At 37.1% G+C, this 72,089-nt stretch overlaps 1 protein-coding gene and 1 long non-coding RNA gene across 3 annotated transcripts; both read right to left on the bottom strand.

Annotated features, from left to right (window-relative positions):
* Positions 1–18,798: 18,798 nt before the first annotated feature.
* Positions 18,799–22,586, bottom strand: LOC115919373. Its single transcript, XR_004061819.1, has 4 exons — positions 22,326–22,586; positions 21,063–21,159; positions 20,531–20,777; positions 18,799–20,197 (listed from the first exon to the last, which is right to left on the bottom strand). It is a non-coding gene; the product is annotated as an uncharacterized LOC115919373 (long non-coding RNA).
* A 4,559-nt stretch (positions 22,587–27,145) lies between these two features.
* LOC115919255 (protein zwilch homolog) lies at positions 27,146–70,102 on the bottom strand. 2 transcript variants are annotated; one of them, XM_030972601.1, is made up of 14 exons: positions 69,990–70,102; positions 68,933–69,077; positions 68,351–68,493; positions 67,861–68,069; positions 67,143–67,219; positions 66,380–66,547; positions 65,825–65,896; positions 65,336–65,455; positions 64,449–64,640; positions 63,687–63,840; positions 62,613–62,784; positions 61,458–61,553; positions 45,802–45,917; positions 27,146–28,600 (listed from the first exon to the last, which is right to left on the bottom strand). In XM_030972601.1, the coding sequence occupies exons 1-14, from the start codon at positions 70,025–70,027 to the stop codon at positions 28,473–28,475; spliced, it is 1,830 nt and encodes a 609-aa protein (XP_030828461.1). In that variant the 5' UTR covers positions 70,028–70,102; the 3' UTR covers positions 27,146–28,472. The 2 variants fall into 2 exon arrangements, with proteins under 2 accessions (XP_030828461.1, XP_030828462.1); XM_030972602.1 differs by lacking the exon at positions 68,933–69,077 and having other exon boundaries at positions 69,990–70,095.
* Between the last annotated feature and the right edge of the window lie 1,987 nt (positions 70,103–72,089).

Genomic DNA, 72,089 nt, shown 5'->3' with positions numbered 1-72,089 from the left:
TGGCTGTACTCACAATCTCCATTTGGTATTTTTTAAATTCTCGATGAATTGCTAAAATAAGGCTGATATTGTAGAGAATCAAAAATGCCAGACCTTGGCCAAAAGGGACTTTGCGCATCGCGCATATTCAGACTCCCCCACCCCCACTTCAAAACAGATTCCTATTATGCCTATGATCTACAATGTCTATTTTATCAGGAGCCTATAATCTACAAGCACTACTTTTCAATATGTTCCTAACATTTTTGCTTAATCTGACATGTGAATTGAGTATCATTATAACGTGCTTAATATATTCCATATACATATATGTTTTCTATTCAATATGTCTGTCTCCATTTACGGTAAAAAGTGGAGACCAAAAAAAATAAACATGAAAACTTGAAATGCAGGAAAACCCCAGGTTTTTTAAAGCTTGGATATCGAAATTCACGACGTTGTATGGAATAACCCCCTCCAACACCCTCTCCTGTTCGGTTACATTCGGTTACTTCGCTACATAGTGGGGCCACATTAATGATGCCATCTAATTTTAAAACACCCCCCTTGAACAAAAATCTGCGTACGCCACTGGTTCTGTATGATGTTATATGTCAGATTAGTGCCCACACATGCCCAGTCGAGTAATTTTGATTAATATGTCAGAAAAATTGTGCTCCATTTCCTTTCGCTTGCCTCCTGTAGAGTTATGCACTGTGTTCTGCTCGTATTATCAGACGAGTGGTAGCGAAAAGTAATTATCATTACAAAAGCATATTTCCCTTTAAAAGTGGCCCTTTAGTTTGCAGCTAGGCAGGAATCTTTTGTCTACGTATCTGCAAGAGAGATCCAGTTATGCACATGCCTCACATATTTTCTCCTGGTAGCATCGAAGATGGTACAAAGGGAATGAGCTAGATATGACTCCATCTCTTAAAACTACTTGATCTTATTGGGTGTGCCGTTCACCTACAGTTTAAGGGTCAGGGCCCGTTAGGCTCATCTTTCACAGGTCATCATCTCCCAACTAGGAATTACCTACATTCATCTACTAAGCACGTTTTGAAGACAGTAGCATTGTTCTTTTTAGAGAAAAAAAAAGGAAACGTGAATTTCAAAATCAGTTGTTTCTATATCTGCAAGAGAAAAAAAGGGACTCAATTTACCCTCCAAAATTGGAAATGTGTTCGACTTATTTCTTAAATTTTGTGCTGTATAATGAGATAAGACTTCAAAAAGCGCCATCTTGATATTATAATCTAATTTGGATTTCCAACGTAATATGAATACGTATATCACCATAGACTGAATGCCACTAAAATAAGAACAATCCCGTGGATATACAACAACAACAAAAATGCACCGATATGAATATTCACGGAGTCCTATATAATTATTGTAGGAGCCTTATACACTATCTTCGTATAGCGCATGTTGCCTAAAATGGCGCCGGACCTGTTGAAGAGCCAAGCAAAATCACAACGATATAAAACATGAAAATTCTCCTTATAACCAGGCTCTTTTGAAAATGACACCCCACTCCAATCGAATCAATACGACTAGGCTACACACAATCATTCATAAATTTTGAATTTGGCACCCAAACACAAAGTACACAACTCACACATTTACAAGGCTAACTATCAGATAACATTAACAAGTACTAAAAGCAATAATACACTTACCATCAAATTACAATCATAATCAAGATGAAATATATCGCACTTACAGAACCCTTGCTATCAATACAGTTATATTCCGGTAGATATTAATTCCGTAGATAAGACAGGGCCAAAGAAACGGTGTTCACTTACCGAAAACGGTGCAATTCAAGGGGGAAGATCAGTGAAGATTGTTGGCTCAATACTAGACCATAATGAGAGACCAATTGAACATGACCACCACACTGATGACCACTACAGTAGATGCGAATCAATTGATAAAACTGACCAGGAGCTTTTAGTCTATTCTGATCCTTCTTGTCCATCTTTGAAAGACGGCTTTGGCATGTTGGACGAAGCCATTGTACCCGTCAGCTCTTACATTGTCGTTTCCTTCCTATTCCAAATGATTAACCGAACACCGAGCCTGGCACATACCGAAGCAATACCCCCAAAATCGGAATTAAAAGAGAACATTCTAAAACGATTATTATGCAAATCTGCTTAACCGGTGCACAATCTGTGTTATTTCTTTTCACAAGGAATGTTTGCTTGTTGCAGTCGATATAAGGCAAGTCCACGGTACAGGGGCGGTGATTCCAGGGGAGTGAGAACGTTCTTTCTTATTTCTCGGGGATTTTCGTAATGCAAAAAATGTATATATATATTTAAGAAAAATAATGAGTAAAGGCTGCAATAAAAAAATAGTATTCAGGTTCTGAATTACTCCCAAATGTATGAAGTTTCATCATCCAAAATGGCACTTTTGCTTCCTAGCATTACTGTTGTGTTTAGAACTTTAGACATTGTACAACCTTTCTCAAATGTAATGTAATGCTAATAAAGTCCCTGCTCAAATCTTATTGTTATGCATGCTCTTATGTTCAGAGATGCCATAGCTCTTGTGTTTGTCCATAGCCAAAGTGCCACTACCACGTGTTCACATTCTTTGATACCCTGTTGATTTGGTTGAGTTCAGGTATGCAGGGAGGTGATAGAGAAGGAGTGGAAACTCTGTAATTTATTCAAATGCATGCATGAGATCTAAAGCGTAACAACTAACAATAGGATGTGTAACATTCCACTTGGCTTTGAAGTTCCATGCTCCCAACTGCAGGGAATTTCGTAGGCCAGGCACCAGTTTCACATTATATAACAATTTCAAAGTACCGGCAAAATATCTCTCCTTTTCCTCTCTCCGTCAATTTTTTCTCTTTAACTTTCCTTTCTTCAGTCGCTTTCTCTGTCCTCCCTTTCCCATATTGTTAAGGCCGCCAAAAAAGACATGGCCGATTGGACCCCCTCCCGATCTGCCACTGATTTATACTTTTAATGCACTTCTGTCTCTGTCTCTGTCTCTGTCTCTCTGTCTCTCTCTCTCTCTTTCTCTCTCTCTCTCTCTCTCTCTCTCTCCTTGCCCTCTCTTCTTCTGTTTTACCTTCTGTTCTCTTTATGTTGTTTTCTTCCGTCACTTCCCCCTTTGTTAAGGCCGCCAAGTGGGAGGAACCTGGATCCGCCACTGTATTAGGAAAAATTGATTACGCATAAGATGCACATTTTAAGAGAAGTCAGTAGTGAGAATGGCCATCGTGACTCTATGATAAGCTCCTTCAAGCTCTCAATTTGTCACGATTTTTGCTTTTCTTTTCTTTTATTCCGTGATAGAATTGGTATACAGTTCAGTGGTAGAGTAATGCCATAGCGATATCATCCCCTTAGCTTGCAAAGTAACTTGAAACTTGACCATGTAAATTTTAGCTCGATATACTACACTTATCTACAATTATTACCTAACATGTGTCGATATCCCCTCCTATCATATTTTCTGTTCTTCTTCTTTCTCTCTCTCTCATGTTGAGCGCATACCTCAAAAACTTTTATGTTCGGTAAGGTTACATGCCGGGATACTAATTGTTTATCCCTATATTTTTCTAGCAGACGATTCGGCAGCGTTGCCAATCACAAAATAATGAATTATAACAACAACAAACAAAAAATATATGTATTAATTATTAATATTGATAATATAAAATAAGAGCTAAAATAATGTATATATTTAAATAAATAAAAATATATGTATTAAGCGTTTAGCATAATACTATTGATATATTTACTTCCATAGTATAGTAGAGAAATAATATACAGAGAAATCATGAACATATTCGAATAATTTGGCAGAAATATAGCAACTAATATATTTCGGTTGAGCTTTATAGGAAATCGTTATATAATTTATAGTGATTACACAGCTCTTCCGATTCTCACATGCTATCAAGGGTAAGATTACAGATAAAGAGAGATTGGGTACTAAGCTGTTTAGGTTAACTTTTCTGGGCCAAGTACTCAATTCTCGACCAAAAAGAAAAAAACATTTCTGCGATACAACGTTATGAAAAGCTAGTGTAGCTTCCTGTACATCTGAGCATTTATTCTTTCTGTTGAAATCGCTAACAGTCACTGCTTTCTAGGTTATAACAAAGTCCTCTACGCGAAAATAGAAAATACAACGAAATTAATTTGTTTGGAAGCATCTTTTAACGCTAAATATAGAAAGAAACAGTTTCGAGATAATATTCTCCATCAGTGACGCCAACAGTTTTCTAACTAGTGTAACTAACTGGGCGGGGCTTAACGTGACCTCGAGCGGAAGGAGACCAGACCTCTCATTACCGCAGAAGCAACCTGCGCACCTATACGACATTTCGCTGTAGAGTTTCAGGATTACTTTCTTCTGTGTGTGGACATCCTGGAATTTATACGATTATTATTTATACGACGTTTCTTGTGTGTGGACACTCTGAAATGTATACGATGATTCTTTATACGACGTTTCGTTATAGAGTTTCGGGATAAATTGTTTTGTGTATGGACACGCTGCAATACTAAGAGCCAGAGGACACCATCTCAACTCCAATGCTTTCGTACGATAATGTAGTAGAGCAAGCCATTCTTATAAGCAAATAAAAACCTGGAAAACACTATTCTTTCAGCCATTTATTAAAGTAATTAACATTAATAGCTATGTATTGAGGACAAGCTCGAGCAATAGTCCCGTGCTATACTGCTTCTGTATTACGTTGTTCAAAAAAATATTAATTAAAAAAACGTTTGAGATGAGAAAAATAATCAAGTATAGTTATATATATCAACCTTTGCCGTATCAACAGAAACTACATCAAGACGTTTTGTTGTATTTTTGATCCACACATGAATGTTGATGTTACTGGAAATATTGATGAATAATGCTACTCTGTATGGGATTTGACGGGTGAGGGGGTTAAAGATAAGGTTGAGTTCTGGTCATGCGATTGAATGAAACAGTGTGGAATTGATCAGAAAAAGTTGATCATGTAGCATATAAGTATTGGTGTGTACTGCAAGGTTCAGAAGTCATCAAAATGATTTTAAAAATTGGTCCAGTCTTGGTAAACTAACAAGCACTACACACAGAAAGAGAAATATGGGACTACAAAAACATGTGGCATAAAAGACGGGCCTCATTTTAAAGCTGTTACTCGTCATACTTAGAATATGAAAGCATTTGAAGAGCAACGGTTTTCAGGGAACATTTTTTCTCTGATGTTCTTCCACACTTGCATAATAACAATGATACCGCTCAAAATTATTTGTTACCTCTCCCTAGAACACATCCTCCTTGGTGTTAGTCTGCAGGTACAGACTCAATAGAACCTCGTCGCTAAGCTTGTATATCTCTCAAACAAGTTTGCAGCATGAACCGTTGCCAGTCGCTGTGTAACAGTGAATATCTGCACTGTGAGACTAGGCTGACAGCATACTGTACTTAAGCTGCTCCGGACACACCCAGAGACCATGCAGAGACTGACAGAGCTAGGCTCTTCTCAAGACTTTAGAAATTCTATTAGAGTCTGTGCCTGCAGACAACGTCAAGTCAGTAGTCGTGGGAGTAGATTGAAACGACACCACTCATTCATAAACAAAGAACAAAATAAAAAGGGAAAATCCCTTGGATAAGCAGGTGGAGTAGGCCTACATACAAGTTCAATCGACTATAAAATAGTCATTCATTTTTTTTCCGTTGTGACAGATCTCTCTCAATCCCCCCCCCCCCCCCCCCCCCTCTCCTCTATCGCCTCTGTCTCTTACTTAGGTTTATGATATTCAAACAACCGAAAGGCCGTTTTCAGCAGGTCCATAGACATAGTTCACAAAATACGACGTTTCCATAAACATTATTGAACATACGGTATAGTAAAATGTGAGAAAGTCATAACTGAAGACGAGGTGATAAATCTAACTTTCACACATAATTTGTTTTGTCACCTGAGAAATAAGGGTGAAGCTATCAAATAAGACCTTTCATAAACATGGATGCCAATATGAGCCAAAGCTGTTTTTCACATTGGTCCTGTATATACATGATAACATACAAAATAACTATGAAATAAGCAAACATAAAATATAGTACATGAATATTAAATAATATGGTATTTCAAAAAATAACCAGCAACTAGAGACATGGATGTAAATTCATAGGTTTACCCAGAATCACAAAACGAGATTATCCAATGATTGGAAACACAGTTAAGAAAAAGAAAGAAAAATGTTTAAAACTTCATCGAAAATGTAATTAACTCTAACATCAATAGAATCCGAATCTCACAAGCACACTCATAGGAAACAAAAACACAGCACAGTACACACCCACAAATCCTCAACACACTTGGAACTACCAGTCACGGAAGCAATATAAGCACTCAACTCCCACGACAACATGATTAATTAACAACACTCATATTTTAAATACATTTTCGGTGAAGTTGCTTAGAACAAACAAAATATTTTGTATATTTAAATGGTTAAAAAGATATATACACACATCCATGGTGTCATTGGTTATTTAGTATATTAATGAAAATACACTTGTTTATAAAGGTATTTGAATGAAGAAATGAATTCTGCAAAGTACTAGGTAATATCTTTCACAAATTACTTTTATCAACCGCCAAATAAGAGTGAATTTCTTATGTAAGTCGTATTATATACTAATTCTTCCTCTTCCCTTATTCTTTCTCACCCCTCTGTCTTCCCACCCATATTGCCACTCTCATCCCATCTTTCTCCCCCCCCCCCCCCTCCTCTCCTCCCACCTTGTTTGTCACAATGTTTCACTGCATCTCGCCCGAACATGACTGATGATTGTGATGTGATCTGATGAAGCGAGGTTTAAAGAGAAACCACTAGAGATCCCTTTTGTGCTCGAACCCCCACACCCTTTCTATCGCCCCTGGTCAGACTGGTTTATCAACTAGGTCTTCTTCTCAGAAACAGGACGAGATCTGACAGTGAATTCGAACTGCCAACGATTGTCACCCACGATAGCGGGGGGTAATGAATGGTGAAGGGGGAAGGGTTTGTTTGTCATAACTTGGTCGCAAACATTGCTAAGCAAATTCGTCATCCATAGAAATTATCATGACCAATTCAAATGATGAACATGCGGGATGTAAAACAGCTTGAATAAATATTTTTCAATAAATATTTTAAAAATATGAAGGACTGTACACAATCATATTAAATCAATATCCCATATCACACCTGTTTTTATCAGGATATAAAAATAAAATTCATAATATATATCTCCAAAAGAACTTTTATCTGATTCTTTGCACAAATTTGTGTTAATGTTAATGTATCGTGCGCCTCGGAATGGTTTCCTAAATCGATGGCGTATCATAAATGTTATTTTTATTGTTATTATCATTATTATTTAGTTATGTATTCATTGTCTTTCCAAATTTAACATCATTGTATACATCTATCAATTTTCATGTCACATCTTTTTATTGAAATGAATTTATCTTCAAATATGAGACATTGGCTGTTTTTAGTACTCCAATATCGTTATGAGGGCTTTTTCTTTAAATTTTGCCAAAGTCTTATTTGCCAACTTATTACAAAAAGTGTAATGCTTTTCCGCGGTTAAAGTAACATATTTAATCATGTGATGAGTGCCTATTCAGTAATGTGAAAGGGAGAAAGAGGAAAAGAAACAGAGAGAGAGAGAGAGAGAGAGAAAGAAAGAGAGAGAGTGAAAGAGAGAGAGAGAGAGAGAGAGGGGGGAGTGGGGAGGGGCAAAATGCAGACTCAAGACCATGATTTAAAACGCAGAAACAAGAGGATAACGAATGAATTACTCTTTGTTGGAGAATAATACTTGGGAGCTGACATTTGTAAAAAAAAACATTTTGCATTAAAAATTACATTGCGATATGAAAATATAAATGATTATTGCTCGAATTCATCACCAGAAATCTTGAAAATCATTTTTACTTCCTTCCCCCTCACTCTCAAGATAATTGGCTAAAACCCGCGTGAGAGTATATCGACGTTTATCTTCAAACACAGTAATGGCCGTGAACAAGAAGCTGTCTATTCCATATGTTCTCGTCTCATTTTAGCTCAGGCTTCCGAGTCAGGCCTTATTGATCCCATTTATAGTGCTTGACATTTACATAGACATTCTCCTCTCTTTTAACCCAATTTATCTCTTTTTTAATTCAACATAGGAAAAACGATGAAGAATTGATGTACAGACAAGTACAGTTGTCCTTTTTTACAGTTCATCGACGGAATATTACCGTGGCCGGTAGCAATATTGATGGGAGAATCTCATTTAAGAATACGGGTCCCCACGGCACCTAAATACCGAATCATGATTCTAACATTACTGATAATTATGATGAGAGGCTATTTTTCCTCCGCGGAAGTGAACGTGCTTTCAAAACAATGTTTTACCGTATTCCCTTCGATATAGCATCTATATGTACTTTTGTCGAGAATGCGCATAAAAACAAATTAACATTTAAAGAGAGAGAGAGAGGTACATACATACAGAGAGAGAGAGAGAGAGAGAGAGAGAGTGGGAGAGAGTGGGAGAGGAAGGAGAAGAAGAAGATGAGAAGAAGAAGAAGAAGATGAGAAGAAGAAGAAGTAGAAGAAAAGCAAAATCAAAATCAACAGGCAACAGTTCCTCTCTACCCTATGTAATATTTATACATTTCTTTTATCCAAATACAAAAGAGGCAATCCTGTGATATAAAAGACGCTCAAAATGCTTTGTCACTGTGATTCGAACGAATACATTCATTATCCAATCGAACAGAACTGGGTTAATTCTAAACCAGGGCAAACTTTTGTAATATACAATTTTCTTTTGATTCCTTACCTAGTCTCATTTTTATTCTACAGACATGATCCTAAAGGTCATCAAATCCAAACCTGATCATGATTTGTGCCACCATGGTAGAGAGAGGATCTAGGACTCTTATAGAAGGTTTTACTTGGTAATCGTCCCTACTCATCACAATCGATATGGTGTCACTTTTCCTCGCCAGCCATTTATGACGTAGAGCCGCCTAAGTCAACAATCCTTGAAGCACCAGGGATTAGCTTTTTGCCTATTTTTTGTAAACATTCTACTCTTGAAGATAACTCAGCTTGTGAGATGAGAGCACAGCTGCTCCTCTTCAATATTCTCTTTTTATGAGCCGACGAAATTAAAATTTTATGATTTATGTCTCAATCTTATATGAAAGTCTCTCTAGTTTCTTAAATATTTGTTTTGGAAAGGTCTTCTTATCTTTATGAATATGGCGATGACGTACATAATCATTTCGGAAATTTGCTCTTAGCCACGCTGTCAGACGAAGTCTCGTCTGTCATTTACGAATAAAAGAGAAGCGTTCATGTCGTTGTGAATATCAAATAGTCTTTCGGTGGTGGATCCAAATGCGTGCAGCAAAAAGCGTATACCGTCCTCCTTTTTAAGGGCACCTTCCTTGCACAAATATCAAAGCGCCCTTTGCCCTTCCTCATGCCAATGACTAGATTAGCAAAGGTACACTTTGTAAGCATCCTAGAATCCTGTTAACCACTTCACTGTAAATATACTTTTACACGACTTTGTCAATAGGATTAACGTATTATGTCGCACTGTCAAACTTATTTTCCTGAAAAATTAAGATAGGCATTATTGATAACGATGACAGCAATATTTATTCGTTCTCCAGAATAGTACCCGAAGTTAGTGACGGCATGACGGGAGGGTTTAGAAGACCCCGATATCTTTCCAGACTCCACCATTGCTACATGAGAGCAGGGGCAGGTGATACTGACTAAACCTAATAACTGACGAGAACGCACTCTTGTATATTAGCTTAGTCTGATGATTCTGGTTTTCTCATGTTTGTTGAAGGAAATGAACAATTTTCTAGGAGAGCTATTTTCATCGTCACCCAGTATCGCTTCAAATCCTTATTATGTTGGTCTATACTCGGATTATGAAGATCCCCCTTTCAACCCAAATTAAATGGTCTATGAAAATTAAAAAGGCATTACAATGTGATTGCATTCGAGTCATTCTACCATTCTTTTGTTTAACTTAAGGACGAGGCGTAATTTAGGAAATACATCTCGAATGATTGCAACGAGTTATTGCCACAGAAGTAGGGCCTTTGTATGATTCGTCCACTATATCAACTTCTGAGAAATCTCGCCTTGGTAATGACAAACAAGGAATTTTCCCCACATATCTGTTTCGACCCACGTTTATCAATTTGACTAGACTGGCCTGGTATATATATACAAACCTGTAAGTTTAGTTTCAACCACAGCATTAAGCTATCACAGGAACATTTAACAAACTGGAAAAATCTAGTTTTCTTTTTCAATCCTCTACATTAAATAACTTAATGACGTCATTTCAATCGGCTGATTGTGTCAAATTACAATATGAATATATCAAAAGATAATGTTAAAAAAACAATGCCGATGATTTAAGCTGAAAATTGCTTTCATCGTGGAGCCCTCTAAAAAAGAAAACTCTAAACAAAGGTATTGTTCACATTTGAACAAAAGAATATTGTCCCATGAAATGTTTCATCCAGAAAATGCCACCATATTGTTTGTTTTTCAAAAATAAAACAGGAAGACTTGTTAAGCTAGGCAATATAACTCTACTCAGGAACCACCTTTTTAGTATGCCACACGGTCGAAAGTAAACATCCGAAAAGGGTATCATCTATCATATTTCTTTTAAAAATAAATCGGCGTTGAGTGGCGGTATGGCGGTGAAAACGACTGAAAATATAACATCGAGGGCAACAGGGTATGCTTGCCTCCTAGTAATGAATTAGTGACGTATAGAGTGACGGGGCTTGACGTCACAAGTGTTTTGTTACCATGGAGACACATGAGGAATGTGTATTTGCCTGCGAGTGTTGTGATGGGATGTATGTAAACCGGGATGGCATACGGAATACGGGATGGTAGAAGGCGACTATGGCGACAAAGCTTGAGGCGTAGATCAGAGGTTAGAATACCAAGCTCATTTAGCAGGCTGGTAAGGGAAAATGCACTATAGTGCGTCACTAAAATACTACTAATGCCTTTTAGCCCCCTTTTCTAATTCGCTTTGCAAACAAAGGAATTCATACTCATATCTGTGTAAACTGTGGTTATATTTTAATTAGTGGGTTTTTGTTTCTTGTTTACAGCCGACCGTATCAAAAGCACGTCTTCCATCCCACATGGCAGTGAATGTAAAAAAATAAAAAATAAAAAACAAAACAAAACAAAAGGAAACAAAACAAAAAGTAAATATTTTTTTTTTTTAAATCTATCAGCAGGCCTTATCAACCAATGGATCGGGATGGGAGGCAGGCAAGATTCAAGCAACTCAAACTTTCTCCCAAACTCCAAGCATGGAGATGTAACTTTCAGCAACCACGGCAGAGGCTGGGGTATCCGAATTCGCCACTATCAATAGCGGTGCGTATGCGTGTGTGCGTGTGCATGAGTATGTGGGTGTGCGTTTAATTGGATTACACAGACGTGTTTCGATTATTACTGTACCTATTGGGACCGACCTTTAACTTTACCATCCCAAAGACATGACTAAGTGTCAAATCTGGATTCGTCAGAGACAGTTCGTAGGCGAAGACAGAGAGCAGACCGTACCGCTGGACCAAATCACCTCACCACTTCATCATTACTTTCCTCTATCCAGTTTCACTGATGTCGTCTTCATTCATTTTCTCTTCAGTCATTATTATCCAATGAGCACCAAAAAAAAAAATCAAGATCAATATTTCACAAAACTTGGCTTTACACCCTGAAACCATATACATATTGTATCTTTCTGCATCCACTCACACTACTCGACCGAGTACACGCCTCTTTTAAAAGGCAAAATAATATGAATGTTTGAGATGCCGCCAATAGAAATATTGTGCTTTTACCGTGGACATACCTCCTCAACTAGCCGTCACAGGCAAATACTACTACTAGGTCGAGCGTACTCGCACTGATTTGACAAGCTTTATCCATTCAGTTCTATTCTCCATGATCTTCGGGAGCTCCTGCCTTGGTAGACAGGTATCCTTTTCTAACTTGTCAATGTAAGTCATTGATGGGCGCCAGGCGCGTACGCAGGATTTTTTCAAGGGGCAAGGGGGGGGGGGGGGTTTAACATTTTGAAATCGGGCCGATAATTTCGCACTCGACTCAGCCAGCCGCTGAATAAGCGGGGGGGGGGGGGGGGGGGGAGGGGGTAAGAGGACACTTTTTTTTTTTGTGGTCTCGAAATTTGAAAATTTGACATTTTGCTCCGTTGGGGGAGGTAAGGTCACCTTTTTTAGGTCAGCCGTGGTAATAATTTTTAATTTTAAAAAAAAAATTTTTTTTTTATTAAAAAAAAAAAAAAAAAAAAAAAAAAACCAAAGGGGGGCGGGGGGGGGGGATTTGGTTTTTTTTTGTAGGGGGGTTTAAACACATAAAAATACCAAAGGGGGGGTTTAACCCCCCCAAACACCCCCCCCCCCCCCCCCCCCCTGCGTACGCGCCTGATGGGCGCCCTCTGGTGCGTTTGCCCCTTGAGGGCTTCCAGAAGAGCATTTGTGAAATGATTTCACTCTTGCTCCTCCAGCAGTGCCCACTGAAACGGAGGCGGCGGTACAGTACAGTTTCCACTGTAGCCCTGAAGAAGCGGACTTTCAGTTTTCTACCGAGGTTTGATTTCCAGATGGCTGTCAGCTTGTTCAAAGCAGTCCAGGCTTTTGCCTTTCGGATGTTCAGATCTTGTTTGGACTGATCAACCCATGAGCCAAGGTACTGAAAGTTTTGGACCTGCTTCAACTTTGTCCTGTCAGCAGTACAAATCTCGCCTTCACGAAGGTTGTACAACATGAATTCTGTCTTAGTACTGTTTATTTGTAGCCGACTTGGCTTGCTGCAGACTCTACTTGTTCTAGGAGCTCCTGTGCCTTTTCCAGATTGTCTGAAATTAGTGCAATATCATCAGCAAAGTCGGTATCTGTGATCATTACAGCAGGACATCTGCTACTTTTCCTTTCTTAAAGGTTGAAGCCTAGATCCTCAAACCCTTCAGTAGCCATTCTTAGAGCATAATCCAATGCTATGATGAATAGGTATGGTGCTAAGGTATCTCCTTGAAGCACTCCTGCTAAGATGGTAAAGGAGTCGGTCTCTCCATCTGGTGAACGTACTTGAGCTGTGGTGTCTTTGTACATCACCCCTACTGCAGTAACTATTGTGTGTGGTATTCCGTAGGCTCTTAAGATATCTAACACCTTCTTTCTATTGATTGAGTCAAAGGCCTTCTTAAAATCCACGAACGTAAGCACTGCTGTCAGATGCTTTGCTTTAATACCTTCCACCAGTCTTCGCAAAGTTAGAATTTGCGACACTGTAGATCTTCCTGGACGGAATCCATTCTGGTTCTTGCGGAAAAGGGGTTCCAGGTGAGGACGGACTCTATTCAAGAGCATTTTGTTGAATACTTTTGCAGCTACTGGGGTCAGTGCTATCCCACGGTAGTTTTGAGGGGTACTGAGATCTCCTTTTTGAGGTAGAGGGATTATTATGCTCCTAGACCACAAGTCTGGTTTCTCGCCATGGATAAGTGTTTGTTACATACTTCCAAAAGCTGCTGGTCAAGGGCACCAGACTTCCATACCTCTGCTGGGATTCCATCCACACCTGGGCATTTATTATTGGAGAGGGAGGTAACTGCCACTGTGAGTTCTGCCATGGTGAATTTGCTTGTTTTAATTGGAAGTGTCTTTTGGACCATCTTCCTTACTGGGTTGTTGTTATCCGGTGGAGGTTGATCAAGAAGATTAGAAAAGTGATCTTTCCACTGGTTTAGTCTCTCTTGGGGCGTTTTACCTCTAAGCTGATCCACTGGGGTCGAGGCCTTTCCAGTGATCTCTTTTACAATATCCCAAACTTTCCTAGTCTGCTGTTGGACTGCACCAATCTCGATCTCAGTGCATTTTTGAGCTATGTAATTTGACTGCTCTTCGTCGTATGCATCCTGGAGATCTTTCTCGGCTTTGTCAAGTGTTTCTGCATGTTCGGCAGTTGGAGCGCCATTCTTTTTATTATATGCTACCTTAAGGCATTTCCGTTTCTCCCTGATCTTTTCGTTTTCCCATGGCACCCGTTTCTTCTTGCCCTTTCTCTTTGGTACGTATTTCGTGGCTGCTCCTTCGTGAGCTTCTATTAGTACAGAGTAGATCTCATTCGCTGTAGGATTTTCGATAGGTTGATACAATGCCTCAAATCTATTGTGTACCTCCACTGTATATGCTTCCTTAATACTACAATCTGATCTAAAGAGCTGCCAGTCATGAGGAAGATTTGATTTGGCTTTTACCTTCGTATTGCTTCTCAAGCTTAGTTGCATTCTGGTGGAGACAATTCGATGGTCCGAGTTCAAGGGGCCAAAAGAGTTGTAAGCTTGACAGTCTTTCACACTATTTCTCCACTTTTTGTTCACTAGGATATAGTCTAGTTGTACTCGGCTCTTATTTGGGTATGTAAATGTCCACAACTTTTCTTTGGCTTTTTGAAAGCGTGTGTTACACGCAATCAGGTCACATTCATATATCATGTTCAGTAAGTATTGCCCATTTCTGTTAGTCCTATTGCCAAAAGTAAAACCCTTGCTGTCTGCAGAGCTAACCTGGGCGTTCATGTCACCACAAATAATCTTCATGTTGTGCTGAGGGATCTTTTTAATTACATTAGACAGTAAGCTATAGAAATTTACAGCTTTATTGTCTGGGGATCAGTTGGTTGGACTGTAGCAGGTGATAACAGTGAGAGCTGGATTTCCACTGAACTAGGCTAGGAGTATACGAGAACTCACTTTTTCAAGGTATTCCAGTGACTTATAAGCAAAAGGACTCATTAATATACCGACCCCTCCAACTGTGCTGTTCACTGTATTCTTGGTGCCTGAAGACATAGCTAGTACCCATCCTTTGCCCATGTCCTTCATCTGAATATCCACATTTTCATGATAGATATGATGATGTTCCTGTATACACAGAATGTCTATTCTCTTTTCTTCAGCTAGTGCTGTTAGCTCTCCCATCTTCTCCTTTGATTTGAGAGACCAGACATTAAAACTCGATATTAGAGTTGCTGCTTTGCAATCTATGATTTTAAGTCTAGATTTGGATTTGAAACCAGTATTCAATTTTCCGACCTCAGCCTGGTTTGTCACTGGAGGACGCGGTTCTTGTTCATCCGTTTTTGTTGGTTTGTCTCATCATTTTACTGTTTTTTTAGCTTGCTAATAAGAATAAATTCAAAGTATAGCTACAATGGAGGCTCGCTACACCTTCCAATGCCATCTATGCAAGGCAGGGGAGGTGGATTTTCCCTGAGCTAATTAAAAGGGGTTACCTACATAAAGAGCCGCATACCCTGGCATATAAAATTCGAAATACGGAACTTCTTTCACGATTTGCGACGGAGTATTCATGGAATCGATAAATGTTAATAATAATGGCGTTGCGTTTTAATATGATATTCTCTCTGAAATAAATTTAAAGTATCGAGTGACCACTGACGTGATTCCTCTGGAGAGTAAAATGAAGTGAAAAAAAGGGAAAATTTTTCTTCTTATATAGAGAGCACTCGAAATTCAATCGATATTCACTCCTAAACAAGTGATCACTAACGTGACTCCCGGGGGAGTAAAAATACTCATTTTCTTTGATAAGAGAATACCAAGCAGGTAATTTTCTTGAACGTTGACCAATCCCTGACCAATACAAGAGGAATGTATATACTTCATGATTATCCTCGGTCCAATCAACATTCTAATCATCTTGCCGATCCCACAATAATAATCAACAAAACATTTTATTCTTCCAGATGCGCAAGTATAATCAAACGAGTTAGATTTATGAGTATGTTGATAGTTTCAAGTACATTGAAAGGAGATAAATCACTGTTTTCGCTATAGAAATTATAAACACGATGTTTTGCTCCGTATTTAAAACAATCTCACGAGTACAAAAAAAAGCTTCACAAAGTCGACGCAATCATATTTATGGAAAATCATCGATCATGATGAAGTAATGCGGCGCCATGTCTCAACACCATAAATCTTTCCTAAATCTCCCTCTCCATCTCTCTCTCTCTCCCCCCTCTCTCTCTCTCTCTCTCTCCATCTTTCGATAAACACATTACTTCAGATTCAAGCACGACGAGATTCGCATATAAATTTGAAATATTTTGTATTGTACACGTAGCAAAACTATTTTGGAGTGTCTAAGAGAGTTAAGCAAGTCGATTAAATGCAAAACAGTCAAATGTTTTCCATCAGGATGGCTATGGCCCATCACTACAAAATCGATTTTGTTCATTTGTTGATTATTTTGATTATTGTGAGGAATGAAAACGAAAGATAATTATGGTTCTCCGTTGCTGCCATATTTGATATTTTTGAAAAAGTTGAACAAAAGGAAATGTCTTCACCGGAACTCGGTTCTTCCTGGCTAAGTTACACCACCGCCTTCACCACTAGACCTCGAAGACGTGCAAGTGGTTTCGGCGAGCCCATATTCGACTGACCAACCTATTGACAAAATGTTCAATCTTCTTTTAGCTTTTGTCGGAGGCAGGCGAGGTTTTTGAACAATAGCAAGCCGCGTGCTTCATTTGGATCCTTACAATGTGTACTTTAATATCGTTCCTAAGTTGGAATGAATAATTTATAATACAATACAAGAGAAGAAATTTTACAAGTAGAAAACCCTGTTTACATGGCAGTGCCCGAAATTAATCGCTGATCGACGAAACGTATGTGTACCCAATTATAAGTTCTTTCATTAGATACTATACATACATTGTATACACATCATTCGTAATTGTTTTGTGTTTTATTTCTCTTTTACCTTGTTTCTTACTTAGACGAATCTTGTACTGACATCACTATACGCCTTTCCATTCGCATGATGCGAGGAAGCAACAACAAAAGAAAAAACCCTAAATATTCCACATCTTCAAATCAACGAAAATATTCCGCTTTACACATTGATCGTCCCTGTTTTCACGAAGTGACGGTAGAGCGCGCAACTAAAAGAAAGTTAGTTTTGAATAAATCGCTTTCAAAGGTTCGAGCCATAATCGCAACCTCTTTAATTTATCAAAGGCAAATAAATTTTATATCCTGGGATTGAAAATATCTAAATGTTTAGTTCTATCTTTAAATATTTCCATAATTTCTTATATTTTTTGAGGAAATGAGCTGTAAACATTACCGTCACTTCGTGAAAACACGAAATTCAAGGACGCGCTGTGATTTTGTTTTCACAAAGTGACGTTAGGTAGCCGCGCGCGTAAAACATATGGGATTTTTCTCTCGTGGATGGAATTCTCGAAATGGACACTAAATACGGCAAAACGTTTTGTTTAATTGATGTACAGATAAAATAATTCGAACTGTGAGAAAGAGTACATTTTCCTCTTTCTGTAGCTGCTTTTTCATTTCTCTGTGTGGACTGTTAACACATCCGTCATTTCGTGAAAACACAAATTGCATAGAACGCTTTGATTTTGTTTTCACGAAGTGACGGTACGTAGCCGCGCGCGTAAAACGTATGGGACTTTTCCCTTGTGGATGGAATTCTCGAAATGGACACTAAAAACGGCATTATGTTTTGTTGAATTGATGTACAGATAAAATAATGCGAACTGAGAGATAGAGTACATTTTCCTCGGTTGGTAGCTGTTTTTTTTTATTGATAAGAATAAACTGAATGTCTCTGTATGAACTTTTAACTTAACCGTCATTTCGTGAAAACACAAATCACATAGAACGCTTGTATTTTGTTTTCACGAAGTGACGGCTCGTAGCCGAGCGCGTATAAAACATATGGGATTTTTATTGTGTGAAGCAATTTCATGAGATAGACACTGAAATACGGTAAAATTACTTTTTTAATAGATGTATGGATAAAATAAGAGCACCTTTTCTTCTTTGTATAATTATGATGTTAGATGTATGATGTCAGTTTTTGTTCACGAAGCTACGGCTCACAATAAATTAACTATCAATAGCACAGATGGATATTGGCACAAAGTGCTTTTAAAATGATTAATAAGCTATTCTCTTTAATCTTAAGCTAAAAATGGATATGTATTTAATATTCTTTGAGGTTTAATTATCAGGTATATTGTATGTAGTAGGAACTAAAGATTGCACTAAAGTTACTATATACTCTCCACTTAAGAACACGTTCAAGTAGTCTCCCTCTCTCTCTTTACCCCCTCCATCTCCTCTTAATATCACACAAATTCTGCCATTTCTTGTTGAAATTCATGCGGGTGATATTAGGGCTTTTGCTACTCTATTACTATGTGGAATTTCTAAAATTTTAGAGAGGGGCCTAGCTAAATATATTTTTTCACATAGGAAATAAAGCAAATATGTTAAGAAATATTTTTGAATGAAGGAAAAAGATTCAGTATTGATCATTGACCATAATCTGTAGTTAACTACTCAACTCTGCAATATAAACACAGAAAATAAATTTCGACTGAGCAGTTTTAATTCAAACATTTGGAACCAGAACAGCAAGTGGCAAATGGAGAATAAATTAAAAATATTAAATAATTCATACCAAACATAATTATCATCATCAATTATCATCAATACTATATTGCATTTTGAAATGTACATTTAGGAATTTGTGGAAGACTCATCAGGTATACAGCCATGGAATACAAAGGTTATTTAGCACATTATACAGTATAAATAAATATGCTAAAAATGTCTTTAACTTATTCTTCATACATGTCCTGGTTATCATGTTTATTCAGCAATCATAGCAAATAAATGCCACATACTACATGTATGATGAAGTCAACAAAGAAATAAATCTATATTCAAAATACCATTCCAAAACAAAATGAATAAGAAATTTTACATCATTAGTATGCTGAAATATACTGGTTGCTAAATAAACTCTTTTTTTTAAAGGTTCATCTGCACAGACTTTTTTTACCTGAAGACAAAAGAGGTATTCAAAACAGTACTGTGTGGTATAGTCTCTTTCTTGCACGCCATGGTTATCCTGTTCTGGCTGAAAGGTTTACATGTTGATCGTAACAAAACGAGGCAGTTCTTGAAAAAAAAGATGGCACAGTTTTTTCAATGGGAAATATGACTAATATAATCATCATCATTACTTTTTTGTTCATTACTGTTTTTCATTAATATCTTGTGAGTAGAGTTTCAGAAGCAAGTCAGTTTACACAATCTCTTTCTAGGGTATTTCAATAAAATTTAGTACACAGTCTCAAACACTACAAAGTTTACCAATGCTAAAAGGTTGTCTTCACCCAGGCAAACACGTAATCTGTGACTAAACAATTATCAGCTGAACAATGCATGATAAACATGGAAATATCAATTTGACTAAACAATTTCATTTCTCATCAAACAGATAAAATTCAAAACAGCAACATTATATTGTATGATTATAAGATAGTTTGAAGTACCAAATACAATTATGATGAGAATGACTATAGAAGTAAAAATAAAAACATTAAATGTGAACTAGTAACATTGTGTTGTGTTTTGAAAGAAAAATCAATTGTGGAAATGTAACTTATATTCATGTTCTAATGAAGGCATCAACCCCTGTGAATACAAACATTTAAAGAAAATAGATAAACAAATTCTTCAATACAAAGATACGATATGAGGATTCATGGAACTGGAATCGAAAACTCTAATATGCATTACTGATTGAGGTAGGTATACCTGATAAATAGCTGTTCTGAGCTATACATTTGAATAATACAGATTTATGTGTGCAGGAGTTCATTGCAATACTGTAACAGAAAACTGACACCTGTACGACTATTCAGTTCATTGTTTCAGAAATCATGGACAATGTTACCAGTTTGCTTTGAATCAATTCATTGATTTTATAATCAATCCATTTCATTGCGATTACAACACACAATTACAATTATGAGTGGTGTTTGCTTTGTTTATGATATTTAAAATGTTTAAAATAAAACAGTATAAAAGAGAGATTGAGGTATTGAAACATTGAAGCATTGTCAAAACGATCATGTAATTGATTCTAGTTTCTCAAGCATGCTCCTCAACAACAGTTCTTCAAGTTTCTTCACACGTATGTCATCCAAGCAATAGTGGTTGAAGCAGCGAAGATCCTTTATCTAGACTGCGTGAAAGCAAAAGGAAATAAAAGAACAATCAATAGAAAACCATTATCAGAATTTCAATTATGAAAGGGAAACTTTACAGTGCATTATGATTAGGCGAAATTATTTTGTGTAGTTTTGGTACCAACTTTTAGAGAGGCTCTTAATGAATTAAATACTTTATTTGGTATCACCTTAGTATTGGCAATTTTTGTTAAGGATTTAAAAAAAATTTAGATGCTGACCTCGATAGGACCACTCATTCCCTTAACTAAGGGACCTAAGCATTAAAATCAATTAAGAATATCAAAAATTTTAACTATTGGGAAACAATCAAGAAGGAGAGAAGATACCTTTTGACTCGCTCAGAAGCATAGACAATGGGTCATCATCAGAATCGCAATCGGAGCCGTCAGGAGACTTTAAGGGTCACCATGCCAAGTCACACATGCAGCTCTGACTGTACGTGTTCGGTGAATTGCTTCAACGGTTCCATACCGCTCCCACTCTTAGGTCACTATGCCAAGTCACAATCCCAGCTCTGTGTTCAGTGAATTATCAAGGACCCATCTTCCCAGCATGTCGGTCCCTGTATCCAATCTAATTTTGTAGAATGAAAGAAATAATTACAATATATTTTCTTTCATATTTTTTGCAAGCAGAGGTAAGGAAATGAATCCAATATTATCTTTTGTACATCAAATTAATTACTAGGCATAACTGACCCAAAACAGAAGTTTTCAATTGCCCCTATTACCCCAAAATAGAATTTTTCAATTGCCCCTACCAAACAACAACCACCCCAATGCACATACGCAGTGAGTGTGCTTAGTAATTTGCTGCTAAAGTGTGATTTTCCTGAACAGATCATGAAACTATTCTCACCTGGATTTGTTTCTGGCCTGTGGCATTCTTGAAAAGTAGATGTACTTTCCCAGTGCTTCCTTCATATAAGTGCAAATTGTATCTACTGCATCTGAAACTAAAGTGAAAGCAAAAACATCATCATAATTTCATTACCACTGAAGTGCAGGTAGTGAGACATGTACATTATCTGGTATGGTGCTTGCTTGGAAAATTCTTTAAAATATGAAGTGGAGTTGGGCAACATTTGCTGGTATCAAGGACAATTGTTTACAAGAATTTTTATATAGGGTGAGGGACCAAGGGTACTAAAGTGCTGCCTTTGGATATAACAGACACAGAGTACAGATAATGAGAGAAACTAAGCTAAATATGTGGACATTGTCCCCCAAAAGGTAGACTACTCATGATTACTTCGGTCTCAAAACAAAAGTATTCCTTTTTCGGATGGTGCAATTTTTTCAGGGCAGGACTGTATCTAATTTTCAATTTTTAATTAAATGTTCATTCATGTCCTTCTTTGCTTGACAGGCAAATCGTGGACTTCCCTAACAGTTAACCAGGAGGGGCTACTTCCCAGGTCATCTCAGCTCAGCATGATGATAATTTTCATAACTCCCTTTGCCCTTGGCTATGTTGATGTTGGCCTTGGGCTTGGAGCCCTGAAGTTTCTTAAACCCCAGGCACGCCTTACAAGAAAGGTCTCAGTCTGGTCTAGATCCTGATCTACTCATCTCTATATTCTAGATTGATGAGTAGTGGCCGACATAAACTGATAATTATAAAATGATGATCTAGAGTAACTAGAGTTCTAGACTCTAAATCAAATTTATAATTAGCTACAGGCCTAAAAGTAAATTACTGAAAAAATAAAAGTAAAACTCTAGTCTCTAGATCTAGAGTCTAGACTACTTGAAGTTGATCTCTAACTTTCTGTAAAACTTGTTCAAATTTATAACTTAAGCAGATATAAAAAGAACCTTAGAGGTCTATAGCATTAATATTTGGTGTGGAGCTAAATAAGAAAGACTCTCCACTTAAGTTATTTAGTCTAGATGTATATTTGTTAAGACATAAGTTGATCTTTTTAGTTTTTGATCACATGATACTTCACTCCTTTATTCACTTACATGAAAATAAGTATATGGGGCGATATGTGGAACGGCGGTGTATATTTCACACATTTCTGTGCTCATGGACATATTTATGGCTTACAAAGAATCAGAATGAATCAAAAGAGTGTACCACATTAATTTACCTTTAAAAAAATGTTTAAAAACTCACCTTTTCATGGTCTGTGACTGTTCCAAACTGCGAAATTTTCACTACCGTCACTTCGTGAAAATATTAAAAGCAGGAAAGAGCAAACGATGTTTTCACGAATTGACGGCTGTTAAGCGCGTACTTGGCCGTCACTTCGTGAAAACAGAAAATCCTTTTGCTAGGTATTTTCTTGTTTACGTCATCGTCATAGTGACATAATTAGATATTATTACGGTCTGAAATTTTTTGAGGTTCAAGATGTTAGTGAATGATGTCCAAAAATGCAAAAAAAATCGAAAGTGAAATTATATGCGATTTTGCTCACTACCGTCACTTCGTGAAAACAGGGACGATTGATATAGATGAGAAGCGCAAGAGTAAATATGAGAACAAGATGAGTAATTATCCTGTAAGAACATTTTTCCTCAAACTGAGTTATAGTATAAATGTGGATAACAACATTCGTGTTTGCTTTCGTAAATGGTTTCGGATTGTTAAAATCGTACTCGAGGTTGATGTCTCCTTCAGGCGTGATGAAGTTATTTCAGGCATGAGAATGAATCAAGCTTCTACACTCATTTCGCTCTTAAATGCAGAGAAAACGTAACAGAGAGAATAGAAAAGGAAGAGAGAGAGAGAGAGGGGGAAAGACATAGGGGAAAGGAAGTGAGAGGGAGAGATAAAGTTAAAGAGAGGAGAGAGAGAGAGAGGGGAAGGGTGAGAGAGAGACCGGGGAGAGAGAGGGAGAAATGAAGTGAAGGAGATAGAGAATTAAAGGGAAGAGACAGAGAGAGAGAAATAGAGAGAGAGAGAGAGGGGGGCGAAAGAGAGAGAGAGAGAGAGAGAGAGAGAGAGAGAGAGGGGGGGGGGGTGGGGGAGACGGTGAAGGCGATATTTTCTAATGGATCGAATTTTAATCCCAAAATGCCCTTGAAACGTAAGTGTTCTTTGAAGCTCAAGCATTCTTACAGTGTCGAGGCAAATAAGGACGAAAATTGGCGGTTCATAATACGAACAGTATCAGATAGCAGAATCTATTATTAGATAGTGCAGAGAAAGAAAGGCTCGAGCTTCAGGCACACGTCATTAGCGATTCTATTCTACGTTAAATTTCATTCACGCTAGATTGCAAAAAGCACTCGAAAATACTATTCATTGCTCCTTAAAAGGAAGAACTGAACTAAAATCCCATTTAAAAGAAATGGATTGGATATCCCTCTATCTTATTTAACACATTAACACGAGCCTATTTTTATTCTTTGTATAAAAATAAAAGAGGTATTATTTGTTATGTAATTACATTATATTCATACATTTCAAAGAAACATTGCTTTTGGCAACCTAAGAGCTGACTGTTGCCCGACATCGCAACAGCCTATGCAGTGGCGTACGCTGGATTTTTTCAAAGGGGTGGGGGTTAAAATCGGGCCAAAAATTTCGCAACGACTCAGCCAGCCGCTGAATAAGCAGGGGGGGGGGGTGGTAAGAGGACACTTTTTTTTTTGGTCTCGAAATTTGAAAATGTTGTTACGTTGGGGGGGGGGGGTAAGGTCACCTTTTTTAGGTCATCCACAGGCATAATTTTTTATTTTTTTTAATTAAAAAACAAACAAACTCAGAAGGGTTTTTTTTCTCCAAAAAATAACATACACATAAAAAAAAAACTCAAAGGGGGGGGGGGGGAACCCCCCCCCCCACTTTTGCGTACGCGCCTGAGCCTATGCATGCAAAAGTTCATTTAAAAAAGAAAATTAATCGTTTGAAATAGCTGTATTATATATCTTGTCATTGGGTACTGTTTGTAAGAACACTAAACGGGTCATATAACAAAAATGGTGCACGGGGGAGTCGATTTAAGCCCTTTTAGATACATCCAACAACAAAAAAATTAACATCACTCATTTCAAATATGATAATACCAGAGCAGTGTTATACAGTGACATTATAAATCAAGTACTGATCAGCAACACGCTTTCCCCATGTTATTTGTAGAAATTATTTCATATCAAGACCTTAAATTTAATGGGCACTCCAAAATGGTATATTGATTTCTCCTAATTAATTATTTAAAAACGGCAAAAACGAACAACCCCGTTTCAAGTGTAGCTGAAGAGCTGAACAAATTGGAGGTCAAGATTTGTATCGAGATCAAGTTTGACCTACAAACAATGTTTCATTGTGATGTTTTATAACAGCTCTCCATCGCATAGGGGTGCTCAAGGTGCCTACAAAGACTACAGTATTATACAAATGGGTTTAGCCCAGCTGCCCTAAGGTGCTCAAGGCATTCAAAGAATAAATCCCCACTGGGTAACCTTTTACTACACCTGGGTGGAGGGTTGTGCTTTACCAGAAATGACTTGTACCGTGGCGTGACTCCGACCGCGAACCATGTAATCCACAGTCCGGTGACATATCCACTAGTGTGTGTGTGTGCGTGTGTGTGTGTGGTTTTTTTTTACATGATACAGAAGTGTATCAATCGGATATGATTATTTACATCTGGGGACCGAACTTTAACCAAAACATCCGAAAGAAAGACGTGACTCAGTTTTGAACCGAGGTCGCCTGAGCCAGTTTTAAGACAGGCGAATTAAGACAGAGAGCTGACCTAGTAAACGTGCCACTAGACCAATTCACATCTCCCTTTATCCACTTGACCACGCACCTCTATATTTAAATTCAAGACCAAGGCCTTATGCTTCCGTCACATCGTCAAACCGAGTGCACTCCGATTAAACACTGACCACTTCCTGGTAATAGTACGGTGTAATATAAAGTTTTATTCGGTTTGTCGTCTGTCTTGCCGGTGTGACTTGGGTGTGGAAGCTAATCATGTTTGTCAAGTTTGTAATTGCATTCATTGAGCTTCAGACTATGTATAAACAAGGTGGGTGGAAACTTGACGTCAGTACTGACGTGTGGATTAGTTTCTTAATGGAAGGGAAATATCCATCAGGTAAAAAACAGAATCTTACCATAATAAATAAGACATTTCTGAGAAGGTTTTTTGATTTCAATTTGACAGGCTAAATGAGCCTGTTTGAAAAGCCGTGATTACCAGGTCACCTGGGATCTACACTGCATTAACGTGTATAATTCACGTATTGTGCATTAAAGTAAACCACAAATAATTCGAAAATAAACATTGCGTGCTTGAAAGTCAAGTGTCAACTTATATACAGTTAACTCGAGATTATTCATTGCAAGAAAATATCCCACTTTTGAAGGATGACATTTAAAGCCTTTGTCATCTTAGCTTATATTCACAAACACTGCATTACGATTTCAAAAGGAGAGTTCAAAACGGAATTGAAACGTATAGAATGCAAGCTTGAAACTTTTCCGGATGTTAAAGAAAACGTGATCATGGTTGAAAAGCGCAACAGCCATCCCCCTTCTCTCTATCTCCTTCTCTCTCTCTCTCTCCTCTTTCGTTTCTCGTCTTTCTCCTTGTCTATAGAAGTCTCCCCCTTCCTCCATCTCCTCTCTCAATCGCTTAATACCATGCACTTACAGTACAAACTGGAGCAATCGATACAAATTGGTTGTGCATCAAAATGCCACTCGCCAATAAGCCAAGTGAACTAGAAAATGACGGCATTATAAGGAACGGGCGAGTGAGAAAAAAATGAATTATAAACCAAATTTCTATCATTTCCACTCTGATATTAAAAAGAGAAAGGGGCAGGAATAACAGGAGAATGACTTGTACGCTCATTTCATGCGTTACTGAATATGAAGAGGTAACGGCTTCATCAAGAAATGCACGGCGAACACACACACAAAAAATGAATGTAATTGTATAAAGCGTAAAAGTTAATGGTTTCAACTTAAAAGCATCAAACTGTTCAGTGGCAAGTTAGTTTCGGGTGCTGAACACCCTACAGATATCAGGCTAGTTCTTTCCCAATATATGTTGATTTTCTTCGCAAGGGATATCTTTCCCTACTCATTGAGCAAATAGCAGACGATCCGCTTCCGATTCAAGTGTTTTGCTCTACTTTCTAAAACCGTATTATCAAACGGTTGCTTACCTACTTGTGTGGTCAAAATGGCGTCTCCGTCAGAAAGAAGTGTAGATGTACAATACATGCCAGTCATACACAAAGATAATTAGCATCAAGATATTTCTTTAATACATTTAAATACATTTAAATACATTTATTAGTTTATATATATACATGTATGTATAGAGCCTGAACGAATGAAGAGTCACTGCTACTATAACATATAAATACATAGAAAAAACCTTACACATCTCTGATTTTGCAGGCACTGGGCACCATATTTCATTGTCATCTGATATTGTACCCAGTAACAATCTTGTTGAAGTTAAAGGTAAAGACCAGTATTGGAAACGCCCCAATTCCAAAAAATTAAATGGAAGCTCTTATTACCAATCATGTGAAAGTATATGTTTTGACTAATACATGATAAAAAATTTGCCCGGAAACCGCCTACTAATTGATATATTTGGTAAATTAGTTTATCTACATGGTCTGTGAGAGATAAACGCATGTGTGCGTATAGTCCCATATACATCTATCTGTGTACAGTGCTTGTAACTTTTCGAAGACTGGGCCATATTTCTTATCATTTTGATGATTCCACAACATTGCAGTACACACAAAACTTATATGCTAGATGAGCAACCTTTTATGATCGATTCCACAACATTTCTTTCACAATGCAATCGCATGACCACAACTGGTCTTTACCTTTAAGTTCCCAATTTTACATTGAAATATTTCATGAGGCTATTTACTTTTCACTTAGCAAAATTTTATCTCAAGATTTGAAGTGGCAAATATTAGCTTTATTCATGCACGTTTTTTTACTCAAATGGTTTTACTTATGTACTGCCTTGGCTGAACTTCTTCAGGAATTTTAATTAAGTCATATTAGGAAGCCAATCTTAAAGTGTAGGCTACCAATTACCTGAAAAATCATTTGTGTATAGGTAGAATGTATAAAATCAAGCTAAAAAACTATACCTGGCATTCTACTGGTAAACAGTTAAGGAGCATGAAGTAAATAAAGGAAAACACAAAAAACATAAAAGGTGTTTTACAGTTCACTAGAAGTCTCTATGTAGAAGAAATATTTGAAGCTCATAGTAGACTACACTATAGCATCGAGAACAGAACGTGTTTTGGTGATTGGTACTCCTGATTTTTTCAAATAAAATGTCATGTACAGTAAATACAAAAGCAATGAGAGCTTACATATACAATTGTGACTATAACATTTAATGTTACACATAATATATAACCTATAGCAGAACCATATAATTCTATTACTTTACCTTTCCCAAGCTATTTTTGTAGTTTGCAGGCACAATCCTTTGTTCTTCCTTTCTACATAGTAGTGCCTGCACTTTGAGACTAGCCTGACATCATACTGCATAAGTGCATAGGCTCTGTATTTAAAGGGAAAGTCCACCCTGATATTAAGTTTGTTTTAATAGAAGCAGAAAAATGAGATGGACAGATCAGTGAAAGTTTGGGCAAAATCTGATTGAAAATAAGAAAGTTGTGATTTTTTGAAGTTGCAATCAATCAAACACATATTGGCAATTCTGTAGCTATATATGAACCCATTTTTATTTCATTGCTCACCCAAATTAAAGTTGTAAAAAAGGATGCCTAGTTTGAAGTTCTCCTTCAAATTCCTTGATGACATCATTCAAAATAATCTGAAAGGGGGTTCTCATGGTCATTCCCTCATCAGTCAACGCCAAGTAAAAATGAAGCTCCTCTCTAGCTGACTACAATGTCTCAGCATACGACTCATCGTGCTGCAGGCACAAGGTCATGTATTCCTGATCATTCACTTCTAATATTTTGATTACTCCATACATGTCATATGACAGGAATTTCTCCCTTCATCAACTAATAAAAAGTCGATAGTAAATTTGTGACGACACGATTTGAGTAGCTGTGTATCAAATAAGCAGGTATTTTTTAAGTTACAGGCATTTAAATGCTTACGACCTTCTGCTTAATGCAATAGTGCATGTCTGCGTTTAGCGCAATAGCGCGCGTCTGCTTTTAGGACAACAGCGCAACTCATTAGCGCCCTTCTTCAAAATATGAGAGAATTTTTGAGTTCCAGAACGACTTAGGAAGACTTGATGAAAGAGCTCTATGAGCAAACAATATCTTCTCACATATTTCCATTTTGGATGGTCTCAAAACTGTTGACAGGCACAAATGGCTCCAAGTCTCTTTTCACCCGTGTCACAAAGTAGTGGAATGGCTCCTGTTCTTCACCTTCATCATCTATGGCCATATCTTTGGGAGAAAGAAGACACACAGAGAGAGAAAGCTATGAGCATTAAAACATTTCAACCATTCAGCAATAGGCCATTTTCATAATGTAACCAAATTTAATATATAAGTCTTTGTGAAGTACCTCAAAACAAATTATTTTATTCACCTGATAAACAGAATTACGATAGTTTGAAATAAATCGGACAAATAATGAAAAAGTTATGAATATTTGAAATATGGGATCACCAAGCCTATGCCAATCTCAAATTGGCAGTTTGGTCAGTGGATTGTGACAAAGACGCCGATTACTGCCCTGTTTGTTAAGTACAAACATATAATTAATATCTGTTTTCTCCCAAGTGCCTTCTCCCTTGGGGCACTATTCAAAATATATTGTGGATAACATATTATTATAGGTCCTCTAAAGAGAACAGACCCTCTGGAGTCATAATTTTTGTGAAATTTGTGTTATGTTGTGTGTTGGAACAAATGGGAAAGTTATCCGCCACTACATCACAGAGACATTATTAATTCAGCCAATTTGAAGAGCCCACACCTATAGTGATTACAACTTTAAAAAAGAAAAATAACTTGTTATTATTTGTTTGTCCAATTCCTTTCACACTTTCACCAGTGTACTTCTCTGATTTTCCTGCTTTCCTCTAGAGTAGTTTGTTATCAAGGTTGGATTTCCCTTCAACTTTAGCAAAGTCAAATCTGTTTGGACTGCAAAAGTTTGACTTGTGCAAAATTAGTCATAGGAAGTGTCAGTAGCATATGTTTTGCATATTTCAGTCCATTGTAAGGAAAATTGGACTTGTGTAATTTCGAGTTGATATGCAGGGTTAACTGTATTATGGTTCTTTGTCTATGACATGAATTATTTGATCATGTTTCTTTACAATTGTCTCTATATATGCATTCCGGACGCGTCTTTATGTGCCCCTACAGTACGTTACCCAACCTGAATACATCTCACAAGTGGTAAAGAAGAGGACGGGAAGAGGATAAGTCTCAAAGAGAGAAAAAGACAACAACAACAACACTTTTGAGTGGGCTGTAACCATAGAGGAAGAGGCAGAAAGCAATCCCCATTGAATATCCTCTTTCTAATGGTTCTATTTCGAATATTTCAAGGGAGTTGATGAAGCATTCAGGTTCTAGAAACCCTTCAAAGAAATAATAGGAAAAGACCTGCGGTACAATATTGAGGTTCAATCCAAAATAGTACTCTACGTTCTGGTTATAACTGTTTTTCACAATCGGGAGTACCATTACTTTGAAACAGAGGCTACACGAATATTTGTATGTCATGTATTATGTATGATTCCTGCCATTAAAAGAAAAACTTGAGTTTTTTTCCAGGTATTTACTGGGAATATGCAATGTTTCATAAAGTGCTGCAAGTCTTCTGAGTTCTTGATCAAGGCGTGGGCGCTATTTTGAACGACGAATCCGTCACTATTACTGTACGGATTTGTTGTTTCATAATAACGCCGGAATTAAAAAGCCTACATTGTCTGTATTTCTATCAGTAAGATGTAATATGGTTATACAACAAAATGTAAATCAATGCAATACAAAAATAAAAAGTACTGGAAATCACCAACAGGGATGTGGGACTACTTAATAAAGCCATGATTTAGCAATTCACATTTATGTTCTGCTTATCAAGATCACACATACATGTATGTTTTGCTTAAAGATAAACTCCAGTTCTGGTAAAAGAAAGAAAATTAATTCTCACAGAATCAAACGAAACTTACACTGAATGCTCAAGATTACAAATAAATGACATGTGCCAAACAATTTTGGAAGAAAATATATACTGGCTGAGTAATGAGCATAGAAAGACAAGGAAATCAAGGTAGTACTAGCCCCAACACCATGTGTTTTGTCCCATATATAGCTTTCTGTGTACAGTGCTTGTTACTTTACCAAGACTCGGCCAAATTTATTATGATTTTGATGACTCCAGAACCTTGCAGTGCACACCAATACTTGCATGCTACATGATCAACTGTTTCTGATCTATTCCACATCTTTTCTTTCACAATGCAATCGCATTACCAAAACTCACCTTTATCTTTAGTTACCAAATAACTTTTATATTTTCAATCACAATCAGTCATTGGGCGCAGTATTATCTACCTGTTAATAAATGTTTTTTGTATCACAGAATCAATAGAATATTAGCTTAATAATGCATGTGGTTTGTTAGGAGAGCATTCAAAGGGAAGAAAACCACTTCATGTCTAGGCCTGCATGGTAACTATGAACAATTAGAAAATTCCCATGATTGTTACAGTATGTGAGTCTGTGGAATTGTCTACCCACAAATCATTTTCCATGTATGTTACTTATAAGGGTTATTTCTGAGTAAAAATTTGCATTAACTCTTTACAGAATTTATATTGAAAGCTAAATTTGAATAGAGGTTACCAAAATGGAATCCTGAACACAATGAGCACATAACCTCTTTCAGCGACTGGTTTCCTTTCATTCTTTAATGGCAAAGTCCCTTGATTAAACATGCAATTTTTAGAATAAAGGTAGTCGTAATGACTGCTTCCATGAATAGCTAAGGTCAGATGCATTTAGGAGCGAACAACACCCAAAGGAAATGCGTCAGTCAGAATGTTATTTAGGTACCTAGTTCATGGTTCATCTTACATCATGTAATCTCTTCCTAAGAAGCTGTACAAAAAAAAAATACTGAATGTTTGGTTTGGTTTGGTTTTATTTTCCGTATAAAAATTCAATACATACAAGAATACAATTTACAAATAATACAAATCAAGAATTAAAAAACGACTGGAAAGATCTATTCAGAGCCATTATTAAAATGGCTCTGTTCTTCCTAGAGGTCCAGAAATAATCAAACATAGAAATAAAACACAAAATATTACAAACGCACTATCTACAACCCCCTCCCAAACCCTCTATAACACATTATGAATACGACTGTTACCATCCCTCCCCCCTCCCCGTTTACACCAAAAGTTTATACATCAAAATCTAGCATCCATTCATTTAGGCCCTGTCGAAATAAATTGAGTGTGTTCGGTCTACGTAAGTTAATCGGTAATTCATTATATAATTTAGATCCGCGATAAAAGAATGTTCGTTTACAATGATTAGTTTTAGGTTTGGGCAAGACTAAGTTATCGATATTTCTTAGGGCATAATTGGTTTCTTTTTCCAGGGAGAGAGAGCACAGGCAATTCAATTCTATTCTGAGAATAGCAGTCATCTGTTTGGAGCCAGAAGGGTATTAACTCGTACTAACACAGATTTAACCCCCTCCTGGCTCTGACCAGATGATCTGATATGGTGATTGCTTTTATTGCATGTACATGTACATGAACACTGGAAGCTGTATTACAATTTTTGAAGTAAAATTGTCTTTAAATTGACTTGGTAGATGTTGGAGAGAATATAAGAGAATAAATTATGAGATAATGTATCCTAAAAATTCAAATTTAATACAAGAAATCAGATTAAAAAAGTGGAGTGAATTTTTTCTTTACAGTAAAAAAAAATGTTCAAATTTGTAAACAATTTGTTTTCTTTCCAAAGTCAAATCCATTTCTGCAAGTCAATTTGAGAGCTGTAAGGAGATGACATACCTGTAGATCAGGGCTATCTCCCAGCTGATTACAGTCATTTTCCCTCCTCTAAAAATTTTGTTCTTGTTAAGGAATTCCACATATTGTACTTCATTGTTTGAACAGTAATCAAAATCTTTTGATTGTACGTTTGGAAAACTTCTTGTAAGAAATAAAAATATGATCTCTCAAAAAATGCAAGAATTTCTGAGTAATGTATTGAAAGGATTAAGTTTGAAGGATCATGGTTATATAGCAATCCTTAAAAGGGAAGTCTTGGATTCACTCAAAACATGTTTTTGAAAATGAGAAAATTTTCAAAAATATCTTTTACCACTTCAATATTAGCCAACCATGCAAACACAAAGGCTAGCTTCCATATTTTATGAAAGCCTTACACAACTCTTTTTACACAAGAAATCCTCATAGGTCAATGGAGTGAAGAAAATGGAAGCCCTTCAGCTGAAGGTATTTATCACCCTAGCTACATAACATATATAACCCACCCACACACTCCCCATGGTAAATATGGTCTTAACTCTAAAGGGGGGCTTTTACACTGCAATAAAAAACCCTGGGTTTTTCTGATTAAGTCATTGTTTTGATAGAAAAAGCTAGGCAACTACCCATAAATATGAAGAAGAAAAACAGGAACGAAAAACAGGAAGGAAAAAAAACACTTTTTATATTTTTGTTTAATCCGCCGATCTTTGTAACATATATTATGTGTGAACGGTTGCTCTCAAAACAACTGTGAAGTAGTCCTGTATGTGCTCACTTCCTCGCAAGAACATGCAAAGTAGTGATAAGTTGTGTGCGCATACACACCCCTCACCAAAAAACCTGAATGTTTTGATGGTAAGCAAACAATGAAGGTTTCATACAGGTTTTTCCATTTGTGTAAACGGTAGTTTTAAAAACTGCCCATTTTTCAAATTGGGCTGTTTTTTTCTTCAGTGTCAATGGTCTTCAAATAGCTCCCTCCCGTGGTATGGTTGAAAGAAGATTAAGGCAATCAACATTATTATTCATTGGATAGAGAGTTCCATTTAATGCCTAGTGTGCTTTACTTTCCACACAGCTTATAAATATGTGTTCACATTAGCCCAAGAAGTCTGCTAATTCTAAGCGGGAGAAATCGGCCTGAAAACTTACAAACACTGACTAATATGCAGTGAAAAAATCACTGATGCAATTTATGAAAATAGTTTGAGAACTTTCCTAAATGTATAGTTGGTGTTGTTTGTTAAATAGCCCATTAAAAAAAAACAGGTTAAAGGGCTAATTCATAATGAAGATGAAGTTAGACTATGACGTATATGATATGTTCTGTTTCTCTAAAACAAATAGATTGTGAGGCCATGATCGTTTACATACGTAGACATTTTGTTCATCACATCTGCCATACTGCTCAATCTTAACATCCAATGTGATTCCACTACATTGCTCCTGGTACATTTCTGTTCCATACTTATCTCCGGCACAATCTGAATTTCTAACTTAAAGCCTAGACCCAATACTAAACCTAACTCTGATCCAACACTAAACCTTACCCTGACCCAACACTAAACCTTACCCTGACCCAACACTAAACCTTACCCTGACCCAACACTAAACCTTACCCTGACCCATAAACCTTACCCTGACCCATAAACCTTACCCTGACCCAACACTAAACCTTACCCTGACCCATAAACCTTACCCTGACCCAACACTAAACCTTACCCTGACCCAGTAAAACCTTACACTGATCCGACACTAAACCTTACCTTGACCCAACACTAAACCTTACCCTGACCCATAAACCTTACCCTGACCCAACACTAAACCTTACCCTGACCCAGTAAAACCTTACACTGATCCGACACTAAACCTTACCCTGACCCAACACTAAACCTTACCCTGACCCATAAACCTTACCCTGACCCATAAACCTTACCCTGACCCAACACTAAACCTTACCCTGACCCAGTAAAACCTTACACTGATCCGACACTAAACCTTACCCTGACCCAACACTAAACCTTACCCTGACCCATAAACCTTACCCTGACCCATAAACCTTACCCTGACCCAACACTAAACCTTACCCTGACCCAGTAAAACCTTACACTGATCCGACACTAAACCTTACCCTGACCCAACACTAAACCTTACCCTGACCCATAAACCTTACCCTGACCCATAAACCTTACCCTGACCCAACACTAAACCTTACCCTGACCCAGTAAAACCTTACACTGATCCGACACTAAACCTTACCCTGGTCCAACACTAAACCTTACCCTGGTCCAACACTAAACCTTACCCTGACCCAGTAAAACCTTACACTGATCCGACACTAAACCTTACCCTGGTCCAACACTAAACCTTACCCTGGTCCAACACTAAACCTTACCCTGACCCAACACTAAACCTTACCCTGACCCAACACTAAACCTTACCCTGACCCAGTAAAACCTTACCCTGGTCCGACACTAAACCTTACCCTGACCCATAAACCTTACCCTGACCCAACACTAAACCTTACCCTGACCCAACACTAAACCTTACCCTGGTCCAACACTAAACCTTACCCTGGTCCAACACTAAACCTTACCCTGACCCATAAACCTTACCCTGGTCCAACACTAAACCCTAAACCCTAAACCTAATGCTAACCTAAAACTCAACAGTAACCCTAAACCTAAAGCCAAGTGCAATTGATGCTGGAGCAAATGTTGGACCATTTCTAATGTACATTGAAGGGTGACATCTTGAAAGGCATACTGGGCTAATGGTGACAGGGTGCTGCACCTTTGCTATAATCAGTCTAATTTCTCAAGCTTCAATTTGCTTAGACTAGTGGAAAAGCCCATTATACAATCTAAAGCTCACATAGGGTTCATTAGTGCATTACTGGTCATATTGACTTGCCAAGGGTAAAGAAATAAAGAGTACAGCCTTGACTTTGGGAAGAAGACCAAATGGTGTGTGTCTTATAGAATACCGGTAATTAATGAGGATTCATTGATGTTGATGGAACATTCGAAATTGTCAGGTGACCATGAAACGAGTGAAAACTTGCACTAATTCTTTTCTTTTTCACCTTTTTGTTGTTAAAAACAGGCATATTAAAAGAACTGAGGCTTTCTCCCTCTGTCAGAAATATACATTACTTTCTAGTTTTTGCATACACTATGGAAAATAATCTAATTTCAATCACACTTTTGATTTTGTTTTAGACATTGCCACCTATATATATTTAGGTAAAATGGTACATTTACATGTACTTGCATGCTGTGCAGTCTTTAATTGCTGTAAACCTAAAACTGCCCAGCTCCCCACCCCACATCATAACCATGTTTGCCTCTTTCAAGAAACATGGTATTTATTACAACTACCCTGCCGGAAAAAATAGACTATTCTACACATTTTTTCTAATTCCATATTTTATTTCTTTTGTTTATTGTATCACTGAATTATCTTGAACGCTCTGAGAGTCAACTTGTATAAGTCATGTTTTACGCAATGAAGGACCTTTGATTAATCAGGAAGAAGAAAAAGTTGTTTGGATGGTATTTTCAATGAAATATAAAACAATGCATGTCTAGGAGAGCAATCATGGCTGGGTTTGTAACAATGAAAACCAATTATGGTTGAAGAAATACTTGAACTGTCTGAACCTCTAGAAACCCAAGCACGTTGATTGAAAGTCATTCAATTTACCGGTAGCACCCAACACTTAGTCTTAAGAGGTAGAACAATTAAATTCATTGTAATAAAATGTCATCTTAGGTGTTTCTCATACAATCATATGGACTCCAAAAAAAAAATTACCTAAGAAAAACTGAAGTCTGTTTTATAATAAGAAAAACGGAAGTCTAATAATAAGAAAAAATCTAGACTCTCTTTTTTTTTTAAAGGTGAGGTGAAGTATATTACATGACTCTTATTTTCTAGTTTAAGTAATGCTGCTTCATGACACAAAAACAACTGAAGATTAGTAAACAAAAACCATTGACCTACCAAAAGTTAATGAGGTTAATTATTACTGATTAATTAATTAATTAATTGTTACTGATTAATTTTGGTATTATCGGCGTTTCATTCTTTTTGAGAATATTTTTCTCTTCAAGTATGTTTTAACCTTAGTTGCAATGACGACCTTCGTCATTGCCTTGTTTTCGTTCACATTCTGCCCCATTAATATTCTCCTTAGTATATTCCTTATCGTCCGGAAATCACATTCGTTTTGCACGTAGTGCTTGTTATTCCTAGTTAGGTGCCTTTATTATGTCCATTTCCTTTCAAATTTCGTAGGCGTAATCTCTGATATCTCATCAAGGTCACCTACTTTTTCGATTTTCGAAATCAGTCATGCATAACCATCCAGGCGCCATTTTGTCCGTTTCTGGTCCATTTTAAGGCCTTTCTTCATTCCTTCCTATCTCCACTATCCTAGATCCTACAAACTTCTAACAAATTCCTCTAGATAGTCTAAGACATGTTCATTCCTCTGCGACGTATAACTTGACCTTCAAAATGCCATCTTCATAGTCAAAATTCAAATCTGAAACCGACTCCGTCAACAATCTCTCAAATTCTTGAAAAATAGACCCCTACAAATCTAAAAATTGCAATAACTTTCTTTAACCAATTCCGTTCCGTATCATCTTCTCGCAGTATCTTTATTTCATAATTGCACATAGCCATGCCAATTTTTACGCTCCAATGGCTATGCAAAACATAAATAGCGCCCTCTAAAGTTCTGGGAATTGGCTTTCTTTCTGTGGCCGTATCTCCATCCTGGCTTCGCAGACCCGTACCCTTTTTTGGATTTAGATACTTAAACATATGCCCTTTCCAGCCATACACAAAATTATATACCCTAACACTGACCGACTTTGCGAAAAATGCCCTCCAAATTCGCCATTTTCAAGAAAATTGAGAAATAACTTCAACTTGCTCTAAATTGGCGATCTTTATACCTACATCAATGAAACTTGGCAGACATATGTATCCATATACGTGACAACTGTCTGCCAAGTTTGGTAAAATTCGAACTTGTCAGCGCAAAGTTATCGCCAAAAATGATGAATTTACTATGCATTACGTAATACCGCGTTTAATGCGTACAATACATTGCGCGAAGATAACAATGGTGTCAAACTGACCACAATAAAGTGCCCTTTCGAATGATACCAAGTATAGTATATGTTCACACAGAAAAGTGTGAATAAATCGCATTTAAACAAAGGTCACTACACGAATTCCGCCGAGTTTCCGCCCGAATCTAACACGTATCGGCTTTGACGTCATTTTTTCAGACTGCGTTTCGCCCCTTAAACGTCCTTTTTTTTCCTTGAAAATTTGCAGTGACATGCCAAGTTCCAATACGCAGGGCACCTCTTGGCCGGATTTTTGAAATTGGTCAATGGGGCCATTTAAGACGCCATTTTGTCCTATAAATCTATTTTACATCACGTGTTTCGATAGGATTATCATAGAAAAAAAGAGAGTTGTTTACAATAACAACCATGAAATCCTCTTTCTAATGATACCAAATACGGCCCATAAAGAGACATAAAGAGAGAGAGAAAAAACAATTTAACTCCGGTCATAATACAGATCCTGTACGTTTTCCGCTCATGCATTACACGCATTGTCTATGGGGCATATCGGGTTCACGCTTTTGACCCCCAGGACGATCTTTATTGCAATGAAGAACATGCACCAAATCCCCTTGGTTTTTGCACGCATTGCTTGCGAGCCCTTTCTACGTCCTTTCCCATATCCCAATTTCTTTCAAACTTCGTAGGCATAGTCACTACCATCCCATCAAGGTCACTGTTGAGGCCTTTCTTTCGCCCTACCTGTCTCCAATATTACAGAAGCTAAAGACTTCGTACAAATTGCTCTGGATAGTCCGAGAGAAGCTCTTTCGTTCGACACGTAGAAACACGGCGTCATTGCACGCACATCGTTGTGACACGATTGCATTTCTAGTTGCAATGACGAACCTTCGTCATTGCCTTGTTTTCGTTCACATTCTGCCCCATAAATATTCTTCTTAGTATCGTCAGGAAATCACATTCGTTTTGCACGTAGTGCTTGTTATTCCTAGTTAGGTGCTTTCCCCATGTCCATTTCCTTTCAAATTTCATAGGCATAGTCTCTAGCATCTCATCAAGGTCACCTACTTTTTCGATTTTCATAATCACTCATGCATAACCGTCCAGGCGCCATTTTGTCCGTTTCTGGTCCATTTTAAGGCCTTTCTATCTTCCTTCCTATCTCCACTATCCTAGATCCTAGAAACTTCTAACAAATTTCTCTAGATAGTCTAAGAGATGTTCTTTCATCTGCGACTGATGACTTGACCTTCAAAATGCCATCTTCATACTCGAAATTCAAATCTAAAACCGACTCCGTCAAAAATCTCTCAAGTTCTTGAAAAATGGACCCCTAAATAATCTAAAACTGCCATAACTTTGTCATATAAATTCCGTTTTGTATTTAAATCTCACAGTATCTTTATCTCATAATTGCACATAGCCATGCCAAATTTCACGCTCCAATGGCTTTGCACAACATAAATAGCGCCCTCTAAAGTTCTGGGAATTGGCTTTCTCTCTGTGACCGTATCTCCATAATGGCTTGGCAAACCCGTACCCTTTTTTGGATTTAGATACTTGAAGATATGCCCTTTCCAGCCATATACAAAATTATATACCCTATCACTGACCAAATTTGAGAAAATTGCCCTCCAAATTCGCCATTTTCAAGAAAATTGAGAAATAACTTCAACTTGCTCTAAAATGGCGAACGTTATACCTACATCAATGAAACTTGGCAGACATATGTATCCATATACGTGACAACTGTTTACCAAGTTTGGTAAAATTCGAATATGTCAGCGCAAAGTTATCGCCAAAAATGATGAATTTACTATGGATTACGTAATAGCGCGTTCAATGCGTGCAATACATTGCGCGCAGATAACAATGGTGTCAAACTGACCGCAATGAAGTGCCCTTTCGGATGATACCAAGTATTATATATGTTCACACAGAAAATTGTGAGTAAATCGCATTTGAACAAAGGTCACTACACGAATTCCGCCGAGTTTCCGCCCGAATCTAACACGTTTCGGCTATGACGTCATTTTTTCAGACTGCTTTTCAACCCTTAAACGTCCTTTTTTTTTCCTTGAAAATTTGCAGTGACATGCCGAGTTCCAATACGCAGGGCACCTCTTGGCCGGATTTTTGAAATTGGTCAAGGGGGCCATTTAAGACGCCATTTTGTCCTATACATCTATTTTACATCACGTGTTTCGATAGGATTATCATAGAAAAAAAGAGAGTGGTTTACAATAACAACCATGAAATTCTCTTTCTAATGATACCAAATACGGCCCATAAAGAGACTTAAAGAGAGAGAGAAAAAACAATTTAACTCCGGCCATAATACAGATCCTGCACGTTTTCCGCCCATTCATTACACGCATTGTCTATGGGGCATATCGGGTTCACGCTTTTGGCCCCCAGAACGAACTTGATTGCAATGTCAAACATGCACCAAATCCCCTTGGTTTGTGCACGCAGTGCTTGCGAGCCCTTTCTAGGTTCTTTCCCCTATCCCAATTTCTTTCAAACTTCGTAGGCATAGTACCATCCCATCAAGGTCACTGTTGATGCCTTTCTTTCGCCCTACCTATCTCCAATATCACAGAAGCTACAGACTTCGTGCAAATTGCTCTGGATAGTCCGAGAGAAGCTCTTTCGTTTGACACGTAGAAACACGGCGTCATTGCACGCACATCGTTGTGACACGATTGCATTTCTAGTTGCAATGACGAACCTTCGTCATTGCCTTGTTTTCGTTCACATTCTGCCCCATAAATATTCTTCTTAGTATCGTCAGGAAATCACATTCGTTTTGCACGTAGTGCTTGTTATTCCTAGTTAGGTGCTTTCCCCATGTCCATTTCCTTTCAAATTTCATAGGCATAGTCTCTAGCATCTCATCAAGGTCACCTACTTTTTCGATTTTCATAATCACTCATGCATAACCGTCCAGGCGCCATTTTGTCCGTTTCTGGTCCATTTTAAGGCCTTTCTATCTTCCTTCCTATCTCCACTATCCTAGATCCTACAAACTTCTAACAAATTTCTCTAGATAGTCTAAGAGATGTTCTTTCATCTGCGACTGATGACTTGACCTTCAAAATGCCATCTTCATACTCGAAATTCAAATCTAAAACCGACTCCGTCAAAAATCTCTCAAGTTCTTGAAAAATGGACCCCTAAATAATCTAAAACTGCCATAACTTTGTCATATAAATTCCGTTTTGTATTTAAATCTCACAGTATCTTTATCTCATAATTGCACATAGCCATGCCAAATTTCACGCTCCAATGGCTTTGCACAACATAAATAGCGCCCTCTAAAGTTCTGGGAATTGGCTTTCTCTCTGTGACCGTATCTCCATAATGGCTTGGCAAACCCGTACCCTTTTTTGGATTTAGATACTTGAAGATATGCCCTTTCCAGCCATATACAAAATTATATACCCTATCACTGACCAAATTTGAGAAAATTGCCCTCCAAATTCGCCATTTTCAAGAAAATTGAGAAATAACTTCAACTTGCTCTAAAATGGCGAACGTTATACCTACATCAATGAAACTTGGCAGACATATGTATCCATATACGTGACAACTGTTTACCAAGTTTGGTAAAATTCGAATATGTCAGCGCAAAGTTATCGCCAAAAATGATGAATTTACTATGGATTACGTAATAGCGCGTTCAATGCGTGCAATACATTGCGCGCAGATAACAATGGTGTCAAACTGACCGCAATGAAGTGCCCTTTCGGATGATACCAAGTATTATATATGTTCACACAGAAAATTGTGAGTAAATCGCATTTGAACAAAGGTCACTACACGAATTCCGCCGAGTTTCCGCCCGAATCTAACACGTTTCGGCTATGACGTCATTTTTTCAGACTGCTTTTCGCCCCTTAAACGTCCTTTTTTTTTCCTTGAAAATTTGCAGTGACATGCCGAGTTCCAATACGCAGGGCACCTCTTGGCCGGATTTTTGAAATTGGTCAAGGGGGCCATTTAAGACGCCATTTTGTCCTATACATCTATTTTACATCACGTGTTTCGATAGGATTATCATAGAAAAAAAGAGAGTGGTTTACAATAACAACCATGAAATTCTCTTTCTAATGATACCAAATACGGCCCATAAAGAGACTTAAAGAGAGAGAGAAAAAACAATTTAACTCCGGCCATAATACAGATCCTGCACGTTTTCCGCCCATTCATTACACGCATTGTCTATGGGGCATATCGGGTTCACGCTTTTGGCCCCCAGAACGAACTTGATTGCAATGTCAAACATGCACCAAATCCCCTTGGTTTGTGCACGCAGTGCTTGCGAGCCCTTTCTAGGTTCTTTCCCCTATCCCAATTTCTTTCAAACTTCGTAGGCATAGTACCATCCCATCAAGGTCACTGTTGATGCCTTTCTTTCGCCCTACCTATCTCCAATATCACAGAAGCTACAGACTTCGTGCAAATTGCTCTGGATAGTCCGAGAGAAGCTCTTTCGTTTGACACGTAGAAACACGGCGTCATTGCACGCACATCGTTGTGACACGATTGCATTTCTAGTTGCAATGACGAACCTTCGTCATTGCCTTGTTTTCGTTCACATTCTGCCCCATAAATATTCTTCTTAGTATCGTCAGGAAATCACATTCGTTTTGCACGTAGTGCTTGTTATTCCTAGTTAGGTGCTTTCCCCATGTCCATTTCCTTTCAAATTTCATAGGCATAGTCTCTAGCATCTCATCAAGGTCACCTACTTTTTCGATTTTCATAATCACTCATGCATAACCGTCCAGGCGCCATTTTGTCCGTTTCTGGTCCATTTTAAGGCCTTTCTATCTTCCTTCCTATCTCCACTATCCTAGATCCTACAAACTTCTAACAAATTTCTCAAGATAGTCTAAGAGATGTTCTTTCATCTGCGACTGATGACTTGACCTTCAAAATGCCATCTTCATACTCGAAATTCAAATCTAAAACCGACTCCGTCAAAAATCTCTCAAGTTCTTGAAAAATGGACCCCTAAATAATCTAAAACTGCCATAACTTTGTCATATAAATTCCGTTTTGTATTTAAATCTCACAGTATCTTTATCTCATAATTGCACATAGCCATGCCAAATTTCACGCTCCAATGGCTTTGCACAACATAAATAGCGCCCTCTAAAGTTCTGGGAATTGGCTTTCTCTCTGTGACCGTATCTCCATAATGGCTTGGCAAACCCGTACCTTTTTTTGGATTTAGATACTTGAAGATATGCCCTTTCCAGCCATATACAAAATTATATACCCTATCACTGACCAAATTTGAGAAAATTGCCCTCCAAATTCGCCATTTTCAAGAAAATTGAGAAATAACTTCAACTTGCTCTAAAATGGCGAACGTTATACCAACATCAATGAAACTTGGCAGACATATGTATCCATATACGTGACAACTGTTTACCAAGTTTGGTAAAATTCGAATATGTCAGCGCAAAGTTATCGCCAAAAATGATGAATTTACTATGGATTACGTAATAGCGCGTTCAATGCGTGCAATACATTGCGCGCAGATAACAATGGTGTCAAACTGACCGCAATGAAGTGCCCTTTCGGATGATACCAAGTATTATATATGTTCACACAGAAAATTGTGAGTAAATCGCATTTGAACAAAGGTCACTACACGAATTCCGCCGAGTTTCCGCCCGAATCTAACACGTTTCGGCTATGACGTCATTTTTTCAGACTGCTTTTCGCCCCTTAAACGTCCTTTTTTTTTCCTTGAAAATTTGCAGTGACATGCCGAGTTCCAATACGCAGGGCACCTCTTGGCCGGATTTTTGAAATTGGTCAAGGGGGCCATTTAAGACGCCATTTTGTCCTATACATCTATTTTACATCACGTGTTTCGATAGGATTATCATAGAAAAAAAGAGAGTGGTTTACAATAACAACCATGAAATTCTCTTTCTAATGATACCAAATACGGCCCATAAAGAGACTTAAAGAGAGAGAGAAAAAACAATTTAACTCCGGCCATAATACAGATCCTGCACGTTTTCCGCCCATTCATTACACGCATTGTCTATGGGGCATATCGGGTTCACGCTTTTGGCCCCCAGAACGAACTTGATTGCAATGTCAAACATGCACCAAATCCCCTTGGTTTGTGCACGCAGTGCTTGCGAGCCCTTTCTAGGTTCTTTCCCCTATCCCAATTTCTTTCAAACTTCGTAGGCATAGTACCATCCCATCAAGGTCACTGTTGATGCCTTTCTTTCGCCCTACCTATCTCCAATATCACAGAAGCTACAGACTTCGTGCAAATTGCTCTGGATAGTCCGAGAGAAGCTCTTTCGTTTGACACGTAGAAACACGGCGTCATTGCACGCACATCGTTGTGACACGATTGCATTTCTAGTATTCTCCTTATATTCCTCGTCAGAAAATCGCATTCGTTTTACACATGGTGCTTGTGATTCCTAGTTAGGTGCTTTCCTCATGTCCTTTTCATTTCAAATTTCATAGGCATAGTCTCTAGCATCTCATCAAGGTCACCTACTTTTTCGATTTTCGAAATCACTCATGCATAACCGTCCAGGCGCCATTTTGTCCGTTTCTGGTCCATTTTAAGGCCTTTCTATCTTCCTTCCTATCTCCACTATCCTAGATCCTACAAACTTCTAACAAATTTCTCTAGATAGTCTAAGAGATGTTCTTTAATCTGCTACGTATAACCTGCCCTTCAAAATGCCATCTTCATACTCAAAATTCAAATCTGAAACCGACTCCGTCAACAATCTCTCAAATTCTTGAGAAATGGACCCCTAAATAATCTAAAACTGCCATAACTTTCTCATATAATGTCCGTTTTGTATTAAAATCTCACAGTATGTTTGTCTCATAATTGCTGATAGCCATGCCCAATTTCACGCTCCAATGGCTTTGCAAAACATAAATAGCGCCCTCTAAAGTTCTGGAAATTGGCTTTCTCTCTGTGGCCGTATCTCCATTATGGCTTGGCAGACCCGTACCTTTTTTTGGATTTAGATACCTGAGGATATGCCCTTTCCAGCCATATACAAAATTATATACCCTATCACTGACCAACTTTGCGAAAATTGCCCTCCAAATTCGCCATTTTCAAGAAAATTCCGAAATAACTTCAACTTGCTCTAAAATGGCGATCTTTATACCTACGTCGTTGAAACTTGGCAGACACATGTATCCATATACGTGACAACTGTCTGCCAAGTTTAGTAAATTTTAATAACGTCAGCGCAAAGTTATCGCCAAAAATGATGAATTTGCTATGCATTACATAATAGCGCCTTTAATGCGTGCAGTACATTGCGTGCAGATGACAATGGTGTCAAACTGACCGCAATGAAGTGCCCTTTCGAATGATACCAAGTATGGTATATGTTTACACAGAAAATTGTGAGTAAATGGCATTTGAACAAGGGTCACTATACGAATTCCGCCCGATTATAACACTTATCGGCCAAGACGTCATTTTTTCAGACTACTTTTCGCCCCCTAAACATCCTTTTTTTTCCTTGAAAATTTGCAATGACATTCCGAGATGCAATACGCAGGGCACCTCTTGGCCGGATTTTTGAAATTGGTCAAGGGGGCCATTTAAGACGCCATTTTGTCCTTTAAATCTATTTTACATCACATGTTTCGATAGGATTATCATATAAAAAAAAGAGAGTAGTTTACAATAACGACCATGAAATTCTCTTTCCAATGATACCATATACGGCCCATAAAGAGACATAAAGAGAGAGAAAAAAAAACAATTTAACTCCGGTCATAATACAGATCCTGTACGTTTTCCGCCCATGCATTACACGCATTGTCTATGGGGGCAAATCGGGTTCACGCTTTTGACCCCTAGAACGATCTTGATTGCAATGACGAACATGCAACTAATCCCATTTGTTTTTGCACGTAGTGCTTGCGAGCCCTTTCTAGGTTCTTTCCCCTATCCCAATTTCTTTCAAACATCGTAGGCATAGTCACTACCATCCCATCAAGGTCATATTGAGGCCTTTCTTTCGCCCTACCTGTCTCCAATATTACAGAAGCTAAAGACTTCGTAGAAATTGCTCTGGATAGTCCGAGAGAAGCTCTTTCGTTCGACACGTAGAAACACGGCGTCATTGCACGCACATCGTTGTGACACGATTGCATTTCTAGTTTTCAATTGAATTTGTGATCAAATAAACATTTTAAGGCAGTTGTTTGACGTGGGGAAAAACAAAAATAAAATAAAACAAAAAAATTATGAAAAAATTTATTTTTATGAAGGAAAAACATACTACTGTAATTTGGAGGAAAAAACAAAATAATTCAGGAAAAAATGGTTTTTGGCAGCTCTGTAACGACGACAACAACACAAACAACAACAACAATAATAACGATATGATAATAATCTCTCTGTTCCTTCTAACATTTCTTCCTGTAAGATTGTGCAAGGCATAATCTGAATGACAAGGAGTGTTTAACGCACCTGTTGTTTGGATGACACTGTCAATGAACGGTCTTGAGCTGAGCTGATAGACCGAGCTGGTCTTATCACCCCTACATCCACACTGTGTAGTCAACCTCCATACACTCGGCTGCTGACTGAAATCAAACCAAAACAAAGAGAGAACAATAGATCTTAAAGTGACTCTGTAACATTGCCTCAGATTCTTAAACAAAATCCTGGATTTAGCTCATGCTGCAATCATAATTATAAACCTTTAGGTCAGTCAGTAATCCCATGACTTTTACAAGTCGATCGCCTGTCTGATTATCAAGATATTTATGATTGGAAATACGGTAGACATTTCATTTTTTGTTTTCCTAATGGTTTTTATTACACTACAGGCTATTGGGGAAAATGAGTCCATGGTAAAACCGGTCACTCAAAGATTTTCACTTTTTTAAAGGCACTCATGATCATTTTAAAGCAAATTATTTTTAGAGCTTCTTAAACGATGCCTTTAAGCATGGATCATGCTTTCTTCAACACTCTTTTCATGCAGTAACACTTTGTACTAAGACTAAAAAAACAAAAACAATATCTCTCTATTACAGAACTCATCAGAAGAACAAGTAGGCTGAATACTCTTGTGCTCTCAATCATTCAGCTCCATGTACATGTAAATGGGCAATAACGTAAAAGTTGTACAGGACATTGAGACAATATCTAACCTTTAAAGAAAAGAAATCAGCAGAGAAGATTTGTTTTATGGTAATAGTAAAGTACTACCAGGGGGCCCTATGAAGATACATGTATGACGACCAACTATAAATTACTCTTTCGTGGTAATATAGAGCTGAAATTAAAATATATCTTAGAGGACACAGACAAATGTGATTTTCTTGGCAATTGAAGTTTATGCTCACAACCTCTATATCATATTACTATTTGTACAGGAAATTAAGAGAATCCAAGCAAAACTTTTCCATCTCAATTATATTGTACGGGACAACATTGCTGAAATGACTTGGCCAATATCGGCCCTGATGTCCACGTTGGAGTTAAATTTTGTTCGTGTTAACTCAGACTGTATTTTTAGCAAAAAATAAACTGAAACAAAATACTTCCATTTCCTTTTTCAATTTTCTTTCTGTTCATTATCTTCATGAAAACTGTAAAAAAAATAAATAAATAGATGTATCATGTGGTACAACATATTTCATGATCAACAATGGCTTTCTTTGACATGTTTTACTTAGATTTGATATTTTCCACTTTTTATAATTTAGGGCAGTCATATCTTCTATTGATTTTTAAAATAAACAAAAACATGTAACTCCAGATTTATCTAATATGTTCATATCTTCACCTGATAGCCTGATTAACATCTTGTAAACATATGTAAATGGAACACACAAATATTAAATTATTATATTACAAAATACTTAGCCTATCACATAATGACATGGATTTACAATATATAAGTTACCTTTTTATGGCCAGTCATCCCTATCGACTTCATCTATATCTTCAGCTGATAAAGATGTCTCAACAAAGTTTGAATGTTTTCGCCTCATATTTTAAAGGTATAGACCAGTTATGGTCATGCGATCGCATTGTAAAAGAAACGTGGAATCGATCAGAAAAGGTTGATCATGTAGCATGTAAGTATTGGTGTGTACTGCAAGGTTCTGGAATCATCAAATTGATAAGAAATTTGGCCCAGTCTTGGTAAAGTTACAAGCACTGTACACAGAAAGATGTATATGGGACTACGGGATATCTATCCAGGCCAGATGGATAAGATAATTTACCAAATATATCAATTAGTAGGCGGTTTCCCGGTAAACTTTGTATCATCACATATTAGTCAAAACACATTCTTTCAAATGGTTAGTAATAAGAGCTGCCAGTTCATTTTTTGAGAGGGGGGGGGGGGGCGTTTTCAAAACTGGTCTATACCTTTAAAACACCAACGTTCTGACAACATTGCTCTTTAGGTAGCTCTATACATTCACAAGTATACATTCATCATTCGGTATATTCAGTGATCTATCGTTGGCTCCGGTGACACTTGCTCCACAGCTTTATTTCTTCAAAAATATGTAGGATTAGGTTCGCAAGTGGGTTGCAGATTAGGTTTACGGTTAGGATTAGGATTATGAATAGTGTTGAGTTTAAGGGTTGAAGGGAAGAATTCGATGAGTGTAACAAATTGCCATGGAGCAAGAGACTGGTTAAATAACATATATTCAAAATTGAGGATGTTTCTTAATTTCCTGAGGACCTTGTGACAACTTATCTCATTACTCTGTTATTGATGAATGAACTACTATACTTGGAATCCAGTTTGCATACATTACTTGTTGCTATGTTAGACTAGCCTTGTGCAAGCTTTCATGCTGAACAACCCTTTGTTTAGAAATTATGCATACAATTTGGATGGGTGAGTAAACCGGTCTATTGTTGCAGGAGTAGTGGAGCTACAGTGTGTTCATATCTACCGCTGATGAAGACTTTATGATTGTCATCCATATGTTAAAATGCATCTTTGTTCCGAGAACAATGGCTAAGTTCATTGAGAGTTATTGCATGCCTGTTGCTAGTTGATCATACTACAGGGCTTTGAACAAAAATACTGAAGCGTATCCTTGCCGAAGAAAGCACACATAAAAAAAAAGAACCAGCACAAGACTAGATTTTAGAGTGTGTGTGGTTGTTATTTTACCTGACTGCTAAGAAAACATAAATGCTTGTAATTAAGCAACTAGAGGACCGAATGCTTTAGGGTCCTCTCTGAAGGACCTGGTAATGAGGATTAATGCCTTACCAAAGGGCACTTGCACATCGACTTGGTTTCGAACCCGGGTTGTCGGAATACAAGACCACTCCTCTACCAACTGAGCTAACGCGCCTCTTCATATATTGAAGTATCAAAGGATAGAACTCTGTTTCTCCCACACTAAAACATGATGATGATGGTGATGATGACATTTTTCTTGCTCATGACTGGAATAATGGAAGTATGTATGCCTAACATTTCATTTTTCGGGGAGGGGGCGGGGGGAGCGGTAGATGTGTAGAGGTAAATGTATAGGGCCTACTTTAGGGAATGTAGCATACAACCTCTGATTGAAAATATAAAGATTTACAAATATCTAAAAAAACCTGAAAATACTCTTTTATCCACAAGGCCTAATTCCTGCTTATTATGACATCATCAATTATTGGTGATGTTGTTGTTGTAGCAGGTGTTCTGGGTGTACAGTTTCACCTGAATATATGATCCAGACATCCAAGACTTGAGGCAATGATGGATAAATGCAGTTATATGAGATGTGACCTTTCCATTGTATCATGTAGGCAAACCACGCATTGCCTACGCAGTAAGCCTCAAGTCGGGATCCAAAATAGGAAGGAGGACAGCCAGTTTTAGTTTCAAGCATCTGCTTTTAGCTGATGTTGTTGACACAGAATGATTCTACCTTGCTCACGTTCATCGTGAAGAAATCACGACTGCATTCTCCCCATTCTCATTAATATGATGAATTCAATGATATTCAAGAATAGAATATCAATATATTGCAACACTGCCTTGAAAACCACATCCGAGAATATGTTTTAAGAAGTCACGACTGCGTTCTCACCATTCTCATTAATATGATGAAGTCAATGCCATACAATAATAGAATATCAATATACTGCAACACTGCTTTGAGAACCACATCCGAGAATATGCTTTTAGCTCTCTAGTGCTAATTATTGATTATTCTCAACGTCACTACAGGTGTGAGGTGAGAAAAGTCATTAATAGTCTATATATAAACTATAATGAATGCAATACTAAGAGTTAATGGATGTCATCACTCGGATTGTCATTCAGATATCAAAATGAAGACCAAGTCAATGCTGTATGAATATCAAAATAAATAAAACCCAAGTTAAATTTTCTAACCTCATTAATATTTGTTCAGGGTATTACAAGTGTTGATTTTGCTTGCATCAATGCCAGTGAAGTATATGTGTATATTGAGAGAAAAAAAAAATCATCCCTAGTACAAATGTGAAATACGACAACTGTATTCTTGAATTTATTGATACTATCTAACCCCCAAACCCCCCCCCCCCCCAAAAAAAAAAAAAAAAAAAATACCTGTCAACTGGATCCTCTTCAACTGGACATTTTTTAATAAGATTTTCTTAGCACTTATTTTCTCTTGTCTTATTTATCCTTTATTTTTTATTTAAAAAAAAAATGAAATGCCTTTCATTTCCCCTTCAATATTTGTGAATAAGTTTCACTGCACTTATCATTATAATCATTAATCTTCTTTTTTTTTTGGGGGGGGGGGATGTGGGTTCTTCTAATAATTTCTAATGGTATGCACGTACTTGCTTTCCTTCTCTTCTTAAATTTAGTACAGGAATTAACTACATATATTATATTTGTCCATACTTTGACAAGACTTCTAGGAAAATCAATTCTTCAGGTAAGCATAAATACATCGTTGCATTGTCTAATGTCTATAGATTTTGTAAAATGCCATTATCACATACTCCCATATCAGACAGTATGCCAGGCTATTCACATTGCCGTAAGATTTTGCTATAAATGTTAATTTGAGATTATATCATTATTTTGTTTCTTCACTCATTCTTATACATGTTTCAACATTTTTTTTCTATTCATGTAGAGAGAGAGAGAGAGAGAGAGACAGACAGACAGACAGAGAGAAAGAGAGAGAGAGAGAGAGAGAGAGAGATAAAGAGAGAGAGAGAGAGAGAGAGAGAGAGAGAGAGCGGGGAGCAATAGACAAAATCAGAATCAGCTGAAATTTATGAAAAACCTCAGGACTGTTTACTATCATCTCTATCTTTGCCATAGTCTCCACGACTGACTAACTGACTGACATCATAGAAGCCCGAGACACCACTGTAATCCCAACCACCTCACTGACCATATGCTGCCTTAGCCTAGCTGGACAAGGCAGTGCGTGCGGTGATGGATACATGGATCTGAGTGGCAAGACTTCTGTTCTCCGGTATCAAATTGGACACTCCTGGGTCATACTGCTACTTGTGATCACTGGTGCCTTTCAATACTGAACCCATTTCCATGTAAAACACTCCCGCCGGCCCGCCTGTATACACCCACACACCAGCCCTTAATGCCATATTGATGGCAAGGCAGTTGTTTGTCAAGCACGGTGCTCATTATAGTGTATGAATCATAGCGTTCAGTTTCATCCTCCTTGCCTCTAAGGTTGAAATCAAAAACATGTGAAGCTTGGAAAAGGGGTTACTTGTTATAGGTCTACTGAAGTATTCTTGCAAAATGTCAAAACTACCACACTCTAATGAATATTCATCCTTGAAAGCTCGCACAGCTCTCAAGAAGTAAGATTATCAGCATAGAAAAGAACAAACAGGTAAAAAATGAAAAAGATTCTGAATTAAATTTCTAAAAACGGACATCCATGGCTCAAGGATGTGATGAGACTAATAAGAATCTAATAATGGCCTCTGGATACCTCATTTGCCTATCTCTGTGGATTACTCCCACATGTTTTGAAGTGGTAATGGCAGAACCTGGAAGAATATCAATCAGTTCAGGGATTAAATCAGAGTTGAATGGCTACAGGCTTAACTGAAAAATGCACATAAACATCTCTCAAATTTTATGATGAAGCATGAGAGTCTCAATAGGTATGTCCTCATCAGCTCGAGATTGCCAATAGCCCGCTATTTCTGATTTGGGAACAAATATTTTGCTCAGCGTTTGCGCATACCGGTAGTTCGAGTCTTCGGGCTGGTGAAGATGCACCTGACAAATAGCGGGATATTTTACAAACTACCTCAAGATAACTTGGGATGATTATTTCGACCAAATATCCCGCTAATTGCAACTGCAGGCTGATGAGGACACAAATTAGCTGGATAATTTACGATCGGGATAGTTAAAATAGCGGGTTATTTGGCAATCTCGAGCTGATGAAAACAGGCCTAATGTTTATCAAAATACAGGACTGCATAATGTGGGGAATATTTCAGAGGGTTTGAAGTCTGATTCGTTCATGGAAAACACTTGTATGGTCACATGGGAACCATCTACATGTAGTTCATTTAGTATTAGCTTGAGAACAACAATAAATATGCTAGAATACAACGGAGGATAAAAAAACACAATTTTGACAGATTTCTGAAAATCTGTCACTTCTAAAATGTTTACAGCAAATTTGAAGACTATTTTTCATCACACGATTAAGCTGTATAACAGCAAACAGAATACAACATTGAGGCAACAGTCAATTTTAAGAGTGAGAGATCAATCTCTTTCAGGTAAACGACATTAAAGTTCCCTTTTTAAGAGAGAGAGTGAGAGAGAGAGAGAGAGATATATATATATATATATATATATATAGAGAGAGAGAGAGAGAGAGAGAGGAAGGAGCAATGATTGATACAAATCGATTCATTTTGAAGCGTATGCACAGGGCCCTAGGAAATTCTATGCTCTTAAGACTTCAACCCAATGGTTCTATCCTTTCTTTCTTTCAAAATCTGCCCTTATAATGTAACGTTCCCCCTTGATTCTCGTACTAAGAGAAGAATCATAATCTTCATAGATTTTAACCTAACAGAAATCTTCACTGACAAGTCTACTGCCTTCATTCAACACTTGTTGCTTGTTTCACTTCTTATTTTCTTCTCTTTTTTCTTTTCCTAGTTTATTTCCCGATGGATAGTTAAACTCCTAACCTTTTCATGGCATTTGCAAATACCATGCCTCTAGTGACATTCAACTGCGCGTGGCATTTCAACACTGTTCATCTTCCTTGTTTGTTTATTTTTTTCAATTCCACTTAATGGAAAACAGGTGGATTGGTGACTGTAAGGTGGCTGTAATTGAGACTGTGAAGTTAATAGGAAATCATATGATTTTCTTCAGGCTACTCTCGTATCACAAACAACATTTTAGATTGAATGGAATATGCCCTGTATGATATAGTACAGTGTACTTGTCTTTTAGACGCAGCTGCTTCTGTTTTGCAAAATAATTTGAAGCACATTCTTCATAACAATATAAAGACAAATACAAAAATAAACGAACAAAATGAAAGTGAGGGGTGAAGGACGACTGTACAGAGAGGGAAAACATGAATCATCAAACAAAAGACTAGTTGTGCAGGGGTAAAAAAATGTGCGTAGGCGGAATCTGAAAATTCATCTGCTTCTCAAAGAATTTACCATTCAAATGTTAATGCCTTTTTTTATTGATTGATAATCTATCTATATCTACTTCCTCCCTCCATTCTATTGATTTGGAAAGCCCATTACTCTATTCTCCTCCCCCGTACACCATTAGTAAGAGTATCTTGAATTTAATGCCTGAAAATGAATAAATCATACATTTCATATAATGGATGAAATGAATATGAACTACACAAGAAAGATAGATTAAAGCTGCAATACTCTGGTTGATTATGGCATATACTCTGAGTTTTTTGCAGTCAGGTACTATCATCTGTTGGGAGCCAGAAGGGTGTTAAAGGTTTAGGTGTAAAAGGATAAGAATGAATGCCCTTCTGGCTCTCAACGGACAGTAGCATTAATATCAAGATGATATGTATTTTAAAGTGCAGATGGTGTACTAAAAGATATTATAATGTAAACATCAATTGTGACTTGAATGTGCTAGTCATGGCTTAGTTTTTAATAAAGGGCTTTTTGGTTCACTCTAAAGATTAAAAAGTTAAATCGCCATTAAAAAGGACAGTGAGTGACCACTTTTTTTCTCAAAACGTCGGATTAATACTTTTAACATGCTTGATTCAACCTTCATAGATTTGGATTCAGCACATTCAAAGTGTTAATCTACCATGTAGAAAAAGTGGTCACTATTCAATGGTAATTCAAAATGTTAGCGTTTAGGGTGTTTAAGGCCCTTTACGACCATATTGAATAAGGATGATCCACTAAATAATGCTATAACTTCACTTTTTTGATATGTACTCTATCCATAACATATCAGGACAAGTCAAAGCTATTTTATCCCATGCGCTACCTCCCTCATCTCAGATTTTAGTTTGTCTCTTAATCCATAAGACGAATATTAAATTCCATGGTTTTTCTTAATCTACAAAAAGCTCATCATTCTCTTCGAAACTACACGTTTTTGTAACCTGGACAGATTAAAATTTGTTAGGTTAATTGCTAATACTGTTTTTTGTTAATATATTGCAACTATTCATGATCCTTTCTATAACTTTTTGAGTAGAAACATCGATTACAAGTATCAAAAGCCTACAAAGCGCCCTAAAGCAAGAGATAATATAGCCTAATAAAGAATGTGAGATTGCATCCATTATATCTTGAAATAGAAAGTAGAGTCACTTGATTGCATTTGTGCAACTGATAGAATAGGATTTCAATATAACTATAACAAATCAAATCTGGTAGGAACAAGATTATGTAAAAGTAAAAAGCTTTTTTATTCAAGCACAAATCTATGGGCTAATACTCTCGTGAATGTGATACTGATGTGTGCTAGCATATCAACTGTACTGGATGGAATGGATGCATACCTTGAATTTCAGTGTGATATAAAATCTACATTATTCCTCTATTATTTCTCTCTCCAAGTACTTCTCGTATTCAGTTACACAAACTTTTAAGTATAATGAAGCTGTAATTCCTGAATGGTGGGATGTAACGTTTATGAAACATATCCCTCTTATCGCCAAAGTGGTAGGGCGACTGGGCCCAACAGTTTCTGAAAAACCTACAGATACATGTACAGTGTTTCAACCCACCACATTTTAATATGAGATATATAATAACAAGATTTCCTAAAAAGGCCAGCGGTCGACACTTTGTCATTGTCTTATCGCATGGGCATGTTTTCACAAACGTACTGAAGATTAGCTTACAAATTTCAAGGACCATCATTAAAAATGTTTTGATTATTTGCATTCAGTTTACCCCACCTTTCGTGAATCAAGGGGTATAGGGGGAGGTTTTCATGAATGTTGTCAATATGGGGGCAAGTTTTCATGAAAGGTTGTGTATCCTGAAAAGTGAAAACCCAACCTGATGCAAAGACCCGATGGAACAAACTAAGCCCTTCCACTCTCTGCTAAAAATGCACAAAAATAGATCACAGCTGCTATACATAGTCCAAATAGGCACATATTATGAGCTGAGAGAGGCAGTCAGTTGTGTGAGGAGGGAATAGACAGAGACATGATGTAATTGAAAAGGACAAGATGTGTCGACCATTCATATGCCCACCGGCTTACACTTACCAACTTGGAATACAAATGAAGGTTTAAGATCAATAAACTATCTATCTCTATTACTTGGACAGATTGTCAACACAGGCAGGTGGAAAATCAGGACGATGCTTAGGACACCTCACCCCTGAAAAAGGTTGTATTCCAATTATGATTTTTTTTTTTAAATCTACATATTCATAAATGTCCCTGTATATTTAAGGGATTGGGTACCTTTGTCTCGGATTCTAAACAAAATCCTGGATTTAGCTCATGCTGCAATCATAATTATAAACCTTAATGTCAGTCAGGAATCCCATAAAGTTCACAAGCCGATTGCTCGTCTGATTATCACGATATTTATGATCGGAATTTGAAATTTCAGAAACCGTTTTCCCAACGTTTTTTAAACACTACAGTCCATTGGAGAAAATAAGTATGGAAAAACCAGTCACTAAAAGATTTTTACTCTTTGGGGCACTTCATGATAATTTTGAAGCACAATTTATTTTAGGGCTTTAATATTACACCATATCACAGATGCTGATAACATGTAGGGCCAAGCATTTCAGATTTGGCATTGTTAAACAACAATACCTTTAAGAAATAATAAGATTTCAATCTCAATACATGTAGATGTACACGGACTACAAATATTTTAATTAAAATAAAGTATGAATCCACACACATGCACACTAATTTTTAGTTGGTTCCAATTATCATTCATCAAGACATTATATTATTTGTTATATTAATGGTACTATCATATATGTACAGTAGAATGAACATATGTATTGCACGATTACATTTGTGGATAAATGCTGTTCCTTTAATTCTAGAGCTGAATTAATTTTGTTAAAGATCCTATTATCAATTTGTATGAAACTGTTGAAACATCATTTCCTTGTGATTCAAGCAGCACCTGGGATTCCCCTAGCATCATGTGACATATTAACAGTGTACATGGATGAAATTCTGATTGATGTTTTCCATTCTACAAATGAACATTGAAGGAGTGAATGAACCGTTTGATATTCATGACATTCCCAGTGAAGCGAGATCTTCCTAGAAAGTTATATCAATGGGACACTTTTTGATACACTTTGCTTCAGGTATGCTAGACATGCATCTAGTAACAGAGAGAGAGAGAGGGGGGGAGAGGGAGAGAGAGGGGGGAGAGGGAGAGAGAGAGAGAGAGAGAGAGAGAGGGAGAGAGAGAGAGAGGCAGAAAGGGAGAGACGAGACAGAAAGGAAAGAACAGGAACATACATTGGGAGAGAAGGGCATTTAATCAGAAGACTATACTAACTTGCAGACATTACAAATATAACCAAATGCCGCAACAGCAGCAATTCATGTATTGTGTGTTGGATACATGTATTCTTGCCTGACTAGCCAAGTAATTTTGAAATTCATTTTTGGAAGAACGATCACAAATTTCATTGCATAGGGGACCTTTGAAGGGCACGTTCAGAATATTTTGAAAATGAATGTGTGTTGTGTTGTTTGTGCAGCCATGCAATCCGAAGAGGGGGTACAACGGGGGGGGGGGGGGGGGGGGGTAATCTCAAAGATGCAGCATGAAAGAAAGACACAGAATGATGCTGCATCCAGCTGCCTCTAATGTGAGTAACCTTGAGGCTTGAGCAAATCAGTGGTAAGGAATTAATAAGACTAGAAATCAGTATTCCATGAACAAGGTGAAGAGGGAGAAGAGGCCTACTTCACTGATAATGTTCTCCCTCAGTCACAGCTTAAAGGCAGAAGTACAAGTTTAAGAGCACGGGGATGGAATCTTATAGCGACAAACTTTTGTTTCATATCAAATTCTGATATAATTTATAACTATTTCCTATGTAGGGGTATATCAGTAGTGTACTAGTATCAATTTATTTAAAGTTTCCTCCATATCTACCAGGGTGAATGGAAATACTTTCATTTTCCTTTGCAGATATGTTCAAATGTAAATATCAATATTATTGGTATGAAGGGTTTTAAGCCAACAAAAAATTCTTACACTTTGCGCAAAAGTACCTGCATGACCGAGCAATTTTTAAAACCATATCTCGTCGTTTGTGAAAAAAGTACCCAGATGATTTCCAGTATTTTTCTATATCTCATAGTTCAGGGTTTGTGAACGTGTAAAAAATAAGGACAATGGATATATATGGATGTAATCTTACAAATATTTTACTCGTCGTGCCGACTCATGAAATTTGCTCATATACTCATGGGATATATCCCGAGTAAGGCCATTCAAAATCATATAATTACATACCAATATCAATTTGCTACTGAAAATTAATTTTTCTTTAAGATTTATGTGCAAACCTATAGGAATAAAATCAAGATCTTAATATTTTTCAGCTAACCAACAATGCCGAGAATGTATTTGTCTTACATATATATAGTCAGCGCTCAAAATACACGAGGGCGATGGGCGATTTGCCCCCGTGAGCTACACAATCGCCTCCATCAGAGTGCTCACGGGGGCGATTGCAAAATTAAAAATCGCCCCCGTGGAATATAAATAACAAATATAAAATAAAGATGATCCTTTCTGTTATAACTTTCACACAATGTTGAGTTTCAAGTTTCAAACCTTAAACCAATGAAATGGAAGTATGGAAGTAACATTTTAATAGCGTGCAGGATTTCTCGCTCGAATTCTTCGGTGTCTAGAGGCTGCCATATTGTGAAGGAATAAACGCCTTTTCGCCGCAAGATTGCGCTATTATATATATTATCTCCCATCTCCACATCTCTATGGGTATTACGGATACAAACAAACAACGGAAGATCGCAGTGCACTGCGGTCGTCAGCAGAGTGGCTATACTGGCTGCGCCGGTAGTATACTGGTGTGCACGCATGTCACCCCATATTTGCTGGAGCTAGAGGCGATCGCGCAAGGACCGAAACGTGGAGAAGGTTTTTGTTGTGAAAATCGTTAATCCTCAGAAATCTAATTCCAAAACACCAGCAAATAATGAACCTCGACCAGTAAATCAACCGAAAGCTAAAATTAGTAAAAGGAGACCTGTTGGCAAGGAGGCAAATGTATACGGGCTTGGACCAGAAATTTCGTACAAAGGGAAGAGATCTGACCATTAGCTGCATGTTATAACTTGTAAAGTTGTAAGAGGAAAATAATGCCGACTATTCATGATAATGATGAAAAAGCAAATAATTTAGGAGTTTTATGGGTACCCCCAATTCAATGGAAAATTTTATTAATAAAAAAGCCCCCGTCAGTACTAAAAATTTTATTTTGGAAGAGCCCCCGTGGACAAAAAATTAATTTGAGCCCTGTATATAGTTAAAGGTTACATTATAAATCTTATATATGTTATATCATGCTTTTGAGTACATGTCTATACAGAGAGTGTCTTTGCATACTTTCAAGTGGTTAACATGTTTAGCCCCTCCATGCGCGGGCAGCAAAATCTGTGCAAGAGATGTACTGCTGACCAAAGAAAGGCTAGTTTTGGTTATTTTAACTGGGCAATGCATTGTGCAGTTTATACAAATACAAAATAGCCTCTTAAAAATATAGCAATCATACAAAGTATTCAAACTCGAAATGTCTCTTGAAAGTTGGTTTATCATAATTGCTCATAAACGTGATGGTAGAGAAGAGGTGAATGATAAATGTATGAAATTTACAATAATGTTTTCTTCCTAGGCTGGTTCTTTTATCTCCACATATCCACACATAATTTTGAAATGCAAACATCTATTTCTATCGCTCTATAAGAGTTCAATTATCAATGATATTTCTAACTTTCATCTTCAAGTAGCTTGTCCATCAATTCTGCAGTTCTCTTTACATCCTTGAAGCAATTTAACATGGATTCATACTCATAAAATGATGGCAAATGAAGGAATAAATCTTCAAGTAACTTTTCCAGCAATTCAGCAATTCTATTTACATCCTAACAGCAATTTAACGTGGATTCATACTCAGAAAATGACGGCAAATGAAGGAATAAATCTTCAAGTAACTTTTCCATCAATTCAGCAATTCTATTTACATCCTAACAGCAATTTAACGTGGATTCATACTCAGAAAATGACAGCAAATGAAGGAATAAATCTTCAAGTGAATTATCCATCAATTCTGTAAGTCCATTTACATCTTAACAGCAATTTAACATGCAGTCATACACACAAGATGACAGCGAATAAACAAATGAACCATAGATCACCAGGCCCTGGTCTAACCCCCTTGGTACCACCATCCTTTGACAGGACATCAATCAACATTGGTGAACGTAAGTCTGGTGGGAATGGAGGCCTTGTGCAGAGCTGCCAAGTTGTATTTTGCATTTTCAGTATTCTTATCCCCCCAAATCAGCATTTTTTCCCTCGAAAAAAATATGCATGCATATCGGCAATGTTTGATCACTTATTACATTTCCGTCCCACATGTAAACAATTGTGTTGTACTAGATCTACACTACCGTTAATCTCCATGTAAAAGACGCACTTTTTTTGCCGCCGAAAATATTCAAAGTCGGGGTGCGTCTTATACACAGGTACAAAAAAAAAATTAAAGTTTCGATTTATGCCCCTCCACTTGGCGCTATGCCTGGCAATGTCTCCCAGCTCAGTAATCGGTGTGTTGACTCGCCACTCAGAAACTAGAACAACACTCAAATTTGTCTGTCATCTTGGATTGAAAGTAATCTTTCTGGTAGATCTCAATATGAAGTTTAAAATAACAATTCCTCCAATTTTTCTTCTATTACACATGGCGTACCACAAGGTTCTATCCTAGGTCCTTTACTGTTTCTTTTTATTTTACATTAATGATCTTACACATTTAACTGCACCTCGCAGTTAAATGAAAGTCCTTCCCGCGTGGGTTTTTTTTTAACGCAGACCTGGCTTGCTGCCGAAAGAGTCGGCAAAAAAAAAAATCCCTTTTTTTTCTTTCGTATTTTAACATGAAAAAACGTACGTCCGTATTTTTAAGTTGATTTCCGTACGGAATATGGTAAATCGGTACTACTTGGCACCTCTGCTTGTGTGATAATAAGGAATTTGCTATCGGGAATTTTCATTGAAATAAGCACCAATACAGAGCCATACTGCAACAAAGGTTCCAAAAGGAATACAAATGTACATGTACATGTATGTTTATACCTATATATGCCACCAGTCCTTACATGTTTGATATGCATAAATGTGTAACAGATGTCTATATTTAAATGAATATTTGAAGATGATCATAATTTTTTCACCATCAGCCTACCCTACCTTACCTTTTACCTTTTACATGCAGGTCAATCACAGTACACCCGACATCTCATTCATACATAAACCATTCTATGAAAAAATGCCAATAAAAATGAATGAATCTCACTTTTAAGTGGACCAATCACACACACAAAAAAAAAGTTGTATATTGGTGGAGACATTCAATGTCAAATCATCCCCAATAAATGACATGTTCAATTAGTTAGCATTAAATTTGATCACAATAAAATTCATTTCATATCAAGGCTTTCATAAATGTTACTCCAATTGAACTGTGTTTACTCACACACTGCTTTTTTGTTTTCCTGTATTCTAACTTAGGTATCTGTTTACAGAAGTATTTTTTGAAACTGATATACAATATACAGGTATGAAACCCTAAACATACAAAACAAAATATATGTTTGTAATCTGTCCTCTTTAAAATTTCGCAATTTTTTTGCCTCATAATTTCTATATTTTATTTATTTATTTATTTATTTATAAAAATCAAATTAATGGCATGCTCACTTCATTCCTTCAATATGATTTTCCTTACAATGATTCTCCTGGAGAGGGCAGTATTCCTTTTTTTCGTGGAACTTCATACATTTATTCTTTTAATGGTGTTTGGGAAGTGAGATATATAATATGCCACATTATCCAGAATAAGTTTCAGATCAGTTTAAATTGTCTTTTCATCAGTCTCTTGGCAAAATGAGATTCATTCCTGACGCAAGCACCACTCTACAGCTACTATGAAGAAAGCATGGTTCATGAAGTTTGTACTTCTAAGTGAATACATTATCCTTTCTCTACATACTGTGGTACTTGTTTTTTCTCATCTAATTCTAAAGAGAAATTTATCAAGAATCTGCAGTATGCCTGCAAATGATCATAATGTATAATTTGGTTTTATTTGCCCTGGGTAACTGCATCAGTATTAATACTGCAATTATCATCACCCTATTACATAGAGAGGGGTACATTTGGGTATAACACTAAACACTGTGTCCACAGATGTACACACCAACCAACGGATCAAACTGGGAACCTCATGTTCTACAGTAAGGAGCCTTCACTAATAATACTACAGTACATTGATGAAGGCCTTTTTCCATTTTTCCTACCCCATGTTCTCAATTATGATATATTTCATGATGAGTTTAAATGAACGTTCTACTTACTTTTGGTACAAGCTGACAACACTGGTCTGCTCCACAGGAAGTACAAATGTATGCTGAACATCAGGAGAGTTATTCCGATAGTAGTCCAGGGCATTCCTAAATGATCATAATATAACAAAATAAGCAGTATATTAATAATGAGATGAAGGGGGCAAAGAGTATATTGCATTCTTAGGTGAAATTAGTTATCAATTCTTGCTTGTTGTTTTGGTGGCAGGAGTATTATTAAGCAAAATTACGCAAATTTTCTCAACAAAATGCAGTCGGATGTTTCCTAAGCAAGAAGCAAGAACCTGGAAGACCGTCTCTGTATACATATATGAAGCACATGTAATTACAAAGCTAGCTTGATGGTTATCCCTTGAAAAACCCATTTATTAAAGGGAACCTGCAAACAAATGAACATATCTATTGTTTCCCTTCACCAGTTTCTGTTAAACAGTCCGACTGATCAAAGGCTTCAATAATATAATTTTTTCTGCAAAGGACATGCATAGATGAACTGTTACAAAATATGGTGATCAAGCTTTCTCAGTAAATGCACCTATCCTTTGGAATAAATTACCTGTGCATATTCATAATATTCATTCTCTTGACCAATTTAAGTCCTTGCTGAAAACGCACCTTTTTAATTCATGAATGATATTCAGCAGTTGTGAGTCGGTCAAAGGAGGTGCACACTGTCTTATTCCTTGTTTGTTTGATCTTATGTTTGACCTTATGTATGTTTGATCTCATTTCTATTTTTATTATTATATATGCATGATTTATTGAATAAAGAACAGATTTATAATTTGCGTGTTTATTATAAGTTTTGGTTAATAATTTTCAGTCAGACAATGGTGCGCTTAGAGACACCTGTATTAAGCACATAATAAATGTTGTGTATTATTATTATTATTATTATTATTATTTGATGTAGGAAAGTCCAGATAAACAGAATAGTTCATATCGTCCATGCAATGCAATGGAAACTGCTGAAAGATAATTTCAGGCATTTCTTTGCCATCATCGTTGTCTAACTGAAATTTAAGTACCGGTACTTCCTATATCAGTTTGGACTCATTTTGGTATATTAAATACTTGCACTTGACAAATGTTAAAGAGGAATCAACATATCAGTGACATTTACAACCACGGGACCTAGCTAATTACCTGATGAGTGTGAGTATATTGTTGGTAGGAAGACCCAAGGATTGAGATGCTAGCATGGAAACCTCCAAGATACAATGTAGACTCCGTAACCTCTTGACCAGCTCACCCGGGGTCAAGAGGTCAACTGATTGGACGAACCATTCCAGGGAATACAGGGTGGTCAACTTCTTGGCTGCAGGGAGAAAATGGAAATATTTTATAGTATTCGTCCAGCTATTCCCTTTTTTTTTTAATACTCATCCCTTTTTTCCCCATGACCATTCCACTCTTTATACATATCTAAATCTTGAAACAATCACAGTAATATAAATACAAACAAAGAGATTTATACAATTTCCAATATTAATTTTCATTCATTTCCAAGAAATACTAACCAGATTTAAATCAATTTATATGATCAACTTAAAATTGATACAAATAAGATAATTCAAGTATTTTTGTTATTTCACCTTGAAACCAAACTAAAGTAAAGATAAATATATATATATTTTTTTATTATTGATCATTTATGAAAAGAACTTAATTTTTAAACCACTGGATCTGGGACAAAAAGCATTTTGCCACAGTTATTAGGTTAACCTTTTCTGTCCCTTGTGTTCCAGCGGTTGTATTCTCAATTCTCAAGTTCTCCATTGTCTGTTTTCTGACTTCTGTATTTTCTTTATTGCCAAATAAAATACTAATAATAATAACCATACCATTATACGTTCCTAACCCATTTGGGAATATACATTGTGTGCTATGAGCTTCTTCTACCATCTATAAAACCTTTGAAAAAAATCAGGATGCTGTATTTAATCACAAAGATTTTTTTTAAGGCGCCTGATTGCTATTTGCAATTGATCACTATGTACAATCCATTGATCAATTAGTAAGCTTTGTGTTATGGGCCCAAAGCGTTGATATCAATCGCAACTTATTTGGGATTGACATCGATCTTGACTATGTACATAAGAGATAGGGGATTGCAAACTTGTGATTGATTGGAGGACTTGGGATTGATTAGGATCAATTGCAACTCTTTCTAAGACGGGGCCCAGGTCTACAACACTTATATATTCATGATAGACCTACCTAAGAAGAAGTTTGTATAGTCTCTCTGAATCTTATCAATGGCTATCTCCACAAGGTGAGTCATTGGAGAATGATTTAGACTGAACATATGGGCTGGGTCTTCGTACAACATCCGGAGCTCTTGGGCTAATGTAGTCTGATTACTTCTGTGAACCTGATACGAAATAGAGAATAAACAAACAAAGTTCTTTAACAATTTCATACTATCATGGGTGAAAAGAAATAAAAATCTGAAACATTATTATCCTTTGGTAGAGCAGTGGTCTCTGGAGAGGTTCCAGATTCAAAATCAAGTAAATGCGCTTGTGGCCTTTGGTAAGGCATTAATCATCATTACCAAGTCCCTCGAAGAGGACTTTAAGCTGTCGGTTCCCTGATTGTTTACTTACAAGCATATACATGCTTTCTTAGCAGTCAACAAACATCGATCACGATCATCATCAGATTATTTGAGTGGAAAGTTTTTAACCCTCAGATTTCATATTGCTCCTTCCCTCCGCATCCCAGTTTTACAAACCTGTGACAACACTTTCTGAGAAGAAATGTTTTGTTTCATGCATATCCTAAACAATAAACAAAAGATAATATAACATAAACCAAATTAAAACAAAACAAGAAAACACAGCACAAAGCAAAACACAACAAAAACAGAGAATTTGTTTCTGCTTCATCAAAAACACCTGCTTTATTAAATTTGTGTAAAAAGGGTGAACATATTCAGAAGGAACTGTAAAACATAAAATAAATGGTTTTTACACTCACCATTGGCTGTATCTGTCCTCTGTTAAGTTCATTGATCACCATGCTGAAGGCTGTAGTGATATCTTCATAACATGTTGCATTATTCCGGAGGATATTCCAGAGCCGTTCAGTGAAGTCTAAATCGCTTCTATCAAACGCTGCCTTCCAACAAAGCTGGGCATCCAAATCATCAGCGTCGTCTCCAGTCTTTCTCTAAATTATTAAAATAAAAAGAAAAGAAATTGATTAAAATGAAAATATTGCCATGTTTGAAATGGTAGCTGGTTCCTGTAATGTTTATACACACACAAACTTGTGTGAAGAATCATAACTGAAGTCATTTTGCACAGAAGAGATGGTTACTTGTACCTGAAATTGACAAAATTGATGTATCCAACAACAATTTGGAATGGACTAGCATTCTAACTTATTAAAAGTAATGCTAATGAAATCATAGTCATATTATGTTCCATTGTATTTGTATGAAAATTCAAACAGCATTGATTCTGTTTATGGGCACCAACTTTGCCATGTGTAATACTTTCTATTTTGAAATCTTTGATTCTGTAATGGAATCAATATAACCAATTGCTTTTGTGGATGACATCAATAAGAAAGCCTTTTTTCTTAATACTAGAATCATCTGTTTCTTAAAGATCAGCGACCCCTTTCTCAAAGCCTTTTTTCAATGACAAATGACAAAAGTCGGTGACAAATCTGCTGATAACCAATCACAAGCAAGGATTTCACTAGCATATATAAACAAAAACTGTCATTTGTCACTGATGACAAGTTTTGTGAAATGGGGCCCAGAAGTGTTACAGTTGCCATGCTATACCAAAGGATATTTGGTGAGTCACAAATATCCTTGGTGACTCATTTAAAATTCTTCTCTGAATGAACGTTACCTTATAAATGGGTCCACCTTTGATCTCATCCAAGAAGGTTGTTACAAGATCTTGAATTGAGCTCGTCTTCTCTCGTGTTATCCAGTTCACTTCTCCTGTTTCTAAGCTGTCAGCAAATGTCTACATGAAAAAGACAAGCAATATATGTCAACACCAGGGGAGTGTTTCACAAGACTTAGCTATGGCAGGCTGTTCATGCCACTGTTTTCTCTCACCATTTACTGGCATTGGTCTCTCACGGGACGTACAAATCATGGCCACAAATCTACAGAAATTGCTTTTTTTAATAGTTCACTATTGAACAACAAAAATATTATCTTATCCCCAGTACATACAAATATAGCAACTAAAGTAAGTTACACGCAGTCGTATACCGGGTACATTAAGTATTTTGTTTCTTGGAAGAAAAATGCCACTGGTGTTAAGTCTTTCTACTGCAACTTTAATTTGAGCTGGGATGGTAGACAGAGCAACAAACATAAATCATACCTTTAATAAGCATAGTTCTTTGTAGACTTCTAAAGGGGTGTTTCTCATGTCACCTGGCACAGCACGTATCAGCTGTGAGAATAAACATGTGTGGAAAAAGAAAGATCTTTATATGTGATTTGAATCAAGTAGTAAAAGTTTCAATCTTAATAAAACCGTCCAGTTGTAGCTGTTATGGTCTGTATTTTTTCATTAAATTGTTCACACTAAGTCAAATGATTAGTTTCAAAACATATAACTAAACACAGCGTTAGCTCTTTAAATGATAAGAAAACTTAATAATGACTGGCACATTCTGTCTCCTGTACATAATAGCTTTAAATTGGAAATTTATTTGAATAATGTATGCTTAAACAACAAAAGTTGTGAATGTGATCTACCAAAGCAAATATTTGTAGTTGAGGAGCATTAACACCTTTGATAAAAAACTTTAGAGAGTGTGGGAGAAGGGGGAGATTAGAGAAATGCATGCATATGAAAGATGACATCAATATTTAAACTAGATATGACATAAACCTCAGTAAAATAAGATAACAAATAGGAGTATATTCTCACCACTTTACAGCTAGCATCCCGTGGGCTCTCCAGTATCTTCTTGACTTGGTTCCATGTACACTCTACTGCTATGTAGGAGGAATCACTACTCTGAGTCTCAGCTAATGTGGTATCTGCACTAAGCTGGCTGACCACTTCAAACTGAGCAAAGCCTTGACTTGCTATGTACTGTTAGGGGAAATAATAGGAAAACAAATCATGCCATTTCAAATATTCAATAATTCCTCTGGCACCTCAGAGGTAGAGCCATAAAATATAAACATAAGACAGTCATGAAATACATCTCAAGAATTCCTCACTAATTCTCACTTTACTGAAGAAGTTTTTGTCATTTGCTACAGGCAAACAAGACCACTAGCACTGATTTGTGCATGAGTCACATGAGCTCAAAGAGAAGGACACAAATTGGGAGCGTCGTGGTCGAGTGTTTTAAGGCACTTGACTGGAGATGCGAAGGTCGAGGGTTCAAACTCCGACACAGCACTATTATCTTTTGGCAAGATATTAACCTATACTTGCTAGTCTCCACCCAGGTGTTAAAATTTGGTACTTGATAGGATGCGACCGTGATTGTTGGTCAAACAGTTTTTGAGCGTCAAGTCATGCCTGGCTGGAATGCTCCCCAGGGAGTGGCAAGCACTGAATCCAATGACCGTGGTAATAGTATATTTGTAAAGCGCTTAGAGATGTCCGAGATGTATTAAGCTCTATACAAAAGCTGAATATTATTATTATTATTAGCAAAAAGAGTAGATAGATATACCTTAGATGCTAAGTCTTCATGAGCCTCTAAAATAACCTGCTGCAAAGTTGGAACATCTGCCTTGCTAGAAATGGGATCTGTAAAGTATACAAAGAAAATATTTACAGAATAAGAAACTTGAATTCATTACCCTGCTCATGCTTTGTAACCAAAAATACTATGTAGTAGGAAAAGTTTATAAGATTTATCCTGATACAACTGCATTAATTATTTTGAAATTTAGAAATCTTTACATTCTTCTTGCTATAATGATGCAATAATCATCCCGACAGGAATGGTTATGGAAAGAAAGGCAAAATACTTTGGCCATTTTAAAAGACATCAGAGTCTCTCGAAACATTTATTTGACAGAAGAGTAGAAGGTACCAAACCAAAAGGGAAACCAAGAACTATTAAACTGGTAGGGGAACATTAAGACATGGAGTGGAATGACACTGCAAGAGTGTACTAGGGTGGCAGGAAACAGAGATGTACTGGAAAATGTAGCAATTCCACCTCCAAGCTGGGAGAAGATACCTCAATTGATAGATAGCACTACTAAATCTGATTCATTGCTGAGAAGAAAATTATATATTTCTACAAATCCATGTATGAGCATTCGTTGAAAACATGTTCATCAAGAAAATCTGTTTTCAAGATTAGACATACATTCATCAAGTTTACTAATCAAAATGACTGTTCCTCTAAAATAATGTAATAATGACATCTTTAAACTTACCATCAGATGTGACTGTGGTGAGGATGAATGGACTGCTGTCTGACTCCTGACCTGAACCGGTATGGGCCAGTTCACAGCCGATTAAACTGGTTCTTTCTGGATCCTTGCCATCACACAGGATCCATAGTGGAAGGAGAGACTCTGGGTCTACTTGGTTGTTGGTCTGTACCAGGGGACTATGCAGCATGGTGTACATCGTCAGAATGTTCCTGTTTGTAATACACATGAATCAACGGATGGACATTCTCTTTGAAAATACAAGCCACTGAAGTTAAAATGAGCGAACTGCATGTAGATTTTACAATCCTACTTCAAATTAGATATAGTATGCCTAAACAATGGGAATGTATGTCACTTGATTTCCCTGATAGCATTGAGTCCTTCATAAAAAGTTTCTTTTTTATGAAAAAGATACAATTTCTGGACATGAATCCAGAACATACATGTGAACAATTTTTTTCTTCTTTTCTGACTCAGTGCAGCTTCTTACCTTGCATCTTCCACTGGCAAGAGATGACTGTCTTTATCCTCTCCATTCAGTAAGCTACATGAACTGACATCCTTGCTTTCTTCCTTAGATTCATCCAAATCAGACTCTAAAGATATGTCACCATTTTGATGTGAGGTATCATTCTGTTAAAAAACAAAAGAAAGAAGAAAATTTATTTATTGAAATATTTTTACCACACAGCTGGCATATACTGTATACCCTTTCATAAACAATAATAATAATTGGGGTGGGTGGTGGTTACCATGGCAATCACTTATTTTCATACAGGTTTGTACATGAGCGCTCATAATAATTAGTGCTCCTATTATGTATTCTTCTACTACTTCTTCAGTCTAGCATGGGGAAGAGAAAAGTGTAATCCATAGTCTCTTACATTTACTAAGAGTGTCTTTCCAATTGCCTTTAGATATTACAAAGTTTAGAGTTTATAATCACTGACCAAATAACTAGCTACATGCAATTCATAGAGTTTGTTTTGTATAGTGTAAAAACATGGGTAATAATCTTTCCACATCATAAAATGATATGAGAGTAATGGCTACATGTAACTAAAGTTCGTACTTGTCTATTGTTTTTCTGTAGCAAGGCTATCCTCTTGTTATGTTTGTTAGCACAAAGAAGGTCTTTCAAGAAAGTTTCCCCAACAGATACTGCTTTGATGAGCCATCCTTCAGCTGTTATCTCACTGTCTTCTTTAGCAGCAAGTCTGTGAAAAGTTGGGATGAAAAAATATTCCATATAAGTCTAGATCTAAATCAGAGATTATTCAAAGATGCTATGTAAATCAAGATATTACAAGTTATTACAGGATATTATAGTTTCTTGTGCATTATTTTTGGTAAGCAAATATGTTCACAATTACAGGCAAGGGACGTGTGTATCTGTGCCATTGTGGACTGCATATCTTTACACTTTTATTCTTTAACTCATTACACTTTCTTGTGTTCATCATCAGTAGCAACCATCATCATCATCATCATCATCATCATCTCCATATATAGACTAAAAAACTTAAAAGCTTCTGTCTCTAATAAATTAAATTGACGGTTGTTCCACTGAGAATACGTCTTGCTCATGTGACCCCCTTTACTCAGTTAGACTCAAACTCAGAGACTGCAGTGCATCGCGTCGTTACTCATATAAGGGTGTAGTGTGCCGGAAGCTCAGAGTCGGAGGCTACCACTACACTAGGTCTAGTACTACCAAGCCCAAGGCACTACCACCAGTACCAGTAGTAGGCCTACAGTAATATTAGTAGTAGATAGACAGATTAGCTCAACTTTTAACCAGATTGTGAACAAATTGCCACATAACCCCCTGTGTAGTTCAAGGTGTAGATCCAATTTTTACATTGTTCATTCAAAGTCAATCTAGTAGTAGACTCTAGTAACATTGCGCCGACGATACCGCTCAGCTCAGCTCAGCTCAGCCTCATTCGCATGCACCACCAGCCAGGCATACACCAGGCGGCCAGGGGAGCGGGCGGAGGGTGGGCAAGGTCAGGTCAACTCCGAGGCATAACATACAAATTGTCGACGCGTTGGCGTTTGTGAGAGCAGGACACCTTTTATTTTGCTTCTTATCATACTGTAACTATCAAATTTTTATCAGTACTCACCTCTTCATTGTATCATTCAGTAACTCGATAGAATCCATCTTTATTTGCCTGTTGAAAACGAACGACGAACGGAAGCTCACCGAATACGTTTCCTATAGATTGACATTTTGATCTTCGCGCAATAGCGGTGATATTCTAAACCCTGTGTTACTTTCGGTAGCATATATTGGCACCAAGATTAACGGCGATATGAATATTCATTATTCCCTACGTCACAGACGTGCGGCGTGCGTACTCTGTCATATACACATGTATTCAGAACATGAGTACGTTCGTAAGCATTCGGTCGTGTACATTGCTCCGGATCGGAATGAAGAGAATCATTATAAAGGACGAATTACTCCGTGAAGCCAAGTACAAGCAGGGAATTGAAAATAGCAAACGTTCCTCGGAGCGGCTATACACTCCCTAATCTAGCTAGTTTTGTAATGATAGTTTATTTAGGATAATGGACATTTAGTAGGCCTATTGTTTAGTTGTTAAATAACATCACTCAGTGTGATTTGATTCGAGATATATCTCATTAATAAAACAGTATAAAGGCTGTATGAGTCTCGAACGAACCATATCGCCACTAATCTTGGTGCCAACACCGTTAAACTATGCTCCAAATTTAGTAATACATTTTGTGTGCCCTATAATGACCCGGGGTTGGATTATTTAGGAGTACAGAAGATTGATATTGTTAAGTTGTTTCATAACATCACTCAGTTTGATTTGATTCGAGATATATCTCATTAATAAAACAGTATAAAGGCTGTATGAGTCTCACACGAACCATCGCCACTAATCTTGGTGCCAACACCGTTAATCTATGCTCCAAATTTAGCAATACATTTTGTGTGCCCTATAATGACCCGGGGTTGGATTATTTAGGAGAACAGAAGATTGATATTGTTAAGTTGTTTCATAACATCTCTCAGTTTGATTTGATTCGAGATATATTTCATTAATAAAACAGTATAAAGGCTCTATGAGTCTCCAAGAACGATCGCCACTAATCTTGGTGCCAACACCGTTAATCTATGCTCCAAATTTAGTAATACATGTTGTGTGCCCTATAAAGACCCGGGGTTGGATTATTTAGGAGAATGGAAGATTGATATTGTTAAGATGTTTCATAACATCACTCAGTTTGATTTGATTCGAGATCTATCTCATTAATAAAACAGTATAAAGGCTGTATGAGTCTCACACGAACGATCGCCACTAATCTTGGTGCCAACACCGTTAATCTATGCTCCAAATTTAGTAATACATTTTGTGTGTCCTATAATGACCCGGGGTTGGATTATTTAGGAGAATGGAAGATTGATATTATTAAGTTGTTTCATAACATCACTCAGTTTGATTGGATTCGAGATATATTTCATTAATAAAACAGTATAAAGGCTCTATGAGTCTCCAAGAACGATCGCCACTAATCTTGGTGCCAACACCGTTAAACTATGCTCCAAATTTAGTACTACCTTTTTTGTGCCCTATATGCTAATGACCCATGCAGGGTTGGATTCTTTAGGAGAATGGAAGATTGATATTGTTGTTTCATAACATCATTCAGTTTGATTTGATTCGAGATATATCTCATTAATAAAACAGTATAAAGGCTCTATGAGTCTCACACGAACGATCGCCACTAATCTTGGTGCCAACACCGTTAATCTATGCTCCAAATTTAGTAATACATTTTGTGTGCCCTATAATGACCCGGGGTTGGATTATTTAGGAGAACAGAAGATTGATATTGTTACGTTGTTTCATAACATCACTCAGTTTGATTTGATTCGAGATCTATCTCATTAATAAAACAGTATAAAGGCTGTATGAGTCTCACACGAACGATCGCCACTAATCTTGGTGCCAACACCGTTAAACTATGCTCCAAATTTAGTAATACATTTTGTGTGCCCTATAATGACCCGGGGTTGGATTATTTAGGAGAACAGAAGATTGATATTGTTAAGTTGTTTCATAACATCTCTCAGTTTGATTTGATTCGAGGTATATTTCATTAATAAAACAGTATAAAGGCTGTATGAGTCTCGAACGAACCATCGCCACTAATATTGGTGCCAACACCATTAAACCATGCTCCAAATT

Source organism: Strongylocentrotus purpuratus, unplaced genomic scaffold (assembly GCF_000002235.5).
Source record: "Strongylocentrotus purpuratus isolate Spur 01 unplaced genomic scaffold, Spur_5.0 spur5_scaffold_6, whole genome shotgun sequence".
Taxonomy (NCBI): domain Eukaryota; kingdom Metazoa; phylum Echinodermata; class Echinoidea; order Camarodonta; family Strongylocentrotidae; genus Strongylocentrotus; species Strongylocentrotus purpuratus.
The sequence above is the reverse complement of the archived record's forward strand: the minus strand, read 5'-3'. Positions and strand labels throughout refer to the sequence as shown.

What these genes read in the sequence shown, in the direction of transcription:
- LOC115919255 (XM_030972601.1), bottom strand. Translation starts at nt 70,027, where the DNA reads ATGGATTCTATCGAGTTACTGAATGATACAATGAAGAG. An exon ending in CTGAATGATACAATGAAGAG is followed by an intron (nt 69,078 to 69,989) that starts GTGAGTACTGAT and finishes AACTTTTCACAG; the next exon opens with ACTTGCTGCTAAAGAAGACA. An exon ending in ATGAAGACTTAGCATCTAAG is followed by an intron (nt 66,548 to 67,142) that starts GTATATCTATCT and finishes TTCCCCTAACAG; the next exon opens with TACATAGCAAGTCAAGGCTT.